The 72089-nt window shown below is 35.2% G+C and overlaps 4 protein-coding genes across 4 annotated transcripts; 2 read left to right on the plus strand and 2 right to left on the minus strand.

Annotated features, from left to right (window-relative positions):
* Positions 1-14915: 14915 nt before the first annotated feature.
* LOC129946322 (carboxylesterase 5A-like) lies at positions 14916-17261 on the minus strand. Its single transcript, XM_056056460.1, has 3 exons — positions 16299-17261; positions 15771-16229; positions 14916-15713 (listed from the first exon to the last, which is right to left on the minus strand). The coding sequence occupies exons 1-3, from the start codon at positions 17178-17180 to the stop codon at positions 14976-14978; spliced, it is 2079 nt and encodes a 692-aa protein (XP_055912435.1). The 5' UTR covers positions 17181-17261; the 3' UTR covers positions 14916-14975.
* Positions 17262-29396: 12135 nt separating this feature from the next.
* On the plus strand, positions 29397-39111 carry LOC129948581 (gustatory receptor for bitter taste 93a-like). The gene is made up of 3 exons (XM_056059690.1): positions 29397-29589; positions 37958-39052; positions 39107-39111. The coding sequence occupies exons 1-3, from the start codon at positions 29397-29399 to the stop codon at positions 39109-39111; spliced, it is 1293 nt and encodes a 430-aa protein (XP_055915665.1).
* Positions 39112-65967: 26856 nt separating this feature from the next.
* LOC129947424 (uncharacterized) lies at positions 65968-67494 on the plus strand. The gene is made up of 3 exons (XM_056057964.1): positions 65968-66177; positions 66230-66410; positions 66470-67494. Coding segments are annotated over exons 1-3 (756 nt in total). The 5' UTR covers positions 65968-66175; the 3' UTR covers positions 67043-67494.
* LOC129948584 (putative nuclease HARBI1) lies at positions 67469-68747 on the minus strand. The gene is made up of 4 exons (XM_056059693.1): positions 68355-68747; positions 67849-68287; positions 67640-67784; positions 67469-67581 (listed from the first exon to the last, which is right to left on the minus strand). Exons 1-4 carry the CDS (start codon positions 68477-68479, stop codon positions 67469-67471), a joined length of 822 nt encoding a protein of 273 aa, XP_055915668.1. The 5' UTR covers positions 68480-68747.
* Between the last annotated feature and the right edge of the window lie 3342 nt (positions 68748-72089).

Below are 72089 nucleotides of genomic sequence, written 5' to 3' on the forward strand. Positions count from 1 at the left end.
AAAGTAAATTTTTACCAAGTTTTAGTATTGTTTTTTTTTAGAGTTTTATTTTTTTGTAAAAAAAACTGTCAATTCGAATTTTTTTTAAAATTTTACCAAATGTTGAAAACAATATTTCTTATAAGATAAAATTAGTTTGAAGCCAATATTTAAAAATTTTGAAGAGATATTTGAGTCGAAAATCAATTTTTACCAACTTTTATAAATTTTTTTTTAGGTTTTTATTTTTTGTAAAAAAAACTGTCAATTCGATTTTTCTCAACATTTTTCAAAATGTTAAAAACAATATTTCTTATAAGATAAAATAAGCTTGAAGCCTAAATTTTAAGTTTAAGTTATATTGTTTTTTTTTTCAAAAAAATATACCTGTTTGGTATCACGTTACAATATATTATATAAAATTTAATTCAAGTCTCTAGCGTTTTTTGTTCGTAAGTAAGATATTTAGGGTTAACCAAAATTTTCACCTCTTTTTCAAATTGCTTTGGTAAAAAAACCACAAACGCAATTTTCTTGAGAGCTCTTTCTGCATCTTTCTGCCTTATTATCTGTATAACAAAATTTATTTGAAGTCGATATCTCTTCTGGTTCTTGAGCTATGGAGGACGAAAAAACGTCGAAAACGTACGGACGTACGGACGTACGGACGTACGAACGTACGTACACACGCACGCACAGACATCTTTCTAAAAATCTTTTATTCCGACTCAAGGGACCTTGAAACGTCGAGAAATGTCAAAATTTTCAATTTGACAAATCGGACCCATTACAATAATTTCCTATGGGAAGTTAAAAACTTCAAAAAGGGGGTTTGTTCGTAGACTACTACATTAACATGTGGTGTTGAAGCGAGCTTGAAGCTCGCCTCAATTCTTTATATACCTGAATCGAGTTGAGATTTATCTATTCTAAACTGAGATAAACCTTTTTTGGAAACATAGCAAAACATTAATATCTTTTATAATGTTTATTCTTGCAAAATAAGCCCATTTCGTCCATTTTCACTCACAAAACTAAATAATATCCACAGTAATAGATTCGTTTTTTCCGCAATGGAAAACACACACGATTCCAAATGCAGAACTACTCAACAAACACAGTCATATAGATACAAATGCAATATCAATCGTACCAACATTTGAGAACGAAATCACATAAGATCCATTGAGGCTCGTATAAATGTCAAAAACCTATCCATAGTGAGATTCTATTACAATTTTTATCGGTGTTATTCTCACTATGGATATTGTTTTTGTATTCGGGTAAAATCCTACTTTACTATGGATAGATTTCCCAACAAAACACGGGTAATTCAACATTTTTGTTATTTTAATGATATTTTTTTTTCTGTTTTTTTCATTTTTTTTAGTTCTTTTTAATAGTGTTAGTGTTGAGTTTCTGATGACTTATAATTACTAAAACTATTGTTTTTTATTCGATAAATGGAGAAAGTTAAAAGAAATCTTATGCTTGTAATATTTGTAGCTTCCGGTGTTGCTTAAACTCTTTTTTAGACGTTGTTGTCTTTGCACTCTCCCAAACACAAAACTTTTTAAGCATAATAAGAATTATATAAACTAGAATTACAATGTGGTGAGAACTGCAAACGTTTTCGCTGGAAAACCAAGAAGAAAACTTTGGAATCCTATTAGTTTCTAAAATACACTTTTCTGTATTCTGTGGATTTAATTTTTTTATATGTGGAGTGCTGCTGATGACTTTTTTTAAAACTTTTACATGAACCTTACAGATTTCAAAGAAAAGATCAGTTGGAGCAATTATGCTACCGAAATCAGATGTTTTTGAGAAATTTTTGTGGAACAAAAATGTTTCAGAAGACTTTTTCATTTTAATAGATTCCCCACATCTTTTCATATCAGTTGCGCATAATTTACAAGATATTTTTTTAGTCATCTTCAAAATTGCGGCCCCGATGAAATACCTTAGAGAAAGGTCCTCTATCAAAATATCCTCCTCTATAATATTGAATTCTGGAAGGTCAACATCTTCATCTTCACCTTCTTCTATGACTTCTCCAGATAAATTTTAATTTGCTCTATCATTTTGATAACACTACTATCAGGATTTGATTGGGAAAATATATCTTCTGACAAAAATTTCTCCGTGTCTTGTTCGCAATTTGATGAATAAGTGCTCCGGGATGAAAACGTATGGGACATTATTTTCGCAATAATATTGTTAAAATTGAAAACAGATGGATTTGTATCAAATCCACCCCGACTTCTTACCAATGAAAAGCAATTTTCAATTGGATCTTGATTGATTTTATAAGTTAAAAGACATTTTTTGTTTGGATGGTCTTCTAACAATTCACTTGACAGTTGTAAAACCGCTCTATATTTATATATAGTTATTATATAGCACAATGAAATAGATATAGAAAACAGAGCTTGTTGCTTGTGTTTTTGTTGTTGTGAAGTTGACGCATCAAACTGTGAAAGTGAATATGTACGTATCTGCGTCTGCGCTGTGTTCTTTTTATTTTGGCCTGTGTGTGGTTCGATCATTCATTGCAACTTGCAACTTTTAATCATAACAACAAACAAATTATCGCTCTTCGAACAAAGCATGTATGCTGTGGAGGCAATCTCGGTGGAGGCAATCTAAAATTGGTTTCTTTTTCTTTCTATGAAGTGTCCCGTCTTTATTATTAGTTAGTCTATGATAATATCAACAGCAACAGATTGATTTTTCCCCCAATATAAAACACATGATTCCAAATGCACAACTACTCAACGAACACATCCATCGAGATACAAATGCAATATCAATCATACCGACATATGAAAAAAAAATCACACAATATCCATTCGAGACTCGTATAAATGTCTTAAACCCATCCGTAGTAAGATTCTACTTTAACTTTTATCGGTAGTATTCAAACTGCGTATATTGTTTTTGTTATTCATGTAAAATCCAATTATACTATTGATAGTTTTACCAAAAAAAACACGGGTAATGTTCTTAACCTTTAAAAATACCCGTTTTCAACATTATTATTACACTTTTTTAATATATTTCAAAAATTTGATGTAAGAAAATTGATTATTTAATAGATCAAAACGTACTTTTAAACCGTTTTGACTTTTTGCGTTGAAGACCATTTTAACATAAATGGTATAGCGTTCCTTTCTGATTTTTGTAAAACGGGAAAAATGTAACAACTTATGAAGATTTTTCAAATATCACATAAATATTTAAACTACATATTGACGAAAGTGGTTAAAAATTTGGAAAAAAACCTTGACGGATTTTAGTGAAAAAAATATTCTTCAAAAATTTAGATGCCCTTAAAATGCCTTATAAACGTGTTTTTCAAAAAGTAATATCTCAAAAACTTGTCATTATACATTAATTTTGAAGTCAGATTTGAATTAAGGCTATGAATATTCCATTGTAAAAATGCAATTTTATTGGCATTAAGAAAACCTTACCTGTTGGACTTAGGTATGATTGCTACTGTTGGTATCAATAATTTCGAGGAATTTAAATAGTTCACCAATATCGGAACAAAAACTAATTAAACGAACGGAAATTTATTAAAAATCTTATAAGTATGTATACTTCCGTAGAGCTCATACAAACTATAATAAACCATAGCAACATCGCCGTTCTCCATCGAGAATTTAAGAAAGCTTTGACATTTCCGATGCACAAAAAGGGCGATAGAACTGATCCAAACAACTATACCATTTTGATTTGCTGAAAGAGTTTCATGCTGGATTTAAAGCGGCACACTTAACGGTAGATCATATTTTTGAACTTCTCAGTACAGTTGAAGTATAAAAAGGCAAGAAACTGTTCGCGTTCTTTTGTTCATGTGGAAAAAAGTTGTTGTTGTACAAATTATACCAAAGAGGAATGTCGTATAAATTCGGAAAAGTTTTATAAAACTTTCTAGAAGATACGTGAGCTGTAGTCTTGGATGGTAAAGTTTTGTCTGAAAAGCTCCAAACTAAGATGAATTGGTTTGTCTAATTTATTTCGACACAATCACCACTAAAGACGTTCTGGTTGTAGATGACTAATCGGAAACGCTACAACTGAAGATCAATGAGATAATGTGAATACTATACCAAATAGAACCTATTTGCCAACCCAGATAAATCTAAGACTTTGATCTTCATCAAAGGTAGGGGCAGACTTCGAGCAAGCAAAATTTTGCACTTTAACCACAAAAGACGCGCTTCTAGGAATGCTCATCAGTTAACCCTTGAGCCCAACTTTGGCCGTACTATGAAGTACAGAGATTCATTTTTTAGCCGTACTACGCGAGTGTGGAATAACTTGCCACGCTCTATGTTTCCCTATCCATGCAATGTCCAGGAATTCAAAATCAAACTACACCGACACTTCCTTTCCAACCCTACGCTCTTTTCCTAATGCTCACACTGTGTCTTTGACATATTAAAGGTTTACAAAACCCTTTTAGTGTTCGCTTATTATAAACAAAAAAAATGAAGGTATCAGTGAATATAAGTACATAGGAGTGAACTTCACAAGTAATTTCAAAAAAAAAAAGAAATATTTAAAGAGGAGCTGCAAAAGCCAAGAAATGCAATGAACTCAACCTGAAGATTTGTGTTCGTACAAGTCAAAGTTCACTTTTCCACGACAGGTTTTTGGGAAGGTGATAAAGTGAAAAAACTGTTTCGCTTCTACTTAAAACGGGCATTCAGACTACCATCAACACACCTTTCAATGCGTTGAACCTAGAGACTGGATCAAAAAGCTTAGTTCCTTAATAATACGTTACTAACCTATTATAAAATACTAAGGCTCTGAAGAAAAAAGGATTATGCTGACCAAGACCAATATATATCATTTGGTTTAACCCAATGCTTGTCAAGGTGAACTAAGTGAACCAATATTTCCGCAGAAGTAAGTAGAGACATATATAATTCCCAATTAATCCGTTTTAAATTTGTAGTAACAATATTGATTTCTCAGTTCTATGTTTTCTATGTTCTTTGTTTTTGATATGGTAGCTTGATATCAACTTTTCAAATTACTCGTCAGCAAACACGCTCTAGGGCTTTATATGAATAGCTTACCTACTGATTAGTAATTAACCATTCATTTTAGTTGTGACGATTTAAAATCTTGTTTTGTCAACTTTTCTATGTTTTTCCTACTGGTCTGCTAACTTTTCATCAACTTAGCAAATAAATTTTAAAAAAATGTTAAACAGTCTTATCTTGATATTTGTTTCCCTTCGTGATTTCTAAAAACTTTTAATTTTCGTGCGATATTTTCTATGTTTTTTAATTTCTTATTTTACAATTATGTCAACTTAATATAAAAACAAATAGAAAAATAGAAAACCTAGAACGATAATATCAACATTGTCACAACTAATCAAAGACTAATTAAGTGCAAATTATCCACTTACTAAGTTTGTGATCAAATAATGTTGTTTTGCTCATCTTAAAAGTAAATTGGTCTTTAAGTTATTTTTAAATTGTATACAAACTGCACAAAATTTTCCATAAAGAATTTTAATTACTTTTTTAACAAGCTTCTAACAAACATAAACTGCATAATAAATTACAACCAATTATTATTATGATACAAAGACCAATGAACTTTCAACAACACTGTGTGTCTAATAACATGAAATACACACATAATTCATAATTATAGCTTGATTCCCTAGAATAATAATGAACTTTTATGTAATACAAAATAGCTAATTCAACTCTTGAAAGCCTTTTAGCGAAATCTATCGATCGACATAAATATACACATATAGGAACATTAACAGAGGAGCTCTAGAATTATGACACTCTCTTTCTCTTCTTATAGAATTTATAGCATTTTCCCCCGGGGGTACAAAAAATAGTACATACATCAATAGCAGAGAAACGAACAGAACCTCCCCCAAATTTCTATAAATAATGCAATTGCAGTTTGCCCCAATAGTTATATAGATACTATGTGAGTATCTATAGATGCGGGTTCATATATGAATGTCATTAAATAATAGGAACAGAACATCTTTGTTACATACACACAAACGAACAAATGTATATTCGATATAAAACACAACTGCATATAACAACTGTCATCCTATCTGCAAATTATTACATAAATTATCTTCGCAATTGATTAATTTCGATAATTAAGAATGCGTGCACACCATTGTGGGGATACGTAAACTATAGACGCACGCATACACATCACTGCATATTCATAAGTCAATTAAAAGCGCCCCAAGGCCCCTTAAAATGACTGTGACTATGGATAATGACGACGACGACTACGACGACCAACGACCGAAGACCAAAACCGACAGTGACAACGGACAACGACTCCGACAACGAAACGACAGACGACGAGGAAGCCACCTAATCGAAAGACCACACAATGACCAGAGGCGAAGGGTCGGGCACGAGCATCCTTCAATCCTCCAACAATAATATAGATATAGAGACTGGTATTGTATATATTTAGCAGCTCAAACCCCAACTAATTGTCTGTATGTCCTGAGATATACCTCAATTATAAACCAACTTCATGCGATTCCATAACAAAACCCTAATCCTAGAACAAGGATGCTTTCCGCTAACTCTGCTGCTCTACAATTGGAACGGAATTGAAATGCGTTTTCTCTATTCACGCGCGCTTATCCTCCCGGCAGCGGGGGGGTGTCAGTTGTTTGTTTGTATGATATGCATATAACTATTTTGTACATTCATATATATTAAATAATAAATTCATACTATGAGCATTAATGTTCTCAATAATAAATTATAATTGTGGGGGTCCCGGTTTAAATAGCACATTCGAATGTTTGAAAAAAGATATGGTTACCACTTAAGTAAAATTCACTGCCTTAGAAAAATTAAAATTTTTGTTTGCTTCCGTTTTAATTGCTTTAGTTGGAGTCAGAGTTCAAAATTAATTTTATATACATATGCTGTCCGGCTGCAAGTACAGCAGCGCTTTAACTCCTCCTGGAACATAGGGCAGCACCAAGACCCTTCCACCTATCCCGATTCACCGCAACTGACCTTAGTTGTGACCAAGATTGAATACCTTGAGGACAAGCCTCCTTCAAAAATGATGACCTCCAAGTTGTCTTTGGTCTTCCGACGCGTCTATTACTTTTGGGATTCCATGGGACGGATTGTTTTGCTATATTGTGGTCAGGTTTCCCTAGTTTATGGCCTATCCAACGTCCTTTCCGTTGCATGATGTTTACGTACAATTTTTTCTGTCCGGTCCTATTCCACCGCCCAACGTTAGACACGGTTTGCGGCCGTCGGATCTTTAGAATAGAGCGCAGACAACGGTTAAGCATTTCGAAGTTTCGAAAGCATATAACAGCACTGATTTGACGTTGGATTCGGAGAGTTTCAACTGGTGCGAAGCGATATTTTGCTAGAGTTCCGCACAGGAGAACGATTTATAAATGAACTACGGGCTTTGTTTATTCTACATCCAGGTCCGTTCCGCCACCGAGATCTATAAAACTTACCAGAAAATTAAACTGCTCAACCTCCTCTATGTACTCCTGCCTTAGAATAACTTGTGTGCTTTAGCCCGTGGTCATTATTTTGGTCTAATTTGTGTTAATCCTTGATATTCAAATGGTAGACATATGCATTCAAGAGGACACAAGCGTCAACAGGTTTTTCTCAAAACCAACCTCTGTCTACCAACTCCTACTCTCATCTCAACGTGGTGAACATTGGGTGCCTAGTACCTCAACTGGAGATTGGGGTCCAACTCCAGTGGAAAGTTGTTGGGGGCATCAAACGAGAGAGGTGGGGAGAGGTGTTTCCAGAGAACGAATCAACGGTGGCGTCTATAGTTCCAGTAGGGTTGAACTACTTAGTGAACACCTTATAGGGCTTCTTCGACTTATTCGGAGCCCAGGCCTATAAGAAGCGGTTTTATCCAGCTCCCCATCCTTGGAGTTATACTTAGAATCTGGCCCCCAGGTTGGGGGTTGTGCCGTCGGGGTGACTTCCTGGCCACTTAAAAGCTTTCATAGTTTAGAAGCGCCAACAAGCCTCGGATATGGACGGATTTACTGTTGACAACCAATGCAAACGAATTAAGGACAACGAACTTCGGATATGCACGTGGAATGTTAGGTCCCTTAACAGACCACGTGCGGCCGAGAATTGCGCGGTGGCCCTAGACCGCTATAAAACAGATATCACCGCCATCCAGGAAATACGATGGGATGGGCCGGGCAAAAAGATGGTGACTGCTACCACGAATTATTTGGATGCGGCTTAATAATTGGAGACCGACTTAAGCAAGAAGTCTTGAGCTATAGGTGCATCATAGCGCCTCATGACCATACGCATCAAGGCTGAATTCGGCAACATTAACCTGATATGACGCATGCCCCCACAGAAGAGAAAGACGACAACACCAAGGATATGTTCTTCGAGCTCCTAGATAAAACATATGAGCAGTGCCCTAGCTACGACATTAAAATAGTCCTGGGCGATTTTAATGCCAAGCTAGGAAGTGAAGACATCTTTGGTGGAATAATCGGGAAGAACAGCCTGCACGACAACACAACGGATTCAGGCTCATAGATTTTGCTGCGGGGAGAAACATCATGGTATAGCTAGTACGCGTTTTCCACACCACAATACCCACAAAGAAACTTGGACTACTCCAGATCAATCTATCGTCAACCATATTGCGATCGATGATAGACACGCTCCAGCATCATGGATGTACGAAGGAGCTAACATCGACTCGGACCACTACCTAGTCTGGGTCACGTAGAGCGCATAAAAACCAATGCTCCGGCCTGAAAAGTCTTCGAATCCACACCCACAGGACAGCGTAGTAGAGGAAGACCGCGGATCAAGTGGCGCGCACAAGTGGAAGGTGAGCTCATCCAACTTGGAGCTCGAAACTGGAGACATCTAGCTAGGGACCGAGCTAGATGGAGAAGTTTGTTGAGTGAGGCCCTAGTTCTCACATCACTGTGCACCAACTTAAGTAAGTAAGTAAGTGGGTTAATCCATAAGCCAGCCACCTTTCCATTCAATTGCAGCGAATGACACATCTGATTTAAGCCTGCCGTGTTGTTTGCCATGAGACATATATCGACAGCATAATCTATTTGGCTAAGCTTGCCAAACAGACTCCATGGGATACCGTATCTTTCATTTGTACCCACCGTGCTACAAATCTTATCGTCAATCGACAGCAAAAACAGAATTGGTGACAAGACATCTCCTTGTCTCTCTTCTTGACGCACATCGAAGGAGTCCGAAAGCTGTCCATTGTTCAACACAAAACACCTTGCGTACGGTTCTTCAATAACAGCAACAATTTTCTCAGGGAACCGATCAAAAGAAATACGGGAAGCTGCCTCAGGGTCTGCTTTTAGGAATTCTGCGGAAATGGCATCAACGCCAGCTGCTTTGTTTTTCTTTAGAAGATGTATCGCATTCTTTAACGTTAGGTTTTTATAATTCCTTAAAAATCCTTACATAGGCTTTTTAAGAATTATTCAAGAACATAAAAGAATTAGGTACATTAAAGCTTTTAAAAAACTTCAGTTTGATTCAAATGACGACCCATAATTAAGAAATTACGAAAAAAAGTGGGATACTAAAATAATCTTAACTGTATCTAGAAGTTTAAGATGTGTACTTTGCAAAATCATCATACAATTTATTAATAAAGGATACGTTATGTTTTAACCTAGAGTTAAAAATCCGTTTTTGGCTGTCGTTTTAGAATTAAATAATTGAAAATAAGAGACAAATAAAGGTGTCGGATTAGAAATTGATGCTAACCTTACTCCCTTGCCACAGCCAAAGAATTCAGACGGATCTGTCACCTAAAAATTGATTGATTTCGTTCCACAAATTGATTGATTTTGTTCCACTATAAGTCCTCGTAAAAATTTGTAAACAAAAGTATGAGTACTAATTTATTTTGGCGTTTGGATTGATTTCAGGAAGTTTGCTTCGATATTGCATGAAAGTTTGTCTTTTCTTAAATAGAACAGATTGTTCCCAAAGGCCGAAAGATTCTAATCCCTAAATTGTTAAGCTGTTCGCCGCAGCTATAATTTTGTCCACTATTTCTGCCAAAAGAAGCTCAATAGCTCTGCGTCGTACATTGTTGTTATGAATTTAACGGGATCGTTTAATGTTTTAATTATCACCTTCCTGCAGCTTAAGAAGCAGCTTGAAAGCTTGTATAGCGAATTGGGTTGCATTGGTTTCTGCGTTTATAGGAAGCTCTAATATAATGGAGCACTTTCCTGTAAAGGTTTTCCGGAAGATAACATCTCTCAGTCATCAGGCTAAGATTGTGATTGAGTTGCACGTTTACTGCTTTTGGAGAATTTATTTCGCTGTAGAATTTCGTTTGATCGTATGTAGTGACAAGCTCCCATAGTTCTTCGGCAAGGATTCCATTAAGTTTGTTTTATCATGTTTTATGTAGATGCCATTAGAAAAATGTTCTTGATAGGCAAAATATGGTAGAAAATACCAGCAAAGAATCTAAAAAGTACCAGGAGAAATTTTTTTCAACCAAATTTCATGGTAGAAAAAAACAAGAACAAATATGCTAAAATACTCCAGATTCCGTGATGAATAACTCCAGATTTCCTGGTAAAAATAAATCTGGGTTTATTTACCAGAAATCTGGTTTCCTCGTCAAATTTTCTAGTAAATGATACCAGCGTCCTGGTAGAATTTTTTTCCTGGTAAAATGAAGATTATCTGGAATCTGGTGAATAGAACCAGGAAATTTATTTTCTGGTATGTTTTTCCAGGTAAATAAAACCAGTCTTCTGGTACTTAATACCAGAAATTCTTGGAGTTTAAGGCGGGAAGTTTAATTTTGCGGGAGTTTAATTTGGCGGGATGAGCTTCATATTCTTACAGAATTAAGCTAAATTTTAAGTAAACAAAAAACCGGTATATTCTACCAGAATTTTGGGTTTATTCCCGGTATAATTTTTACCAGATACAAAAATTCTCTTGGTATTTTCTACCAGAAATCTGATGTATTTTAACAGGAATTCTTCAAAAAATCTCCTGGACGCCTGGTGGGAATCTAAAAACCACTTTTTCCGGATAAATTGTTTAGTGTGATTTGTTTACAAACGGTGTTAGGCTCAATATATTCAATTTTTTAAATCCGACTTATTACAATAACTTTCTATGTAAAGTTAAAAATATAATTTTTATAACTTTTTCAACATATTTCAAAAACTGGATTTCATAAGTGAATTCGTTTTAATAACAACAAAAAAATACTTCTTCATTATTTTAAAGTTGAAACGTAATATTGAAGATATCAGTTTTTAAATAACTATCACGAACTTTATTGCAAACAAAACTCCATGAATTTGCATAACGTCATAAGGCCTAACACAGTTTCTTCGAATTTTTGTCAAAATATTTCAAAGTATGAAATTCAAGCTATTCTTGCAGTTACAAAACCTTGTAGTAGATTATCAAGTAGGTCGTAGATAATTCATGATTGAACGGAGTCAATAAAAGACTTCAAAACTATCAAGTCGCTTTTGTCTATTTGCAAGGACTTAGGCGATCAGTACTTTTTTATTAAAGAAACTTTTGAAATCATTCACTAACTCACGCATTCACCTAAATTGTATGGTTTTATGAACAATTTTTCTTAGGGTGGCAGCCATGGTTGCAAACACCGAATTCTATTCGAGTCACGTTTTGGCGCGAAAATTTATTAATATTATTATTTATTTGCGTTCGTCTGTCTTTTTTGGTTTTATAATGTTTTTATGTTTTTTTTTGTGTTGTTTATCCCTCAGATTGTTTTGTCTTTGGTCTTTGCAGAGTTTTTTTTTATTTTGCAAAGCGCCATCCATGCCACCGCATGCATCCAAACCATTGCCATTGCATTATATTTTTGTGCTGTGGCAGAGTTCAGCTCTAAATGTACATCAGCTTCAGCTTGAGCAGCTATATAGCAGCCCAGCAGCACCCAGACCCAGAATCAATGGTCGTCCGCCATCACGGGACCCGTAATTTATGGGGCTTAAGAGTTAAGAGTTCTGAGCGCAATATTTTAGTTTTAGGTTATGGATTCGTTTGGCGCGAGCGATTGCACGCTGAATATCATACAAAACAGAAGATATACGTAGCGTAGGTATATGTTGCATCCAGATGGATGATGGTGCACCACAAATGGATTGCAAAATTACAAATTAATAACAATAATGGTAGGATTGGTGGAATAGACTTTATGCTCTTATATATGCATCAGACGCAGAACGCAGGACGCAGGAGGCAGCAATGCGAGCAACCTGCTTTATGGAAACTCAGTGTGGTGTCTGTGTTTAACCTTTGTTTTTGTTTTTGCTATGGGAAGATAGATTTGTTGGATCAGTCCCTGGAGTTGGAGTTTCTATATATAGCTGCGTTCATAAGCAATTTGTTGGTTTATACCGCTGAAGAGCCGAACAGGGCAACAGAGTTCTAGAAATATATTGAAACGTGGGAGGGGTGTATAATATTATGATGCAGGGAAATCGAACACATGAAATTCGAGTATGTGATCGTGTCCACCCCGGAGCGGAACAACATTATAAGTGTTGTTTTATAGGCATAAGCACAGCGAGAGCCGCGGTATAATAATTGCGGAACGAACAACGACACGACGCGACGCAATGTAAGCATTGTCACCGGAGAAGCCAATTGAGTGTTGCAGTCCGCATGGATTAGTGCTGCAATCGTGCAATAAGTCTAAATTATAGAGTGGAAAAGTTCCTGGAGGAATGTTTACTTGTCCATTTCTACAGGGTGTTTCGCTTGTTCAAAAAGAAACACAGATAGTACGGGCATATCTTCTTTTTGGGTTTATTTGCAATGTAAAAATCCTATTGGAAGGAAAATAAAGTTGATTTATCCTTTATACACCTCAAAGACTATTTGACACACTACGGTTTCTTTCGCATAGTTGAAATCCGTAGAATAACTTAGGCCACTGATATTTCAGTTGGTGAGACGGTTTTTTTTAAATCGATCGTAATGCAGAAATCAGTCTAAATTAATTCTAAGAGATTCAAGCTTTTATTCGTTTACTAAAACAACTACAGGATTTTTCAACAGCCACCTACGCTACAAAGGCAGACCGACAGGGACAGCAAACGACGCCATATTTCTTACCGCTCTTTTGATATTTCTCTACAGTAAAGTTTGAAATTTCATGATGGAAAAAGACAGTGGCCTCGGTTAAGAGCACTACGTCCAATTTATGGTCCTTATAACCTTCCTAGCAGATCAACAATTAAATGGCTAGTGGAAAAATTGTACAGTACAAAATGTTCCCGTGCCAGTGAGAAAAGAAGTGCGCGTAGTGTCGAGAATATTACTGCAGCTGAGGCCTTACTTGCAGAAAGCCCAAATGTGTCTATCACACGTCGTTCTCAAGCGTTGGGCATCTCTGTGACGTCGTTACAAGAATAAATTGACGCAAGACCGCTTGACCACTAAAAGTGTCGGATGTTCGAGAATTGGGCTCGGAAAATGATTCGGATTTTCATCGAAAAATCATCTTCAGCGCTGCTTCTAATTTCTGGCTAATTGGCTTCGTCAATAAACAAAATATGCGGTATTGGTCGGGCAGCAATCGACACGTACTCCATGAGTCATCATTGTTTATTGGTCGGCGGGCGCCGTACTTCTTTCGTGATGATCGGCACGTTACTGTGAATAGTAACCGAAAAATGTTGGCCCCAATTGGATGATACGGACTTGGATGGCATTTAGGTCCAACAGGATGGTGCTCAAGCCACCAAGTTTGTCCGTCTGGTCGTGCGATTTGGCGAGGTTAGACTATTTTCTATGTCAAGTCGATGGTCTATGCCAAAAACCCAGCAACGATTGATGAACTTCGAACGTATATGAACGTAGAATTGAAGCTGTATTGGCAGTACCGTTGTAAATTGGACTTATGCAAGCATGCTCTTATATTAATATCGAGTTAAATTAATATCAAACGTAATTTCACAGGAATAAAAAATTTCATTAGCATTTTAAACCGTTTTAATTTTATTTAAAAAAAACTTTTGTAGAGCTCTTATTGAAAAACCTAATAAAAGACATGAAGACCGTGCTTCCGCTATCTGGTCACTCGTCTAAGAAATTTAACCGTACGGACGAAACCGTTTTGAATGAAACAGGCCTTATGTTGATCAAATTATTTCAAGAACTTCTTCCATCCTCCAAAACTGGTAATAGCCATAATTAAGTTTCTAAAGCATCTAAGGCTAAGCTTATATTTCACTATTTTAATTTACAATTATAAGAAAAATTCAAAGATTTTGAGAATTTCCTAAATAGGGTAACTCCTTAGTAAATTTTATTCCCGATAGCCTTTAATATAGATCTATTAAAAGCATGAGAGAAGTCACGTATAAGCTGGATAAATCAAGTTATGGTTGCGACAATACTGTACAGAAGCAACAAAAGTTGTGTAGCAGCTATTACAAATAAATAGGTTCATTTTAAAACAGCAATAAGCCTGATAACATTGCAATAACAACAATATATTAGAAACAAAAGCATTGAATAGCCGCTTGATTTTTATTAATAAGCTCGTTAAAGATGCTGCCAACTTGAAGCTAATAAAATTTGGTCAAGAGTGCGAAGTTCTTCAAAGAATTAGTACAATAAAGATTAAGGAAGTCGAAAATCGTCTCCAACTTTTTTTTTAATGGATTAATGTCTTAAAATCTTTAGATTGAATGATTTCTTTTTAACTCAAAGTTACTGTTCACTACAGCTCAAATATCAAGATGTTAAGATATCTCCCAACTTCTGTCGAAGCATTATTTTACACATCGGTTCCTGGAAAACAGTTTAAGACCATGAAATGATCACTTCTTCCAAGAAAATCAATAAAATTTAAGGTATGCTAAAATTAAAAATTTATTTCTCCAATATTTGAATAAAAATAATTGTTTCTTCTCATCAACCCAACCATCCTCCGATGCCTGATGGTGATTGGGGCCTGTCGCGATTATTCGGATTATTTCTGTTTCCACCAGTTGAAGGTCTGTTGGCATTATTATTGTTATTATTTCCGCCCAAGTTCAGGACATTTGTCAAAGGATTTGTATTTGTATTTGAGCCCAAGCCTAATGGATTGGTCAGAACATTGGTGACATTATTGACAATACTTGTCACCGATCCCAAGGAGTCAGCAAAGCCTTTGCATGAAATTGATGGTGTTAACTGAACACCCCACGTCAACATTTCACAAGCTCGAAAATCACTTGAAAATTCCAATTTTGAGTCGATTTTTATAAAAGGCATACCCTTTCCACCTGAGCTTACACTTCGGAAGAGACTATTTAAGTTTCCTTCGGTTCGCTTGGGATTTGCAAAGTTCACAAGCAACGAAACTAAATTCTGTCGAACTTTCAGATCCTCTGGTTTGGTGAGACGAGCCTCTGGCAATGGATTCCCTTCAATGTCATTGGCATCAAACATGTAGCCAAGCTCATCTCCATGAGCGACAAAGTCTTCTTCTTTTTCTGGATCGTCAGTGCCGGAAACTATGGGAAGCCCACGTAGAAAATTGATGCCCTTAGATGTTGATCCTTTGTACTCGAAGCTGTAGAGGAATGCTGATGCAGTTTTTCCCCAGGTTTGAGCAGTTAGAACTGCTGGTAAGTTGAATAAAGCATCAGTCGTTGATTCAATGACCTAAAAATACCACAAATCATAACATATAAAAACTACTATCGATTTTCTTGTTCATACCTTTGAAAGAATCTGTAGAGGATTGAGGGATTCTGGAACATTAAGAATATCATTCAACCCCAAGCTCAAGCCCTCTACTCCTGGCAATACCGTATTGGTTACAACTCCAGTAATATTATCAACTCTCAGAAATCCCTTCAAACCATCCAAAGGTTCTACCAGAGAATTCAAAAGATCGTTAGCCGATCCCCATCCTTCATTGATAGTCTTCGGAGTTATAGCGTTTCCAGTTTCTTGCTTAGCTACACCAATCAGAAGTGGGATATTTGAGAAATTTCCACTCTCTATAGAACTTCTTGGATGAACAGTGATAAGTCCCGGAAGACCTCTCCCGTCATCAGCTTGTTCAACATGTGGACTGAATCCAACACTTCCCGAAAGACCCTTGATCATTGCACGGCCGTAAAGTCGTTCGGCTTGAACCTCGGAGTCTTTCATCACAATGTCTTCTACACTTTTCTGAAATACACACAAAAATACTGTATAAGTCGATTTTGGACTTGATATTTTTATACTAAGACAACTTACACCCCTCAAACATTCAACAATTTCAGTTTCATTTGAAGTTGAGCAACCGTTTATATGGGCTATCTCTTCGACTGATTGAACTGGTTCCTTATCTTCAGCGTATTCAGATAAAGCAGATCCCGACATCGCCACTACACCACTGATCGATCCACTCTTTGGCAAGCGAGACATCGATAGATACATTGCACTAGTTGCTCCAGATCCATGCCCAATAACCTTTATCTGCTTTGGATCTCCACCGAAAAACGAAATATAGTCTGTGACCCATCTCAGGGCAGCAGCCATATCGAACATTGCCAAATTTCCATCGAATTCCTTCGATCCATCACCAATTATCCCCAAAGTCCCCAGCCTGTACTGAACCGGAACGAAAATAACCTTCCCTTGGGCCAGAGGCATGGCGTCATATTGAGCTGCAGAGCCATAGCGAAAACCTCCCGGGTGAATCCACAAATAGACGGGAAGGCCGGTAGTCTCATCGGGCATTTGTGGAGTGTAGACATTCAAAAGAAGACAATCTTCCTTGCCGACTACAAGGTTTGGATTCCGAGGATGTGGCTGAGGACAGGGTGCGCCAAAAGCAGTGGCATTAAGGTCTCCTTCTAAACGGCGATATCTTGGCCTTGCAAAGCGATTCATTCCCACCGGTGGATCGGCATAACGTATTCCGAGGAATGAGTAAATTCCGGTGTCTTTGTTACGGAAACCTTCAACTCGAGCGGCACGATTGAACTTCCGGCTAAACACAACCGGATCATCGGGAGTCGGCGGTGGGGCAGCTTTACCGCCAACTATACGTTTCACTCGTCTAACATTTGACGTGTTTGCTGTGGTGAAAAGAAGCGCGAAAACTACACTGAGCGTGAATAGCTTCAAAAACATCTTCTGTCAGTGACTTGAACCGTAGCCTAGGACGAACTTGATTAAACTAAGCATCCATGAGGCTATAAGGCAGACTTGTAAGTGATAAAATATAAACAACAAACCGCAAAATACTCGAAGCAAGTGAAATTCACTCGCTGGCGATATCAATGTCTTTTGAATGCGAATGATTAAATTACTTTTCAATTACTAAGGGTCAGTGAGTGGTCGAACAGAGTCACTCTTTATAGAATTGAGAATTGATAGGCATGAAGACTTTTCTGAGGATTTTAAAGAATATTTTTAAGAAATTGGTATTTGAGCATAAGAGGAGCCCTGAACCTTAAAAACCTTTCATCACTATTTTATCACTTAAGTCATTAAATAAAAATAAATTATCCATTATTGCATTCGACAAGGTCTCGACAGTGACTTATTCTTAAGTCAGATATGCCTGGGTAGGGTATAGGTATATACAAAAACGAAAAGTAGATAAGCAAAGGATAGCATTAAAACTTCCAACAGTATAAGTACCTATAAATATCATTGCCAGAACAAGGAATATCAAAAACAAATGAAATAAAATCAACACTTTCCGATTAAATTATTCACAATCAAAATGACATAATAAGTTAAATTTATTCTTTGAAAATTGTGGTTTTAAAATAAAAAGTATTGTTGTTATTTGCAGTGTGAATATCAATTGAATCGACATGAAACGATATTTGAATAATAAGTTTTTCTTATTCTTATTCTTATTTTATGTTGTTTTTTCAGGTACTTGAATAAAGTGTAAACAAAGAGAGAGAATAAGAAAATGAAGGTGAATGAAAAATGAATAAAATTTGCAATTAAAATTATAATCTGAGAAAGAAAAACAAAGAATCTTATGCTTATAAAATTAATTGTGTTTATTCTTAATTAAATTAAGTGAGAACAACAATTATTGTTATCTTAGGATATATCTTATGAAAATAATTACAGTGCTGATCAATTGAATAGGTTTATGATTGCAGAAGATAGCACTGATTAAAAAAATTTAACTTTTTTTTTGCCATTTTAATTGCTTTATTAAAACACAATATACTATGGTGAATTTAAGCTAATGAAGCTTATGTTTTAAACCCACACAGTTTTTAGCAAAAATTGATAATGATTTTACAAAGAACCAATCTAAATCTTTCAGAAAGACTTGAAATCATTTTGGTATCTCAGTTAGTTCTGAGAAATTCTCATAAGTTATGACATGATTTTAAGGTCTTTATTTGACTCTTTATGAGACTATGAAAAAATTGAATGTTATGCTTTCATGGTATTTAAAAATACGTTGAAGAGTTTCGTTGTTTCTGAACCCAAGCTCCGATATTTGTTCAAATTTATAGAATTCACGTTTTCAACATATTTTTTTTGATTTTTTCAATATATTCCATAAACATTATGCTAAAGAGGCTGGGATGAGTCCCACACTCATTTTTCCGAAATATTAAATTAATAATATTAATTAATAATATTAATTTTTCCGAAATATTAATATTATGCTTGAGTTGAAAACCATTTCTTATCAGTTTTTTTTGTTGTTTTTGTAGGTTTTCGTGTATTGTAAAAAGTTGTCAATTAAATTTGTCTAAAAATGTTACTAAAGTTAAAAAATATATTTCATATGATAAAATAAGTTTTATTATGCAATATCTGTTTCTGTTATCGACATCTTTGGTTGAAACCAATTTCTATTAATTTAAGTAGCATTTTTTTAAAAGTGGAAGTATAAGCTTAGCGGCAATATCTTTATTTTTTGAAAAGAATTATGAATCGAAAATTCATTTTTACTATCATTAAGTAGTGCTTTTTTAGTGCTTTTATTTTTTAACTTCCTATAGGAATTTTTCGTAATGGTTCCGATTTGTCAAATTGAAAATTTTGACATTTCGCGATGTTTCAAGGTCCCTAGAGTCGAAATAAAAGATTTTTAGAAAGACGTCTGTGCGTGCGTGTGTACATACGTTCGTACGTCCGTAAGTTCGCTACGTTTTTTTTCGTCTTCCCTAGCTCAAGAACCAGTAAAGATATCGACTTCAAATAAATTCTTTTATACAGATAATAATTCATAAATATGCAGAAAGGGCTCTTAAGAAAATTGCGTGGGTGGTTTTTTTACAATAGCAGTTTAAAAAAAAGGTAAATACTTTGGTTAATCCGGGTACGGTTTCCAGAGACGTGTTTCAGCTCTCTCCAACTCTTGCCTAGTGACGCTGATTCCACCTCGACTGGCCTGCGCCGTGTGCTTCTCGGTCGTCCAAGTCTTCTTCCTTCTTGTGTGAGCGGATTCCAATGCATTGCTAGGCCTGCATTACACAAAATTAATAAAAAATTTCAAAATTTTGAGATCAGGGCTTCAAACTAATTTTTTCTTTTGAAAAATATTGTTGTTAGCAATCCTTTAAATTTTGAAAAAAAATCAAATTAACGCTTTTTTACAAAAAAAAAAATAAGAAAAAACATTACTAAAATTTGGTAAAAATTGATTTTTGAATCAACTGTCTTTTCAAAAAATTGAGATATTGGCTTCGATCTATTTTAATCTCAGAGAAAATATTGTTTTCGACATTCTGTAAATTTTGTATAGAAGGCAAAATGTCCGTTTTTTCATAAAAAAAGTGTTAACATCTACAAAAAATAGTACGCAAAATTGATATTCGGTTCTTCATATCTCGTGAATAATAGAAGACATTTACTTCAAATTAATTAAGTTTTTCCAAACTTTAAAAAAATGTTACTTAAATTGGTAAAAATAGATTTGAAATTAAATCCTATGGAAAATATTTCAGTATTAAAAATAATTCATCTGACACTTGTTTCAAAAAAAAAAAACACGAAAACCTACAAATCTGTTAAGCAGGACAAATCGACAGACTTGATGGGAAGTTATGAGTGTGGGTCGTATCCCCGCCTCTTTACTTTTTTTTTTAATAATTAAGGGACACTCAAGGGCTTGTTAATATGATATCTTTAAAGTTTAAACGAAGTGCGGGCTTTAGGAAAATGAGATTACTATAAAGGCGACTAATTATAAATGGCCAACATTTCACGTTTCTGAGGTAACTACCTGTTAGTAGAGTTTAAAGTCCAAAGTGGAGTCAGAACATGGATGCATTCTGTCTTTGTTTATATTCTAATTTGTTATCAGTAATGCCGTCCTGGCAGCCTTGACAGTAATGGAAGTAATAAGGTTGACTCTAACAACATACCTGACTTACTTATTTAAGGTGGCGCTACAGTCCTGTTTGAACTAGGGCCTCGCCCAACAAACTTCTTCATCTAGCTCGGTGCCTAGCTAGATGTCTCCTGTATTGCGCTCCAAGTTTGGTGAGGTCACCTTTCACTTGTGCGCACCACCTGATCCGCGGTCTTCCTCAACTGCGCTGTCCTGTGGGTGCGGATTCGAAGACTTTCCGGGTGGGAGCATTGGTTTCCATGCGCTCTACGTGACCCAGCCACCTTAGTCGTTGGACTTTTACCCTTCTAGCTAAGTCTTCGTCGCTGTACCCGAACGCTCGTTGTTCCATCTTCTCCTCCACTCCCCTTCGATGCATACGGGACCGTAGATCAGACGAAGAACTTTTTTCTCGAACCGACCCAAGGTGCTTTCATCCGCTTTTGTCATAGTCCATGCTTCTGCACCGTATAGAAGGACGGGGATGATAAGGGTCTTATATAGCAACGCTTTGGTCCATTCGAGAGAGGACTTTACCACTCAATTGCTTTCTTAGTCCAAAAAAACAGTGGTTAGCAAGAGTTTTTCTGCGTTTCATCTCAGCGCTGGTGTTGTTTTCTGCGTTTACAGCGGAGCCTAGGTAGACGAAGTCCTTGACTACCTCAAAGTTAAGTCTGTCGATGGTGACGTTTTGACCAAGGCGTCTCAGTGTTGTATGTCCTTTTTTGACGACAACATGTACTTTGTTTTGCCCTCATTAACCGTTAAACCCATTTTTGCCAGTTCTGCCTCAATACTAACAAAAGCCCTATTGACATCACGCTGAGTTCTTCCGATTATGTCAATGTCATCAGCATATGTAGTAATTGGACAGACTTTTGAAAGATAGTGCTTCTAGTGTTGAAGTGTGAGCTCTGAACTATTCTTTCAAGCGTGATTTAAAAAAAATCAAATGACAGCGCATCACCTTGTCTAAAACATTTTTTGACATCGAAAGGTTCTATTAAGTTGTTTCCAACCTTTATGGAGCAGCGTGAATTCTCCATGGTCATCCTGCACAAACGGACGAGTTTGGCAGGGATGCCAAAACTAGACATGGCTCTATACAGCTCGTCTCTGTAGATGCTGTCATATGCGGCCTTGAAATCTATAAAAAGATGGTGAGTGTTGATTTGGTTTTTTTCCAGCACCTGCCGTAGTGTGAATATTTGATCAACGGTGGACTTTCCTGGTCTAAAACCACTCTGATAAGGACCTATTAGGTTATTGACGATGGGCTTTAGACGTTCACATATTACGCAGAGAAGATTTTATAGGCGATGTTAAGTAGACTGATTCCTCTATAGTTGGTCCAGTTTAGAGGGTCTCCTTTAAAGAGCTCGGCATTCAAGCCATCCGCTCCAGCGGCTTTATTAGACTTCAGCTTAGATATGGCAATCTTTACTTCGTCTAAGTCGAGAGGACGGGAGGTCGGGATTGTTGGCTCTATGTTGAATGGATCATCCTGCCTGACAGCGGAATTCAGTTCGTCGTCGCTGTTATACAGTCTGCAGAAGTGTTCCTTTCATATCCTCAGCATTGACTGCGGTTCCACTATGATGTTTCCACTTTCGTGTTTGCAGCCTTCGGTTCTAGGTTTATGTACCTATGAATTTCGTTTTACCTTTCGAAAAACTTTCGAACTTCATTCCTGCTTTTAAACCCCTCAACATCTTGGACAGCACGCTCCTCATGCCATCTCTTTTTCCTTCTGAGAAGTCGGCGTTCCTCTCGCCTCTTCTGCTCATAGAGCTCATTAGCAGTTCTCGTCCTTTTATGCAGCGCCGCTTTGCGTGCCTCTTGTTTGGCTGCATTTGCCAGCCGATATTCCTCATCAAACCAGGATTCCTTATTGGTGGCTGCTTGAAACCCAGCACATCAGAGGCGGCTTCACTGATTGCTTCTTGGCAATGTTGCCACTGGTTTTTGCGGCAGAAAACTTGGAGAGAGGTTACTTGTAACTTGGTCGGAAAAGGATTTGGCGATCTCTGGCGATTGTAGCCGTTCGACGTTGTACCTTCTCCCAGCACCTCCCTGTTTTGCCTTGGGTCTGGAAATCCGAAGTGCTAGCTTGGCTACAACGAGGTAGTGGTCCGAGTCGATGTTAGCTCCTTGGAATGTCCGTACATCCATGATGCTGGAAACGTGTCATACCTGACACATCCAGATATAAACGATGCAGACTTATGCAGATGAAGTAAAGTATTTTCAGCATATTGGAAGTATTGATCCTACTCAAAGTAGAAGGTTAGATTTGCCCAAATTTCTAATAAGAACTGCCGTTTGGTTGCAGAACCTAGAAAGTTACAGCAACGATTACGAAAAGATTGCAGGCCTACATTAAAAGGTGGCTTTTCTGACCCAATTGTATATGAAGAATTAAACAAAGGCCCAAGTTGCAGTGGATTGGACACTCTTTGAAAAGATAAATAGAACTAACAATGAATTGGAATCCTCACTTAAGAAGGCAAAAGAGTCGGAAGACCGAGTAGTACGTGGAGAAAATCAGTAGAGGAGGAATCGTAAAGGTTGGGGAGGTGTTGAAGAGATCTCAAACAAATTGACAAAACCGATTACCATGGTGCGTTTTATTAGTTTTGGTCTTTTTTCCTGATAGGGATCACCCATAACCCTAATAGGTTTGAGAACCTAGAAAAGTAGCAGTAATATGAATCAACAAACAATATGAAAACTTTTTTGTGTATAACATTGAATGTTTTTACAAATTAGCCACTGTATGGCAATTCTTTCTCAAAGTCATCGAATTTAAAAACTACTGCAATTGAAGTTACTATTGCAAACAGTTAAGTTCCTTGAAATAAATTTGCCGCCTTTTATCCACCCCGCCGTTTTTTTAATTCTAACAATAGGTTAATTTAAACGAAATTTAGAAAAAAATAATGCATAACGTTTATAACGTATCTGTTTTCCATTAATAATTTAAAAACTCATCATCACCCTACACATCGATTAATTTTAGCAATTTTATTAATTAATGTAATTGTCCCCATTTTCAGTCTACTGAGTCGTAGAAAATTCAATATTTCGTTTCAATTTTTGAAGTTATATTGCAACTTTTCGTCACAGATTCTTGTCAAACTTATCTGTTCAAATAAAATGAAGCTAAAAAAACATCGAAAGTTTTTGAAGTCATATGTGGTTTTCAAAACCATGTACTACTATGGCTTAGTTTTTGGATTGATGCAATTCACCATTGACGATCGTTTTCGAGTTGTATACTCTCCGAAAATTCTCATTTTCTCAGTTATTTTACGGCTGTTTTGTATCACTTGCAATGTCTCCGGAATTCCATACATCCTTAAATTTGCATCATTATTTGGAAACACTCAATACCAAATAGTTGCGGTAATGTTGTCCGGATCTGTTGCCTTCATATCGCTTATATTGATAGTAGTAAACGTTGTTAGCCATAAGGGTGTTATCAACGTAATAAATCGGACTCGTGGTGTATTTGTTTGCCTGTATAAAATCACAGGGAGTCGGAATATCTTCGGTTCGGAATTTTATTTCATTGTTCTTTGTCGAACTGTAAGCAATTTGTACGTGGTGGTAGTGACTTTGATGAGGACACTTGACGAAGGTTTCGTTTTCATTGTGGCTTACTTCATTGGCTTCATAGCTTGGTTTGGAGTTCGTGTCGCTTTGGATTTATTGTGTTATGGTTATTTGACGGTCTTGGGGATGTATTCGAATATTGGGAATCATATGGTAGAGTTTGTGAACCACATTAAGACAGTTCAAGCTAAAAATTTGTCATCTTTTCGAAAGATGCAAGTGCTGTGTGAGTTTTCAGATAAACTTGACGCTTGTGCAGTTCTGTATACGAAAATCTTCAGAGTAACCAATCAATTTCATGAACTCTTCAAGACACATTTGTTTATGACGTTTTGTTACGAACTTATCGTAATAGTTATGAATGTTCATTTTATTTTCGTAATGTACATAACACAGGGCTTTATTTTGTGGAACCTTCTGCTGGTGAATATATTCCATTTTCTAGATTTCATGTTTCTCATAATGATAATGGATGTGATTAAGCAACGCTCGAAAATACCCCAGGATTTGGGTTGGGAATTTTATTTTTCTGATATTGATATTCGATGGGATAGAAGTGTAAGTGTATTAAGAAGCCATCATTGTTGAAAAGTGTGTAAAGATAAGTTTTTTTTTAATTGCAGGTTGACTTGTTTTTACAACAAATGAGACTCGAAAACTTATGTTTTGATGTTTTTGGATTATTTGAAATTAACAACAAATTGTGTTTGACTACTCTTTCGCTTCTAATTGCTTATTTAACTATTTTAGTTCAATACAGTTTGCAAGCAAATACTTCACTGAATTATAATGAATTTGGAATAAAAGCTTAAGTTTGGAAATGTTTGTATTTTTTGCTAATTTTAAAATTTTAAATTTCAGATGAAGTGGTATTTTACCAATTTGCAAGTTTTGTTAAATGCAATTTCTGTTTGAAACCGCGTTGCTGAACAAAGCGATACAGTGACAGATGCTAATAAAAGACAATTTCATATTTATTTTTTTTATTTTAAGTCAAGCCGACAAGTAAAAGCAGCAGGGATTCAACTCTCCTGATAAAAAAATTTCAAATGCAACTTTTTGTAACAAGACAGTGTTAATAATTAAGTTGTAGCTTTTTTCTGTTTCGATAGCCATATGTGTCTATGCATGTACATTATTTGAGAAGTTAAATCAATATTGTAACAAGTTTTTGTCACATCTAGGACTTTATTAGTAAATTTCTACAAGATGTCAAAGTCAACCAGCATTTCGTCACCAGCTCCCCAGCGTCCTAAAGTAAATCCGCGAGAGTTTGATGGCAAAGCACCATGGCGATCTTATCGCCTTCACTTTGATGCTGTCGCAAGAGTAAATTGCTGGACAGCAGAGCTAAAAGCGCTTTACCTTGATGCTTATCTGCGAGGGACTGCACTTGCTTACTTCGACACGCTTCCACCATACATTCGAGATGATTTTACATGCCTAGATATTAGTTTAAGTCAAAGATTCGGCAACGAGTATGAACAGTCAACAGCCCATTCCGAACCAAGAGGTCGGGATCGGAAACCGAAAGAATCTCTTAACGAGTTGGCCACCGATACTCAACGTCTCGTTTACCTTGCCTTTCCGGACTGTCCCGATCGAGCTAAAGATCGAATCGCTTTAGCATAGTTCATAGATGGAATTTTCGATGTCGAGTTACAGCAAAGGCTGAGAGATTCTACTCCTGATTCCTTGGAAAAGGCTTTATCTTCGTCCGTTAGAAAAGAGGCCAGTCGGGCCGCCACTCTGTTAAACCGTCGGAGAATTCGTGTCGCAGAGGCTGTACTTTCCGAAACGGAGGATTATTCTCGTGAATATCAGTCGGGAAACGAAAAGCGCACAACTTAGAGGACCAAAAGTTGTCGTGACGAAAACAAGAAGCACCCATAATTAAAAATCTATCAAAGAGTACCAGTCCTAATACCAATGCGAAAACAAAACAATCAAATATTTTAGAGGTAGGAATCAAGGGAAAAAATAAATTGATTCATCGGACTGGCTATGGATTTGTGCGAAGAAAAGACAACAATGACGTTACTTATGTGGCACTTAGCGAGCTCCGCAAAAATACTACACTTCGTCGGGAGGAACAATGCATTACTTTTGACGTCGAAGAAGCTCGAATCGGCCCCCGTGCCGACTCGCCGAGCGAGGTTCAAAATTTGGGAAATGTGAATCCACTGTTTCTTCAGAGGCCGAAATAGTGGAGAAAACCAGCGTATCTACCCCTCCAGTTGCATCCATCCGATATACTGATATCGGATACGGGTGCTACCCAGACTATTATACACCCCAGAGTATTACAAAAGCTGATATCTCGCCCTGCTATAGAAGCTTCATATGCAACCATACAAATTGTTACTGGCGACACGGCACCAGTTGAAGGAATCGTGACAGTTCGTGTTAGGATTGGACAGTTTTCAACAAAACATTTAATGTACGTTGTTTTAATTTTCGATGATTACACTTTTTGCGTCAAAACTCTTGTGAAATAAATTTCAAAAATAACACATTATATGTCTGTGAAGAGACAATTTATTTAAACTAGGAAAACACTAAACACTTCTTGCTTCTGATTCCAACGATGACCAATTACAGCATTATCAGGTTGTTGGATAAACCTGATGACTTCTGGACCAGATGAAGACATTGTACTTGTAACACCAGTAGACGCCATTGAAATGATTGATATTTCGAGTTCTCTGTGCCGTGTTGAACAAGGAACTATTCAGCTATGTGTCACCAACATATCAGAAGAAGATATTTGGATCCCGAAGAATACCGTTGTTCAAATAGAGTCAAAGCCGATTCTCAATCCAACAATCTGTCCATAAGCCCTAAGGAGATGTTACAAAGTCGTTGCGCTAGTCGAAAATAACAATTAAACGAATTTTTAATAAGCAAATTTTAACTTCTTTATTTCTATAAAAATAGAGGGTTTTTTGTACAAAAAGGAAAAAATAGGATATAGGAATTCGCTCTTTTCCTGACCACGTTCTTTAACTTCCTGCCATCTTATTTCCTATCTTTTTTTCAGCTGTCATCTCAATTTTGACATCTTGTAGAAATTTACTAATAATGTCCTAGATATGACAACAAATTGTTACACTGCCTCCCCTTTAAAAGATTTACTGTCCTCAGTCGGGAACTATAACGATGTCTTAAGAAATTTTTCACCTACAAAAACTGACGTCAAAGAAATAACCGATCTCTATGAACAACTTAAGGCTTGTTCGTTCCTTCCTTAGTTATTTGGTATAGCACATCTCCTAGCTTTGGCCATGTCAATCGCTTTGAAGTTTTGGACAAAGGCCTTTTCTTCTCTTTGGAGCGTGTAACCTAACTTTGTCCCCAATACTGAACTGAGTAGCTTTAGCATTGAGATCATGCCGATCCTTCATTCTACTAGTATATTCGAGCAATTGTTTTCGATTAAAAGCATAGGCGGTTTCTAAGCGCGTGGATAAGTCTTCTACGTGCTTCGAAGACGTTGTAGGTGTGTAGGGAGATGAAACTCACGCCCAAATGTAAGGAATGTGGGTGTCTGCTTCGTTGCTTCATGAACAGCAGTTCTATAAGCCAGAAGTAGAAACGGAAGATGGGTATCCCAATCTTTCTGGTTATCGACTGTATATTTGGCAATATAGCCTAAGAGCGTCCGATTAAATTACTCCACATCCCATCCGACTGTGTATGCAATGGAGTAGTACGAATTTTATCGATACAAAGAAGTTTCAATGTGTGTCTAAAAATCTCCGATTCAAAATTTCTTCCTTGTTCCGAGTGTAGTTGCAGTGGAACTCCAAATAAAGAAAAAACGTGCACCACAAGGGCTTCTGCTCCTGCCTCTGCAGTCTGGTTCGGTAGAGGTAGAGCCTCAGGCCACTTTGTAAAATAATCGCAAAAAACTAAAACATACTTGTTACCTTGAGTGGTGACGGGTAACGGTCCCAATATGTCTATTGCAGCTTGTTTAAATGGGGCACCTACATGCACTGTCTGCATTCTTGACCGATTCCTTGTCGCTGGTTCTCTTCTTTTTTGGCAATGTCTCTCTACGTCTTGCGAACACCCAATCCAATAGTACCGCTTTTTAGTCTTTTCTATTGTTTTCTTTACGCCGAAATGCCCACCAGTCCGACTAAATTAGTATTTTTGTTAGGGCTTTCTAGAAAAGACTTAGCATTGTTATACATTTCTGGTAGAATTCATTTAGATTTTTATTTTTTGATGAAAAAATTAAATTTTTATTAAAGTTTTACCATAATGTCAAACATGTTATTTTTCGACTCATACAATTATCATGGATTATTACAATCTTTTGTTCGCAAATTATTTGAGGTGGCAAATATTTTATGTGTTTCAGTTTTGTTGATTTATAAGAAAGACGTCACTTGAATTTTTAACATATACAATTTTCGAACTCGACATCGTAGGCTGGTATTGAGATTTAGCCGACTATCAAAGGCATTGCGAACATGCTGACGTAACAACGGACATATCCTTTGTATTTGTTCTAGAGACAACGCATTTGATTTAATTGTAATTGGTTTGATTTGTCGAGTAACAATGTTTGAAATTTCTCTACGTTTCAAAGTTCCTAGAATCTAAATCCAAACATTTTAGGGAGATGTATGTGCATGCGTATCTACGTCCTTACGTTCATTCGAGACAAATTTGTTTCCTGGTTTTTATACAGATATTAACATCTTAAAATGCTGCAAGGACTTTAATAAAATTGGAACTGTGGTTTTCTTATTACTAATCTTTTTTCTTTGAAAATAGTTTGATCGGTTTATTTTTACATATAATTTCTTATACAGTGCATCTCGTTAGTCCGGACACTCGCTAGCCCGGACACCTCTATGTTTTTGACACTTTCAAAAGTTCGCATTACTTTTATGCCATGTTCAGGAACTCATAAGTTACCACTCTTAGTTATCAGAAAATTAGTTAATCCGAGGGTTTTTAAAAAGATTAATATCCAGTAGCATATAAAGCTACCAAAAAAGAGTGGATGTCTACAACGATTTTTTTAATTGGTTCAACAATAATTTTATTCCAAGTGTGAAAAAGTTTTTGAAAGAGATTAACATGCCGTTGAAAGCACTTTTGGTTTTGGATAATGCCCCATCTCCTAAAGAAGACGAAAAAACTTTGATTCGTCTAATTGTACAGCAATATTGCAGCCGATTAATCAAAATTTAATTCAGAATATGAAGGTAGCATATAGAAAGCAGCTATTGGCCCACATTCTACTGGAAGATGATAAAAACATTGCAGCAGTCTTAAAAAAATTCAATTTGCGAGATGCTGTTTAGTTTTTAGATTCAGCTTGGAAAGGTATATATATAATATATAATAATATATAATAATATTATGGCCAGATCTGGCATCCCGATAGAATAATGAAGACCTTATACTACTTTCACAAACAAAATGTTACTGAAGCTGAAGAAGAAGACAGTGAAGATGAAAATGTAAACAAAGAAGTTTCGCAAATTTCAAACAATGAAGCAAGAAAGATATTTGCCAAGGGCATTCAATGTGCCGAACAAAACAATGCATCTCAAATGGATATCCTTCTTCTTAAGGCGTTCGGTATGTTGTCGAAAATTTGGAGGAATATATCTATCAGCTTAAGGATAAAGCTTTGATTGTTTCGCATAAATGTCGAATCTATGCCTCTTTATGGGTGGAACACTTGGAATGTTACTTCAGCTATTACAAGAAAGATCTTAAAACTTAAAGCGAATCAATAACTTAGATGGATCGTATTTTTTGACGAAAGTGTGATAGATTTCAAAGACTAAAGAAACAAACCAGATCTACCAATTAGTTCTTTTATATGAATATAAAATGGATTTTATGACAAACTTAAATTACATATGGATCATAAAGTTTATGTTAACGAACCTTATTAAATTTAAAAATAACCACAAACTAAAACAGAAATGGATTAGTTAATCCGTAGAACCCACAACTGCATGGACCAAATGCATAGAACATTTTAGCTTTAAAATCTACCCTCAGCAATAAGTCACTCACCAGCAGTGCACATAGTGGGCCAGAGGCTGCCTTAAGCCATTGGGTTGTTCGGGCCTTCTCATGCTCCGCAACAGAGTGTAAATGTTTCATCCTATAAAGTTACGATTTTGGCAAACGTTCATCTGCCCTTGTTTTCCCAACCATTCAGCTTTGTTGCTTGCTCCACATCCTACACAGAAACCAACTGGTCAAAATGCTACCATGCCAAACGGCTATAGCGAAAACTAGCCTAAGACAAACCATCGTACATACACGCGCATAGAACTTCATGTCGGTTCCATAAATTCATCTCCTTCTCCATGCCCGTGTAGCAGCTATAGCCTCGTGAAAGAAGAAATGGCCCAGTGTCCAATCCACAAAGAGTAGGTATACTTGTGGCCTGGCAAATCCTGACCATAAGTCCTAATATTTCAACATCACTTTACAACATTTTCGTGGTGCTGAAACTGAGAGAGATGAAAGTGAATCCTTGAGACACCCTCGCCTCGCGACGACCGACGACGATAGAAAAGTAAAATATCAAAAAAAAAAAGGATAAAGTAATAAAAGGGATAAAGTCCTCTAGCCACCAAGCACAGAGTCATGTCATATCCTCGCTAGCAAGCGCTAGGAAGAATTAATCCAGCTGCACCATCATCAGGATGAAGAAAAGTGATGAATTAATATTTCTTCCAACATCAGCCCTCTCGTGGTTGTGTCTAGAAAGCAAGCAAGGAGCATCTAACACTAACATGCAAGGCGTCATTCTTCTCTCCTCATATCGTTTGTCCTGTTCCTTTTCCTGTATAGTTTAGTCGTCCTTCGACCATATCATCCACATCATCCGAGTTTTGCTATATACCCAACACAGGGCCATCATCCGGGGATCTTGGAGCGATTTGATGTAATTTTCAGATGAACATGTTGTCATGAGGTTTCATATTTCAACTCGCTTCCTTCAACTTTTAACATGCAAGGATTTCACAACGAAATTGTGTGTGCATATAAGTGTTGGTGTGCATGTGTGTGTGTTTGTGTGTATGACGGAGGATGAAGCATGCTTGCGTCAAGGATTTGCGTTCATCAAACATTTTGATTTAGATATTGTTGCTGCTGCTATATAGCTCCTGTCCATCTGTAGAAAATTCATAATGAATTACACTGACAGAAAAAATTACAAAGAATTTAAATTATTCATTCTAAGGACAAAAATATAATTTCCTGAAATACTTCTTAACAGGACCCTCATTACCTTTATTAGCCTAACCATATCTTAAAAGTGTTGCTTTAGCTTTTCCCTACCTCTGGGGGGATGAATTAAAAAAAACAAGAACAAACTGCGAGTTTAATTAAATTGAACAAATATTTTCTCTAAGTGTATTTAGAACTGGGTCATTTTAAATATAGGCATGCTTTACTCTTAAGCGTTCTAACTAGAGTTTATGCAAATATTTAGCCCAAGTGTTATGATACTCGGAAGGATTCAGGGATTCAAGGATTCATGCAGAGCGAAATCCTTGCTTGAATCATTAGGAGCCTAAATAATGGGACAGTTTACGAAGGTACAACAAACAATAAACAGATGGATCCAGTCGCAGTGGACGACTCCAACTTCTGACGACGACGCACAACGACAACAAGACGTATATATGTAGGTTCCAATTGCGTTATGTCCTTTCCTAAACGCACTACATAAATGTAAGACCATCAGAGAAAGCATGTTGCGGTAAGCAATATCATCCTTGATTGTGGTCTACCATATAAGGGTTGTCTATACAGTGAGAATACTCGTACTACCTACGTTCTGAGATGTTGAAATATTGAAATCACCTGAAGACATGCTTTGTTGCCTTTAGATTGCATGCATATTCACATAATGTAGAGTCCAGTGAGTTTATTAGCTTTTGGAACACTAAATTTGGAACGGTCCTTAGTCTTGTAAGGTGTACCTTACCTATACTGCGTACCTGCTCGACTCGTATATGCCATATGTAGATATTAAATAAGGTAACAATATTGGCAAGAGAGTATCCTTCTTGATAATATTTGATTTGGACTTGGCTTCAGTGGGCAAGTAAACTTTAGGTACCTTACCTACCTACATTCCCCCACAAAGTTTAGGTATACGCACGAGTATTGTGTGCAATTAATTATTTTCTTCTAAATGAATTATTAATTCCTTGAGATTTAGCCTCTGCCTCACTTCTTGATACTTAAGGTAGATAGGTGCTTCACAAAAAAACTCGAACTCTGATTAAATGTCAGTCAGTCTTTCATTTGGAAGAGACTTTATATTGGTTAATTAATACCTGAACAGTTGAGAGCATACACATACCCATAGATAACTTTGGTTAGATAAATGTTGTACTTACATCAGACTTTTGATTAAAACATTTAGGTTCAATCAATGATTAATATAGATTTTGTTGTTCTTTTATAGGTTATACGAGATTTCTAGCCATTTTATGGTTCCAAGAAGTGTTTGGGTTCAATTTTATTACTTCTGAATTCTAATATACTGATATTGACATAAGCTAAATAATTCAGTTAAAAATTCAGTTAAAATGTTCATTTGCCCTAAACAATGACTTAAAAGAACTTAAGATTAAGTATTTTAATATCTCATAAGTGTTTGATAGATGAGAACTACATATCGATAACTTCCCATTTGGTTCAATTAAACTATTTAAAATGATATTTTTGTGAAGCTGATGTTTTTTTTTCAAGATATTAGAGACGTTGAATCAATTTTGGAATTTCATTAATAGCTTTCGAAATAATATTTTAACAAGGATCTTTTTTTTTTAAAATATACAAACAAAAAAATTGGTGGCGCAATAGTCCGTTGAGAAGAAGGACCTAGTGTCTTATAACTCTCAACCATTCCTGTGTGTAAGTAATGTTATCAAGGATTGAAGTGACCTAAAGTTTAAAGCAGAATCCGAACGGCTAGTGTTTGAGGAAGCACTTTTCATGAAAAGAATTACTTTGTCAATTCCTCGCAAGAGGCAGTACCCGTTAAAAAAACTTTAGATGGCACAGGCAGGTATCAAACCATCACACCCCGGAAGCTTTTTTAAAGATATAGAGCATTCAATTTACTTTATTCGAAAGATGTTCTTCACGCATTATAATTTAGATATGATTTCTGGAGCAATGGTTGGCTCGAAAGTAGTTGAGTCTGGAGGTCCAATTTTCCATGAATCAAAATTTGTGGCCTTATGTCGACTGACAAATCCATTAAACCAAAACTAAGCTTAAACGTTAAATAAAATTCGATTATAGACATTAGGAGCAATGACAAAATTCTTTTCGAACAGAATCATGATTTAGTGTCGAAATTTTAAATAAATTACTTGACAACTGACAAAATGTTCGTCATCAATTAAAAAAATGTTGCCAATTCAAAAATACATAAGCTCCTAAACAATAGTGTGTTTCATAGCTGCGTGATGAGTAGTTTCAATTGTTGATGCTTATAGCTTGACAGGTGGGAAATTTAAATTGTGTTGACTTTTCGGTTCAGTAAAATCTGAAATGATTGAAACCATATTTAAAAAAGAGACTGGGATAACACCCACACTGATAACTTTCGATCCTGTCATTCGATTTGTTTTGTTACTTGAATTATTCTTAAAAATTTCAAAATTATGAAAAATATTTTGCATATTATAGTGAAATAGTTTGATTTAATAATTTATTTTTGTTAACGAGGTTCTTAATCGAATTTCCTTAAAGTTTTTATTTCTTATAAAAACAAATACAAATTGGAACAATGAAACTAATTAACATGGTTTGATGCTAGCTGTAAAGAAGTTATAAGGGCCGAGAGGTTAGTTGCTATAAAGCCAACCCTACTGAGGAAAGCCGGAAAAAGTTCAAACAGGCCATTAAGGCCTGCAACGCCCATATTCGACGGACCAAATTTGTACATGACCAAAAGTTACGGCAAAAAATACTGTAATGGCCCAAAGGTAGTAAAAATTGTTCGTCATTTGTAAAAAACATGAGGAATTCTTCCTCTTCATCGGTTCCTACGCTCGTTGTCAATGACACTCCTTTTGTTAGCTCTTTAGAGAAAGCTAATCTCTTTGCTTGGCAGTTTGACGCCAATTGTATGCTGCCAGTGACTGTTATGACTCCGCCTGTTGTTGAGCGAGTAAGTGATTCTATGATACCAATCTTTTTTCGCACTCGTACTGTGGCAAGAGTCCTTAGAGATTGAAACACACATATTGTTCTGAAGGGGTTTTCTTCAACACTGGCAAAACCACTGCGTAAGCTTTTTCATCTGTCCTACTGCTCAGGTCTCGTTCCGAGAGGATGGAAAACGGCATTTGTCTAGCCCATTCCCAAATAAGGGAAATTTTCCTCACCCTCTAATTATCGACCGATTGCACTTACGTCCCTTCTTTCCAAGGTTATGGAAACGCTGATTAATTATCAGCTCAAGAAATATCTTGAAGATCAAAAGCTTCTTAATGACCGTCAGTACGGCTTTCATAGCAATAGGTCCACTGGTGATCTCATGGTTCATCTCACCGAACAGTGGAGCAAATCTTTACATCGCTTTGGAGAAAGTAAGATTATTGCACTAGATATTTAAAAAACATTTGAAAGAGTTTGGCTTCAGGCTTTCTTATCGAAAAAGCGTGCTTTCGATTTCCATGAATCCCTGCTACATTGCATTAGTAATTACCTTTCAAGTCTTAAAACCATAAAATAAATGCTGGTGTGTCACAGGGCTCCGTTTTGTCTCCAACACTCTTTCTCATTTTTATTAATGATCTCCTGTCTGCAACATCTAATCCAATACATTGTTTCGCTGACGATAGTATTCTTAGCTTTTCATATTCGTTTTCAGACTCACATTCCTCTTCTTCGGATGTGGAACTGGAACGACAAAATATGATAGGTTCATTAAATTCCGTCTTTAACAATATTGTAAAATGGGGATCAAAAAACCGCGTGGAATTTATTGCTTCGAAACCCCAATTATCTATGGATGGCACTTGCATCAAGGAGACTGAATATCTCGATATTTTCGGTATGTGTATCACCAAACACCTCTTGTTTAACGATCACGCGATTTCGGAAAAATGCTTCAAGGTGTTTGGGTTTAATTTGGCGATGCAAGGAATGTTTCACACCTTCTGATCTGGCTGTTATCTTCAAGTCTTATATACGTCCGAAGCTTAAGTATAACAGGGCTGGTGGTCCTGCAACTTACTTAAGCCTCTTGGATAGTATTGAACGTAGAGCATTTAAATTGATAGGTTACGTCGCTTGAACATCGTCGTAAGGTGTCTTGTATCTACCGTACTGTCAAATATAGAGATCCGTTCTTTAGCCGTACTACGCGAATTTTGAATACCTTATCACACTCTGTCTTTCCTAGTCATTGCAATATTCAGGAACTCAAAACCAATGTGCACCGACGTCTGCTTTCAAACCCTCTCTCCTCTTCCAAGTGCTTACACTGTGCCTCTGCAAAATAAGGGTAGTAATATCCCTTTGAGGGTGTGCTTATTATAAAAAAAGTCAATATCTTCTATTTTTCATGAGATACCTAGAACCGAACGTTAATTTTTACAATTTTTGCGTAATATTTTTTTAAGATTTTATTTTTTTATGAAAAAACTGACTGTTGGATTTTTATAAAAAAAAAATTACTGAATGTCGAAACAATGTTTTCTGTGACATAAAATGTGTTTAATGCCAATATTATTAATTTTTGAAAAAATATTTGAATCAAAAATCAATTTTTACCAACTTTTATTTATTTTTTTTAGGTTTATTTTTTTTGTAACAAAACTGTCAAATCGATTTTTCTCAAATTTTTACTGAATGCTGACAACGATAGTTTTTAAAAGATAAAATTAGTTTAAAGCCAATATCAACTTAATTTTTACCAACTTTTATTAGTTTTGTTCTTAGGATTTCAATTTTTTTTATAATTTAAATTCGATTTTTCTCAAAATTTGCTAAACGTTAGTTGGAATTTTTTCCAAAAATATATTTGTTTGGTATCACGTTACAATACATAATTTAACTCAAGGCTCTAACGTTATTGGTTCGTGATATATTTGGGGTTAACCAAAACATTCAGCTATTTTTCTTCAAATTGCTTTGGTAAAAAAGTTACCACTCAATTTTCTTGAGAGTCCGTTCTGCATTATTATCTGTACGAGGTGTGTTCAGAAAGTATCGGGCACTTTGGTTTTTTTTTTTTCAAAAAAATATTTTTTTATGCGTTTACATCGATGTCTCCTTCAAAGTATGCCAGCGTTTTTTCCACTCTTCGAAGCACTCTTGACATTCACTTTTTGATATGTCCTTGATCATTCTCAGCGATTCGGCCTTTATTTCCTCAATCGAGAAAAAACGCCTTGCTTTCATGGATCTCTTTAACTTTGGGAACAGAGGAAAACGTTACAGCGAGCCATATCTGGTTAATATGGAGGTTGGGTTATGACTACGGTATTCTTTTTGTTATCGTGGTGCAAAAGTCATGAATTGTTTTTCCATCAATCCGAGCGTTTTTTTCGGATTGCTTCATCCAAACGGCGTATAACTTGAAGGTATTACTCCTTATTAACTGTACGACCTTGTGGTAATAACTCTTGATGCACTAAATCATTATAATGAAAAAAAAAAACAGTAAGAAAACCTTTACATTCGATCGAAGTTGACGTATTTTTTTCGCTCTTGGTGACTTTGGATGATTCCAGGTGCTTTGGTTTCGAAATCATTACCGTATATTAACCCATGCTTCATCACCAGTCATGACCCTTTCAAACAAACTTGGATCGTCGTTTACGTCATTTAACAGCTCCTGAGAGATGTTCATGCGATTGGTTTCATGCCCAAAACATTTGAAAAAATGTTATGGGATGAGCCAATTGAAATCTAACTTCATCAGCAACTTCTCTTATTATGATTCGGCGATCATTCATAACCATTTTCCACTTTTTTCACATTTTTAGCGATTTTTGACGTGCTGGGTCGACCGGAGCGTTCGCCATCTTCAACGTATTCGCGGCTATCTTGGACACACTTGTACCACTCGTAAACACTTGTTTTTTTCATAGCAGACTCACCATAGGCTTTTTGTAAGATTTCACACACTTTGTTACAATTTATTAATGCAAATTCTTTGACTCTTCAATTCATCCATTATTTAAAAAAGCAAAAACAGGTGAGCTTATAAAAACAAGTCGAACCTTAGCCACTCCCACAGACAAAGTAAACAGTGAATATAGCTTAAAATTGCATCATACTTTAGGAGCATGCATAAAAAATTTTGACCTTTGGACTCTCCAGACCCGCGAAATTTAAAAATTCCGGGTACAACTCACCACAATTTTTATTTTAAGTCGACATCTCTACTGGTTCTTAAGCTATGGACGACGGAAAAAACGTCACGAACGTACGGACAGACATCTCTCTAAAAATCTTTTATTTCGACTCAAGGGACCTTGAAACGTGGAGAACTGTGAAAAAATATTCAATTCGACAAATAGGACCGATTACAATAACTTCCTATGGAAAGTCAAAAATAAATGCCACCAAATTTTTAACCAGATCTAGATACTGAGTAATTCATTCTAATATTATTTCTGTCTTGTATTATTAATGAAAGTTTTCAAGCCCTTAAACAAAACAACCGGTATCATTTTCTTTTCCTTGGCTATGAGTTTACTATAAAGTTCTTCACAAAAATGTTAGTATAAGTTTACGGCATATAACATGATTAATAAGTTAATCACTTTCAATAGCTTCTTCTACTATAGGGATTGTTATCAGTGACAAAAAGTTTATGGCGGTCCTTTATCCGATTCCATTTGAATTTAAATTCAATTAAGTAAGTGCTTTTGTTTTTGCTCAAAATGAATTCCAAATTTTATCTATGAATTTTGTCGTATCATTGAACAATCCTTAGACAGTTTACTTAAAATGACGTTCAAGACAGGTCACAAACCAGGAAGAACTATTCTAGTACTTAAAATCATGTACTTTTACGGTCATATTTTCGGGATGTTCTTTTTCACTTTGACTAAAAATCGCTCACGTGTAAAATTATCTCGGACAGTTCAAATGTTTGCCGTAATATTTCGGATTTTGTGTCTTGCTTGTCATATTGCAGGATTACCGCTTTACAAAACTATTCTTGAGAGCAATAAGTCCATATATTTACCGGATATAAACATGATCATATCTTATTCGGTTATTTTATTGAATTTCTTATTCATTTCACAACAAATCCTTCACAATAAAAGACTCATAAGACTTATCAATCGTACAATTGTAATTTTCAAGAGTGTCTCGGAAGTCTCAGGAAATCGGAATTTATTCGGGCCAGAATTGCTCTTCCTATTCTTCTGTCGATTATCATGTAACATACACACAGTGGTAACCCTGTATCTAAACTTATGTTACCTTCCGTTCTACACTCGGCAGATGGATAGAAGAGACCTTTCAATTGCATACGTTATTGGTTACCTTGCTTGGCTGGGAGTTCGAGTTTCTTCGGATTTCCTGAATTTTGGTTACATCGTTATTTCGGGAATTTACTATAATCTTGGGATTCATATGATTGAGTTCGTGAATCGAATTGAACTGATGGAAGGCAGACAATTGTCGAAATTATTTCAAACTCACATGTTGTTTGTGTTCTCCGAAGAATTGGACAGATGTGCAGTGTTGTATTCGAAAATATACAAATTAGCGAAAAAGTTCCACAGGATGTTTATGTCTCACATGTTTTGCTTGATTTTAGTACAAACTGTTGTGACTGTTTCGAATATTCATTATGTTTTTGTGAGGTATTTGATAGTGGGCGAAATTGCTTGGAATATTGTGTTTATTGTTTTGATTTGTATTTTTGATTATGTTATTTTTATAATGTTAATGGATTTGATTATCAAACGCTCGAAAATTCCTCAACAACTGTCGTTGGAAATTATTTTTTCGGATATTGATGATCGATGGGAGAAAAGTGTGAGTAAATTTCTGATATTTGGTTTAGGTCCTTTATGTACTTCTATTCGAAACTTTTATAATATTTAGTTTTTATTTTTCTTTCTTATAGGTTAACTGTTTCTTGCATCAACTTCAGCTACAAGCCTTGACTTTTGATATTTATGGATTATTTAAAGTAAATAACCAACTTTGTTTGACTGTGTTTTCTGTTGTTACTGCATATTTGATATTTTTAATCCAATCAAGTATTGATGGATATCTTCGTTTTACATAAAAATAAATATTAATATTAATTAATTGAAAGAAAACTAGTATTGTCTTCTTTTCTTTTGAAAATGTAAAAAACTATGAAATAAATTTATTTATACATTTTTACCGAAAATATTGATAGAACAAATTTTTCGAAAACTTTATAAAATCCCGACTAGATAAAAAAGAATCATTCAAAAAGAAAATATTAATCAGGTTTCGAATAATGTAAAGATGTTTAAAAAAAACTGGATTATAAGAGACAGAATTATCCAAATGATGATCTTCAGAAAACTGGGGGCTATACGACAAATAGGGGATTCGAAAAGTATTTCTTTCTACACGTTACCGTTATAAAATTGTTACGAATGCAGAAAAATCACCCGAAAGGTTTTCTTTAAAGTATGCACAAAAAATATGTGTGGAAAAGAATTTTCAAGAATATGCTGCATACTTAATTCCAAATAAGTTTATTCAACGAAGAGTGCCATTGTTAAGATTTGGTAAATTTTCCCAGTAAAGCGAGGGAGAATCAGACTATAATATTAATCGTGTTCTTTTGGGATCAATTTATATTAAAAAAAGAGGCTGGGATGTGACCCACACTGATAATTTCCCATCCCGTCTGTCGATATGTCTTGCTTAAAAGTTTGTCTTTATGTACTCCTATCAATTTTTACCAAATTTGCGTACTATCTTTTGTAGTTTTTATGAAAAAACGGACTGTTGGATTTTTATATAAAAATTACTGAATATCGAAAACAATATTTTCTGTGAAATAAAATAAGTTTGAAGCCGAAAATCAATTTTTACCAACTTTTGTTAATTTTTGTTTAGGTTTTATTTTTTGTAAAAAAACAGTCAATTCGATTTTTCTCAAAATTTGATCAGATGTCAAAAACATTATTCTTCATATTATTTGAGTCGTAAAATTTTGGGGGTGACACATATTTTTTCAGTTTTTTTTTTGATTTATAAAAAAAACGTTAAATGGATTTTTTCAAAAAAATATATTTCTTTGATTTCACGTTACAACATATTATATACAATTTAATTAAAGTCTAGGGTTAACCAACATTTGGGAAATTCAGACCAGAAGTAATTTTAACTTGATAACATGGGCCATTTTAAAGAGGATATGTTACACAAATACCAGGAAAAATTTATATTTAATGTGTTTAACTGTTTTAAATTTTGCAAATTAAATCCGAATCAAATAAGAACTGATGGAAAGGGATGTGTTCATAGATTATAGTATAACTTTTTGTATGCTTTCACGTACAGCAAATGGCGCTATATTTGTTGACTCTAACTTTTTGCAAAATAAAATAAAAGTCTTTTTACGTATAATTAAACTACTTAGTTGAGACAGCTTACAAATAGAACACTTTGATTTTATTAGTTTTTATAATTTTAATAAAAAAATCTATATTTTTCAAAACCAAAATGAGAAGTTAAATTTAAATTTTCTTATCTTTATCTTCTTTCTAAAGCTTTCCAAAATATTTTTAAGGTTTTATTTTTAAAGCTATTACAGTCGATACGGGGGCCGCTACAAAAATATTGAAAATTTGCCTTTTTGTCGCGTTCGTTTGCAAAACACTCACAAAACCATAGGTTGCTTAGAAAGGTAAATGACCTTGTGTTGCGGATTCAAAAACGCATGTCTTAGAAGAGATTACACAGTTTTCTTTAACACTTGCCCAATACTAAATGCAGCGTTTTTCTTATAAATATGTTGTCGATAGTGTTTTTAGCTTTGTCTTGCTTTTGTTTGGCGTTAGTTTGATTGAAGATAAAACATCAAAAAGTGTAGCAAACAATAAAAGGCATAAGCTCTCAAGAGTCTATTAACCTTTTTCTATAGCACGGAGACGCTACAAAATGGATGATTGAGCAACACGCAATTGCTCGAAAATCATTTTCTTTAATTGTGAATCCTTCTGTTCCTCACCTGGTCTTCAACCTTCTTAGGAATATTTGTAGGATTCTTGTAGAAATGGAAAAAATTGCAGTCTTTGAATTGATGAAACTAATCTCTTCACGTCTTTTTCGATAAAGCATTCGTTGAGATTCCACAACTGACTTCTTCAAATTGTAGCAGAAAAACAAAGCTTTCTGCATATGTTTTTTTTGACATAAGGCTATATTCAAGTAAAAATATAATCTGGAAAGGCACTTCATATGAAGACCGGAATCCTATCTGTCATTTTGCAAGCTAAAATATCGCTTTGCACGCACACGTCTACAGCTAATATCAATTGATAGATTGATGAGAGTGTTCAAAAAGTATGAAAATGAGAACAACGAATTTAAAAGTGCTTAACTTACCTTAAATGGCCAGGTTTTGTTCAACAATAAGCTTGAGAATTTCAAATTTTATAAACAACGAAAATTGCAAATTGAACGAAAATAAAGTTCAATTTTTTCATTTATAAAGGATGTCTACACCATAGCCTAGGTTAAGGTTAGGTTAAAGTGGCTGTTGGTTGGGAAGTCCAACACACTTAGACCAAAGTATGGTCCGTTGTGATACCACATGGATCAGTTGATCAGCTTAACTCGTCAAACCAATTGGAGCTCCGAATGAACCGTAGGAGACAAATAATGTCAGAATTTTTTAGATCGCTGATATCGTTGAAGTAGCAGTCTTCAAGGTGAATTCTTCGTCTTTGTGATAAGGCAGGACATGTGCACAGAAGATGAGGGATTGTCGCCTCCTCCTACTCGTTCATGCAACTCCTACAAAAATCATTTGCAGGGGCTCCAAGTCGAATAGCATGCCTTCCTATCAAACAATGCCCAGTCAGGACACCAATAACGTAGCTAATGTGCAATCTACCAGAGAGATAATTTGTTTTGAGCGCCAGGCGCTAAGATTAGGGCAAATTAGTTTAGTCGCTAAACAGGTGGTGGTGTTATTCCACCTGAAGTTTGTTTTCTCCTATACCTATGCTATCATTGTCAGCCAGCAGAGGTAAAGTTGTTAGGCTTTTCGCAAGTTCGGCAGCTTTGCAATTTCCTGGAATGTCTCTATGGCCCGGCACCCAGAAAAGGAGAATTTTGAACTGCATAGCCATCTCCATAAGAGATGATTGACAATTTAGGAATGTTAGTGAGTTACGAGAAGATGCGTATATCATTAGTTGGTATAACGTTTTCTCTAAGCCATGATAGGACTTCTTTTATAGCAAGGATTTCAGCTTGGAACACGCTACAATAATCGGGTAGACGAACGGAGAGACTTAAGTTTAGTCTATCTGAGTATACGCCTCCACCAACCTTATCTTCCGTTTTTGATCCTTCTGTATAAAAGTGTATAGGATCATTGTTCCAAAATGATGTATTCTCCCAAGAAGACCTGGGCTATAATTGTTAAACTGAGGATGGGGTACGAACAAGTTCAAAATAGTGGTGTGGCCGATTCCATTATTGATCCACAGAGAGGAGGCTTGAAGCCGTATGGCTGTATTAGCAGCCGTTTGCTTGCTGAAAATGTCCAGCGGTATAAGATGGAACAGAACATTAAGTGAGGCGGAGGGGGTAGGGCGAAGTGCTCCTCCCATACACAGGCAGGCTGTTCGTTGGACTTTGCTGAGTTAATTGTGATTTGTCGCTATATTTATAGCCAGTGCGTAATGCGGTGCTGTAAGCCCCATTTATTACCAATGACCTTTTTACAGGAGAACAGGGCTACTGAGGCCTTGTTTATTCTCTCTTGAATATTAGGTTTCCAATTTAATTTCTTATCCAAAGTGAGACCTAAGTATTTTGCTTGTTCAGAGAATTTAAGTGGTACACCGTTTATGAGGGGAGGGTCAATGAGTGGGACTTTGTATTTCCTTGTGAAGAGGATAAGATCGGTTTTTTGAGGGTTAACGCCTAGTCCACACCGGTGTACTCATTATGATGGAGGAAATATTTGATTGTACGTACTATACTGTGTAGAGCCGTTTCAACAGATTTCACTCTGTTGTAGGCGTGTGGATCCTTTGAAAGGAGGGACTTGTCAATACTTGCTCTTAAGTGGATATCGATCAAACGTTCAAAAGTTTTGAGAAGGAATGATGATAAGCTGATAGGTCTTTAGGGTTAACGTAACATAACAATCAAACATTTAAGAACACATCCTTCGTGCATTTTTCTAATGTCAACGCTCAAGATATTAATGAATATTTTTTTTTGTTAATAATGAATTACTCTTAAGAATTATTCTTAAGATTGTAGTATCAAAAATAAAGTTCAAACTGTTAAATTCAACTGAAAATTTTGTCTGCAATCGGATAAAAGCACCGATTGTAAAAAATAAATCAGCTGTCAAAACACAACCTATTACCTGTTATGTTTTTATGCCTTTGAAAAAAAAAGAAACAAACTAGAGCACCGTGTACTGATTCTTGTTGTAGTTCACATATATTCGTGGACCTAAAGTCAAAATTACAAATACAAAAATGAAAACAAATGGGCGTTGGAGGGTAATACGTACGAGAGATTCCGTTTTTAATATCGAGTGTCTTTGGTAATCTGTTTCATTGGCTGCGTTCAATCTCAGACAGAAAGGGGATCTGGATACTTTTTTGGAAGTATCTTACGTGTAAAATAACAGCTGATCAAAACAGTTGAGATGTCAAAAAAGTAATTCAAAGGTATCAAAGAATTTCTGGGGTATATAGGTATTTGACAGAGCAGCTGATTCAACACATGGTTGACTTTCAAGAAACTTGAAAATTGATTTCAGCTTTTTGTATTTGTTGGTAAACAAAAAGATACAAAATGTTAGTTGAAGAACCTCATCCTGTTCCAGAGTTAGAACAAAATACAGGTAAATATATATTTATCTTCTGGACATAAATAAATGTAACTTCTTTCTTTTTATGTATAAAAGCAGACAGAGGCGGACAGCTTGTGGAGCTACAAGCAAATAAGGTCGCTGAAAGGAAAGGTAAGTAATTCGTTCAGATAATTCAAAACCCTAAAGAAGAACCACGCTATTCCCTTTTTTTAAGGTTGGGAACATAAATCCATTCTGCTCATCTTTAAGGAATGCAGAAGGAGAAAGGACCAGATCCGAGACCCAAGAACCCGGTGAAGAACAATTTTTCGAGAAATTGCGAAAGTTCTTGAAGAACACGGGTCAATTTTTGATGAGAAGGAATTAGAAATACAATTAAAAAATATTAAAAAGCGCTACAACATTATCATAAACAATAACAAGAAAACATTGATATAAAAACAAACAAAAGTTTTTTCTCCAAGTTAAAAGTTCTTTTATTTTGCTGCACTTTGTGCAAGAGATCCTAATAATTTGAAATTGTTATTAAGCAATGCATTGTTTTGTTCACATTTTATTGGCTTTTATATTTGATGGTGCCCCTTGAATCCTTGAATGGTTTTCAAAGAAGCGTTGGATAACCAAACGAATATATCATGCAGCAAAAGTTCTTGCGTTGGCCCCAGCATTAAGCTTAAACTTTATCTACTGTGAACAAACCAACTCAAAAGCAACTTCTTCTCATTCGGAAATGAGATCGAAATTCTTCCAAACTATATCTACATAAATATTGTCACTTACTAAATTCAAATTGTTGTAAGAGGAAATTTAAAATAGATTACATATTAAGGTAGTAGTACCCGTGGCATGATGGTTAGTGCGTTGTCATGCGAGAGGTCTTGGGTTCGATCCCTGCCTGTGCCACCTAAAGTTTTTTCACGGGTACTGCCTCTTACGAGGAATTGAAAAATTCTCCAAGAGTAATTCTTGTCATGAAAAGTGCTTTCTTTAGTCTTCCGTTAGGATTCGGCTAAAAACTGTAGGTCCCTTCCATCCCTGACAACAGTTCTCGCACACATGAATGGTGAAGAGTTGTCTGTCACTAGGCCCTAGTTCTCAAACGGACTGTTGCGATACCCAATTTATTTAATTATTACATATTAAGGTTATATCTTTTTTTTTATATAATAAACACACACTCAAGGGGATATTACTACCCTTATTATGCAGATGCACAGTGTGAGCACTAGGAAGAGGAGAGAAGGTTTAAAAGGAGATGTCGGTGCACATTGGTTTTGAATTCCTGAATATTGCAATGACTAGGAAAGACAGAGTGTGGTAAGGCATTCCACATTCGCGTAGTACGGCTAAAGAACGAATCTCTGTATTTGACAGTACGACCGAAGTTGGGCTCGAGGGTATACTGATGAGCATTCCTAGAAGCGCGAGTATTACGGTTGAACTGTTTAAGGGGAGGAATGCAACTGGCTATTTCACTAGAGCATAAGCCGTTAAAATAACGGTAAAAAAGGGTCAGACAAGAGACCTTACGACGATGTTCAAGCGAAGTAAATGAACTTATGATGATATTATCACCTATCAATTTAAATGCTCTACGTTCAATACTATCCAAGAGGCTTAAGTAAGTTGCAGGAGCACCAGCCCAGAGATGGGAGTTATACTCAAGCTTTGGACGTATGTAAGTTTTGTAGATAACAGCCAGATCAGAAGGGGTGAAATATTTCTTGCATCGCCTAAGAAAACCCAAACACCTTGCGGCATTTTTGGCGATATCGCGTATGTGACCATTCCATAAGAGGTGGTTGGTGACACACATACCGAGAATATCGAGGTGTTCAGTCTCATTGATGCAAGTGCCATCCATGGATAATGGCAATGGGGTATATCCCGCATTAACGATACAAGACAGCATTGGGTTTTCGAAGCATTAAATTCCACGCGGTTTTTTAATCCCCATTGAACAATGCTGTTTAGATCGGAATTTAATGAGCTTATCATATTTTGTCGTTGCAGTTCCACATCCGAAGAAGAGGGATGTGAGTCTGAAAACGAATATGAAAAGCTAAGAGTACTATCGTCAGCGAAACAATGTATTGGATTAGATGTTGCAGACAGAAGATCATTAATAAAAATGAGAAAGAGTGTTGGAGATAGAACAGAGCCCTGGGGCACACCAGCATTTATTTTATGGTTTTCAGACTTGAATCCATCCAATACTACTTGTATTGAACGATCCGAAAGGTAATTACTAATCCAATGAAGCAGGGATTCATGAAAACCGAATGCACGCATTTTCGATAAGAGAGCCTGATGCCAAACCCTATCAAATGCTTTTGAAATATCAAGTGCAATAATCTTACTTTCTCCAAAACGATGTAAAGATTTGCTCCACTATTCGGTGAGATGAACCATGAGATCACCAGTGGACCTATTGCTACGAAAGCCGTATTGCCGGTCATTAAGAAGCTTTCGATCTTCAAGATATTTCTTGAGCTGATAATTAATCAGCGTTTCCATGACCTTGGAAAGAAGGGACGTAAGTGCAATCGGTCGGTAGTTAGAGGGTGAGGAAGATTCGCATTTTTTGGGAATATGCTGGACAAATGCGGTTTTCCATCCCCTCGGAACGAGACCTGAGGAGCAGGACAGATGAAAAAGCTTACGCAGTGGTTTTGCCAGCGTTGAAGAACACCTCTTCAGAACAATAGCGGGGATACCATCCGGACCAGCGGATTTATGTGTGTTTAGATCTCTTAGGACTCTTGAAACAGTACGAGTGCGAAAAAAGATTGGTCCCATAGAATCACTAACTCGCTCAAGTACAGGCGGAGTCATAACACTCACTGGCAGCGTAGAATTGGCGGCGAACTGCCTAGCAAAGAGATTAGCTTTCTCTAAAGAGCTAACAAAAGGAGTGCCATTATCAACGAGCGTAGGAACCGAAGAAGAGGAAGAATTCCTCATGTTTTTTACAAATGACCAAAAATTTTTACTGCCTTTGGGACATTGCAGTATTTTTTGCAGTAAATTTTGGTCATGTAAAAATTTGGTCCGTCGAATATGGGCGTTGCAGGCCTTCCTTGCTTGTTTGAACTTTTTCCGGCTTTCCTCAGTACGGTTGGCTTTATAGCAACGGAAACTAACCTCTTTGACCCTAATAACCTCTGTACAGCTCGCATCAAACCAAGCGTTTCCCTTGGGTCTGATACTTTTAACCCTGTTTGGTATAAAAGTTCTCATTCACAGGAGAATTAAACTTGTGATCATATCAGCGCTGGCGTCAACGTCACTATCGAGGAAGCATAGTGACCAGTTAAAGATCCTGAAGTAATTATTGAGGCCGTCCCAGTTGGCTTTCTCGTATTGCCAAACGGTTCTCATAGGAGCTCTTTCTTTAACTGAACAGTTTTGACACGAGAAATTTGCTGATATAACACAATGGTCAGATGTGCCTAGAGGAGATAGAACACTAACAGTGTACTTATCAGGGTCAGAGGTAAGAAACAAGTCAAGAGTGTTTTCTGCTCGACCTTCAACGTCCGATATTCGGGTGGGCTCGTTGACAAGCTGAGTTAGGTGGTTCAACTCAGCGAAGATTTCTGCACACACTCCATCGGGTGTTGTCTGGCCTGAATGTTGAAGCCATGAAGAATTGTGTACATTGAAATCGCCCGTAACAACGATTTTAGTGCGAGGATAGGACGAAACAATTCTTTGGATGGAATCAGACAAAGCATGAAATTCACGAGAAGTTGATACTCTGTCTAAATTTGGGCTTCGATAAAGGAAGCATTTATTTATTTATTAAATTGTTAAGATATTCTATCGAACACGAGATTGAACGCAGCCATGGCTGACAATTTGCATTGATTAATAATCACAGACGTCAAACTCATGAAGAAATGCAGAATGGCGCACTTACGACATCTATGTGCAAATAGCCGATGTGAGGTTATACAAAATATATACAAATGGTGTATGAAAATCGATTAAAATGATTTTGTTTTTGAAAAAAATTATAAAAAAAATATTACTTAATTGGTAAAAAGTCTCAAATATATTATATTCATTATTGAATAATTTTTGAAGTTCTTTAAAAGACAATAAGAATTATTATACAAAATTATTACCTGCAATAATTTTTTAGGGAACAAAATGTGGGTATATCAGTAAAATTATCATTTTAGAGCCCCTTTCCTTATTTTGTTTGTTATTTGCTGTGGTTTTAGCTATTGGAAGCAAAAGCTGGGTTGGCATCCCACCGTTTAGAATTAAGCAAAGCATTTCAAGTGAAAATATGCATTAAAAACTTTATATTTAATACAAAGTATAAACCCCTACACGTTTATCGAAAATTGACAATCTTTTCTTTTCAAAACTTTTCAAATTAATATTCAATATTATTTTATTTTTGAACTCAATCCATTTAAGTAAATTTCATTTGCTAATGTAGCGTCAAATTAAGTTTACAAACACTCACCATAGTTTTTTTTTTTATAAAAGACCAAATTTTAAAGCAAACAATATTATAAGGGGTGACAGTCATTTTATGGACACATCCCCAAAAGTTCATATTATATTATTGGTTTTTATATAGAACCAACAATACAAAAGAAGAAGAAGAACATAATGACAAATTATCCGTGAGATAAATTTTGACATGCATCGCATATGAAATCTCTTCAACTTAATTAACGATCGTCAATTTGTCAGTTTTGTGGTTGGTTGTGGGATTTTCAATTCGATTCGCTTGTGCGGTTGATAAATGTTATATTTGTTTTTCCAATATATTGCGTATTCCCCCATCGTCGTTATACAACCTAACGTCCGGCTAACCGGCCCGGCCGGTGATATGGAGACAGAGTGTGCTCATCCTTACCGCTGCCGAAGATGTATCATTGTGATGTGTTTTGTTGGTTTCATAAGTTCAAAAACCTCAGCTGTCGTTAGAAGGACAAAAGACTCATCTACAGAATTTTTAGGACATTCCCATCTTTTTCAAGTCATCGCTGCCTCATCGATGATTAATACTCAATCAGCCGGTGGTGGAAGCCCGTGAGGTTGAAGGTGTTTGAACTTCGTCAAACATATATCCTTAATATCATGACATTATTCTTAAATTTGTTCCCAAGAAAAAAAAGCAATAAACTGTTTCATTAAAAGTTCTACGAATTTATTATTAATTTCTCTTTTTTTCAAAAACGAATATGAGAAGAATTTTGGAATCTTTTATCCCGGAAATTTACTACAACTGGGGGTCCATAAATTATACGTGAAGCCCGCACAACTCATTACCTAGTACATTTGAAGCGGTGACAAATAACTAAAGTCCACCATCATCACTTCGCCACCCCTTTTTTGGTGGTAAAGGGATGAAGAAGAAGAAGAGAATATTAATATACCCTTTCTGTTAATTTTATAACCACCCCCAGACAACACCCACAACGCGAACCCCATATTTACGGGTAATGTTCTTCTGGCAGAACAATGAGATAAATCAAGATTACAATTCCTGGCACCGGTTCCTGTTCCAGTTTAATTAGAAATTTCCGACCACATAGTCTGAGGAAGAAATTGAATAAGGAAAGGTGTCTTTTCCTTTTGGCATGGACAAAGCTTCTATAAATCTCCTCTACTCAACTCAACTGAACTCCAACCCTTGACAAGGCTCCCATCAGCATGCGAAGCTCTTATAATCGGATCTTCATTTGAACTGAAAGTTTTTCTTCAAAAGGAAGAACGAGAAGAACATCATGAGTTGACTTACTTTGTCAAGTTGCGATGAGTGCATTTGTCTATGTCAAGGATTTTCGATGAAGCGAATAGCAAAAGAAGGGGACCTGGCATCATCTTCATCAAAGCTAGACTGAGCTCGTATCCCTTTTATACTTTTAGAGCATAAGAAATCTTTTATTTACGTTTTGCTGTCTTCGCAGGTTTATTTGGATTCTTCATTTTGATTGTCTCCCCCATGTTTTAGCATTTTATAAGCTTATTTCGTTTTAGGTCTTGTCTACCACTGTGAATATTGGAGGCACTAGGTATAATGTAAAAAGGGTAGGCTTGACTTGTGAATATATATTTTTTTTTTGATAAATAAAACCAATTTTGTGATTCCATTTGTCATCCTGGCATTTGACCATTAATCATTTAGTTTTCAAGCGCTGCTGCTTTTACTTTACTGCTGCACTACGCGCGATATCTTCACCGAAAAGGGGCATAATAATAACTCTTACTTATAGAGAGAAGGCTTCTTCTTCCACTTCCATAGAAGAAGTCAAAGCGAAGAAGTCTTCACAGAGATTATCACGATGGCCGATGACGTCGTTTGGGGCTTAGGTTGAGTCGTGCAAACGATAAACAGTATGTGCGTTAAGTCCTTCAGAATATTGGAATGAGTTTTTTTTGTAGGTGCTTTGAAAATCATGCGGTCTTGGTTTTTGAATGAAAAATAGTGATGTTCCTTGAATAATCAGACTCTTATGTAATTGCCCCAAGTCAAATATTGGGGATAGACGGTTGTCCTTGTAGCCTTATTTAAGGACTTGGAGTAAAACTTAGGCATAACTAAAGGCTAATGTTACTACCAGTTTTGTGTACAAAGATAAAGGGGTTAAATTTGAGCGGTTATAAGAGTGAACCTTTTTTCGCATTATATTTCCTTAAATTGTATTATTTCCCATTAAATACTTAAATTATTTCTTAATATCAATTCGTTTGTTTACTAAATCACAACCTGTGAACCTTTTTTGAGGTAAAATTCCCCGGAATCACGATATTTTTCGCTTCACAGTACTATTTAACTATTAACGTTTAATTTTTTAACTACATTGGTTCGCTTCATAACACTTCAAATATTCATAAATAACTTTATTATACTTTTTACACGCGCCTTTAGTATTTAAAAAACCGATGTTTATCATTTCGCAATCTTTGTGTAGCAAATCTTAAGTTTTGCAAATACTTGTTTCGCAATACTTTTTCTTTGTAAACTGATCATGTTTGGAAAATTTAATCTCGCAAGATAGTAATTTGTATCACAATTTGCTTTTTATAGTTTCGCATTTTCTTGAAATTTTATTTTCTTGCAATTGAATCTTTTCGCATTTTACTCTTAAATTTTTTTTTTGAATTCTAAACTTGCCAAGTATTTTTTTTTATTTTTCGTTCGGAAATAATTTTCATTAAGCATTTATGGTTCGCGTCATAATTCTATGCCATTGTTCAAGTCACTGTTTATATATTTAATTTATTAAAAATTTAATCTAGCATTGTATTAGTTCGCATGATAAATCGATTTTCATTATTTCGCAATTTATTTCTTAAAATTGTTATTACATTTTTATTAATTTTTCTCCGCCGTAAGTTTTCTGAATTGCTATATTTTTCATTTTGCTTCGTTTATCTAACAAATTCAATAATTTCTGATTTATTAGAGAATTCCGTGGTTTCTCGAAAATAAAAATAGGGAACCATTTTTGGGGCATTAATTCCCCCTACATTTCGTAATTTGTATCCAGCAATTTAAAAATGTTTGCGTTAGACTTTGTAACTATTTTGTTCGCAAAATTTTCCATTCGAGCTTTAGTTTATATGGAAATTTTCAATCTGTATTTTCTTGATTGTTAATTTTGACAATGTGATTTTTTTTCGCAATTTTACATTTAACGATTTTGTTTGCCAAACTGTAGGTTACTATGATCTTGTTTTAAAACTACTCATGTTGCATCTCTTTGCATTTTATTAGTTTATTTTTTTGTTTATTTTGCATTAAATATAAATGTACATTCTCGTAATTTTTGTTAATTTTGTTACTAATTTGTTGCTCAAATAAAACATAAATACTTAAGTCTTTTTTAAGGCTTAAATCCTCAGAATCATGATCTTCTTCATTTCTGAATTATTATATCGCAACTCAACTATTTCAGATGTAATTATGTTTGCAAAATTTCAAATTTGCAATGCTGTTTTTTAATAAAATCTGTATTGTATACTTTAACATTGAAATCATCTCACATTTCGTTATTCCTTATTTTTTTTTATTTAGTACATAATGTCCTGAGTAACTTTGTTCTCTCTTTCCCAATTTCGCATTTAATATTTTTGTTTCGCAAATTCTATTTTGCACTGCTGTTGTTTAAAAAAAATGCTGAAGTTGTATGTTTCAAACAAAAAGTTTCATCTAGCATGCATTTAGTTCGCATTACATATCGTTTTTCAAAATTTTGAATTAATTTGTTCAAATTTTATTATTTCGCATTTATTAACTTTACATTTAAATTTAAAATCCTTTTTTTTGGCTCAAATTCCCAAGATCACGATATCGTACATTTTGCAATTTTTATTTCGCATCTAATATTTTTTTTATATATTATGCGAGCACTACTTTGCATTTAATTGTTTTTAATTTAATTTTAATTGTTTAGTAGCAAAATCTTTTGTTTGGAATTTTTTATTTCGCAACGTTGTTATTCTCATTTACTTCGCAATATTATTCTTTCGCAAAATTTTCAGTTTGTATCTATCTTGTAATCATTTTTGCAACTAAAAATTGTACCTTTTCCGCCATAAATTGTTTTATAAAAATTCGGTGATTTCAAGAAAAAGCGGTGTTTTTCTGATTTTCATTTTTGCGAACTATATTTTCTTTTAAAATCATTTACATTCTTCAAATGATCCCAAACTTTCAAGCCAGACTGTAAACTGCAAAATCAGAAGTGGTTTCGCGATTAAACTCGCGTTCATGTTAAGTGCGTTAGTTAAGACCATTAATCATTTGCCGCAATGTGTACGATGTACGATGTTCGCGCCCAAAGTCAGCAAACGACCCGAGTCTATTCATATATGACCTTCTAAGTCATCAAACGCAAAGGTATACGAGTATGATCGTCGTTTTATGCGTAGCTTCTTCCCCTTGTTGCTGATGTCATTGCGGTCTTATCGCGAAAAAAAGAGAAGTTTTAAGCCAATCCTTCACATTCGCACTGCGAGAATCTTTGCGTTAATCAATTTTCCATAGAACCGGACGTAAGTAAATACATGCGCTGCATTTAGTAGGAACATATGATTACGAGCAGCAACAGATGATTCCCAGACAATACATCTTCTCCCCCATAAAACAAATAAAAATAAGATAACTCAACACACCCACGACATCACTCTAGAGTTTCTTTTAGGGAAAAAACGTCTCTCAAGACCTCGCACCTAATTTATGCGTTTAAAAAACATTCCGCCCACGAAAAGATCACTCGACGCGACGACGACGAAAGACGCGATCGAGGATAGATTTTTCGTTCGTTTGCACGCACCCTTAATTGAGATTAACAAAATCTCTCCACTGAACACGCCCAATTACTCCAACTTTTCAGAACCTCACTGTCCCGTTCCGTCTTCGTCGTCGCGTCGTCGTCGTCATAGTTTTTTTTTCCCATTTTAAGAATAAGTCAACTTTGCCCTAGATCGTTCCATTTTTGGCGTCATCGTTCGTCGTCGGACGTTGTTTGGCTTGAATTCGAAGATAAATTGCTGTCACCGGATAATGAAGTGGTAGAAGACAAAAACAAACAGGAGGGAAACAGAGACTCAGATAAACAAGAAAACAAAAAACATTCACTTTGAAAAACGCGATCGCCCCATCATCTAATTACGAGGGATAATTTATTTGTCCCATGTGGCCATCCAGGCCACTCCATGGAATTGTCAAATTCAATAATAAACGATAAAACAACTTAATTAGTCCTAAATCATTGCTTCGCGCATGGAGGAGCTGCCATATCGTCAGGAACGTCATTTACATTTTGCCCCCTCAAAGAGATAGATACCCATTCAAGTCAGAATTTAGAACAGACCAAAAACGGAACATTGTTACATAGAAATACAAAACTGACAGCCACTCGAGGTTTGTTCGATTTACATATGGAATTCTGTCAAATGCTTGTCCGATCGTTGTACGCGAGATAAAGGTGGACCTGAGGTCGTAAATCGTCAGCCCAAAAAGTCAACCAAATCACCGACCGACCGGACTGACCGGGAACTTAAATGCTAATCCAGTTCTTCCTCAACATATGATATCCCAGAATTTAAGGCCTGTTTGTTTTTGTGTGTCTCTTTAATTTCTATTATGTATCGTTAATTATGGTTTTCATTTTGACATTTGCATAAATTATTATTATTGGACAGTGCGGTGGCTCGAGGTCGGGTCTATATTTCTGGATTCTATGGAAAGCGCGTCTCGTTGGCTGCTTTGGGTTGGTGATTGTGATGGACCGCACCGTCCCGTCCAACCGGCAGCAACAACCGCACGTCAAATGCAAAAATCAGAGATAAAATTTGTCATTTTGTGTACATTTATGAGAATGTATCTGAACCTAGAAGCTGAAAGGTAGTTTTTTCGTTTTTGTTTTTTTTTTTTTTAAAGAGAGTGATGTGCCATGTTATGGAAAGGAGTTGAATTTATGGGGATTTTGAACTGGCCTTGCCATGGGGCAGCAGCGGACGACTATGACGATGGTAGATTGAACACAAATTGTGAATACTAAGCTGACGAATGACATTTTTTATTTAACTAGCTTCATTTTATCAGAGTTTTATATTTTTTGTTGAATAAAATTGTCTTTCATTGATGCTTTGATGAGTAATCTACATAAATGTTTCCCGGAAATGGAACTAAGCTATTATGATAGCGGTCTTTGGCTTTTAAAGTTTTTAATTGATTTTTATGAATGTTCAATGATTTTATTGGATTATATTTTATGAAGATGTATCTTATTTTTGTATATTATTAAAAGTTATTTAATGATTTGCATTTGTACCCAAGAGTTTAAGAATTGGAAATACTTGAGAAACAAAAATTGACAGCCCTAGTACCCAGTTAATTTAATCTTAAATATCAAATTATAGGCATTTAGGAAATTTTTGAAAAAGTCATTTAACAAAGAGAAGTTCATATTTTAAATAGAAATGATTTTTCAATATTGCGCAATTCGGATTTCAAGCAGGAAAATCGACTAAGGACACAAAATATGTTCACACCTTGATTGTAAAAAATTTACTGACTGCAGTATTTTATTGGTTAAGTACTTACCTTAAAAATAGAGAAAAGTGCGAAAATTGATAATTTTAGTAATAAAAATAAATATTTGAATATTGGCGTACCTCAAGAATCTGTACTGGGTCCAATACTTTTTTTGATATATGTCAACACACTCATGATTTTGAATGATGCGTGATCATAAAATAATAATGCCTAATTAATTTGCGATAGCAATTGGGGTCATAGGTTAGGTTAGGTTAAAGTTCATGATGGAAACGGACACACTTAGGCCAGTTTAATGGCCCATTGTGATACCTTATGAATCTTGAGGCTTCCTCCTAAGCTCAATGGAACCAGTTTGAGTCCCTTACGAAACGTGAGAGGCTGATTATGCTGATATGATTTAGATCGTTAAGATCGTTAAAGAAGAATTCTCCTAGTTAATTCTTGCTTTTTTGAGCCAGAGCAGGGCATTATACAGAGAAGATGAAGAATTGTTTCCTCCCCTTCCTCGTCCATACAGCTTCTGCAAAAGTCATTCGAGAATACGCCTAGTCACGTGGCGTGCTTTCGTTGCGCTGTTTCGTTGCGTTTCCAATTTACTTTTTATCTAAAAGAAGACCCAGATATTTAGCCTCGTCTGAGAATTTTAATTGGATTCCTTTAATATAGGAAGGGTTGACAAATGGAATTTTGTATCTCCTCGAAAATAAGACCAAATCGGTTTTGTGTTTGTTAACACCCAGTCCTCACCGATCAGCCCAAAGTATTAGTCTGTCTAAGGTATCTTGTAAGAGTTCTTTTAAGGTGTTAAGATGCTTTTCCGAAACTGCTATAGCAACATCGTCTGCATAGGCTATCACTTTGAAGACTACCTATGCAGACGCATCCATACTAGTTAGGATTCAATTCACCACTCGGTTCCAGAGGAGAGGGGATAGAACACTACCTTGCGGCGATGTCCCTCTACTACCAAATCGTCCAGTTTTGTGTTAATTATTAAATGAATTAACTCCCCAAGCGAACTCTCTACATTTAGAGATGTTAGTGCAGATGTGATTGCACGTTGTTGAAGGAACCTTCGATGTCAAGGAAAGCAACCATACTGAACTCTTTATGATGGAGGGAATATTCTACGGTGCGTACTAAGGTGTGTAAGGCTGTTTCCACCGATTTACCTTTACACTAGGCATGTTGAGACGAAGACAGAAGTTTTGTATCAATACTTGCCCTTAAATGGATATCAATCAATCTTTCCAAGGGATCATAACTTATTACGTAATTAGTTCACAGATCCATAAATTATCAGTGAGAAAGCTCCTTAAACTTTTGTTGCTCGTACAGTGCTTTTGATCATAATTTTTACTATAACACATCTAGAGTGTCAACGTTTGAAACTCTTTAATTTTATTGTATTGTTGGTAATGGTCATTAAACTTTTCTTGAGAATTGTAGTTGTTGTGATAATTGTTTCTTGTTAGAAAGTGTCAATAAGTTTAAGTACTTGGGTATTAAGATTGATTAAAGTATGGGCTTTTTTATGACCATGAAAAAAATTAAATAAAATTTGTATTGTGCTGTTTGGCACATCTTTTGCTTGTTTGCTTGCCTTTTTCTTGAAAATTATTACGGAACTTTGAATTCTTACTTTCAATTCCTGTTCAATATGTTCCCACTATAGCTAATCTAAACTGTTATTCAGTGTCACCTCGTCGATTTGTTAACCACTTACAATACGAATATTAACAAATTTAGCAATATTTTTAAAAGGATTAAGACTTTGGCTTTTCAATTCAACAATTAGTTTGGCAACATTAATTTCAATATAATGTACCACTTTTTAAACTTCCCATAGGAAGTTATTGTAATGGGTCCGATTTGTTAAATTGAAAATTTTGACATTTCTCGACGTTTCCAGGTCCCTAGAGTCGAAATAAAAGACTTTTAGAAAGGTGCTTGTGCGTGCTGTGTACGTATGTACGTTCGTACGTTCGGGACGTGTTTTTCGTCGTCCATAACTCAAGTACCAGAGGAGATATCGACTTCAAATAAATGTTGTTATACAGATAATAATGCAGAAAGGGCTCTCAAGAAAAGATGGTTTTTTTACCATAGCAGTTTAAAAAAAGGTGAACATTCTGGTTAAACATAAATATCTCACCTTGGACAAAACATCACCATGGACAGCTATACCTTTGAGGTAGTTAAGAACTTTGTCTACCTAGGCACCGCTATTAATACAGACAACGACACCAGCGCTGAAATCAAACGAAGAATTACTCTTGCAAATCGCTGGTTCCTTGGACTTAGAGGGCCATTGAGAAGTAAAGTCCTCTCTCAAGCATCTAAAATCACCATCTATAAGACACTCATCATCCCGGTTCTCATTTATGGCGCTCCTGGACCCTGTCAAAGAAAGATGAGAGCATCTTAGGATTCTTCGAGAGCAAAATTCTTCGGGTGATTTTTGGTCCCGCATGCATTGATGGAAAATGGAGGAGAAGATATAACGACGAACTGTACGGGCTGTACAGCGACACTGACCTAGTTAGTAGAATAAAAGTCCAACGGCTTAGATGGCTACTGGATAGGTCATGGAGAGCGAAAGGACATCAACGCTCTAGCCCGGAAGGTCTTCGAATCCAATCCCGAGGAACGGCGCAGTAGAGGAAGACCGCGGCTCAGGTGGCGCACCCAGGTGGGAGAGGACCTCAACCAACTTGGCGTGCGAAACTGGAGACAGCTAGCTAGGGACCGAGCTGGCTGGAGACGCTTGTTGATTGAGGCCCAGGTCCGCCCCGGACTGTAGCGCCAACTTAAGTAAGTATAAATATCTTATATTGTAACGTGATACCAAACCAGTATATTTTTGGAAAAAAATCAAATTAACTGTTTTTTAATAAACCGAAAAATCTGAAAAAAAATTTGTCATCTCGAAAATTTGACGAACAAAAAATGAATTTATCTCCAAAACAATTTTGTGCAGTCAAAAAAAAAACGTTTTTAACATCTGGTAAAATATTGAGAAAAATCGAATTGACAGTTGTTTTATAAAAAATAAAAACTTTAAAGAAAATTTAACAAAAATTGTTAAAAATTGATTGATTGATGAAATCGAATAATAACTTTTCAAAAATTAAAAAATTGTCTTCAAACCTTTTTTTATGTCACAGAAAATATTTTTTTCGATATTCAGTAGTTTTTTCTATCTCAACAGTCCGTTTTTTCATAAAAAAAAAATAAAATCTACAAAAAATAGTATGAATAGTTGGTAAGAATTGATGTTCGGTAAATTGGTAAAAAATTGTTTTCGTAAAAATCTATTTACAAAACTAGATTTTTAAACTAAACTATTTCTTTATATCGAAATTATTGTTGGTAATTTTAAAATGTTTAAGAATAATTTAATTGACAATTTTTTTAACACAAATTTTTAAGCAAGAGAAATCGACAGGCGGGATGGGAATTTATCAGTCTGGGTCGCATCCAAGCCTCTTTTTATAAGAATTATAAATAAATGTGGTATCATTAAATTTTTAAGATAAACAATCATTTCTAAATTTAAGTAACAAAATGGCTACTTAAATGTTAATAGTTGGATAAGTTCAGTTAACTTCTGAGTTTCTGGCGTTTGAGATTGGTTTTTTCCTCAAATTTAGGTTTGTTTGTATGTTTTTTTTAAATAAATATTTACCGTTTTTGAAACATATACAATTTTTAAAAAATATGAATTGCTTGTTTCCTATTTAAAAATGACTTACACGTGAAACGCTAAGTCCTGAACAAAAGATAATTCAAAATTTTAGTGATAATACCCTTAAATCAATTTTTGATAATAATTTGAACGTTTTACAATGTTACAGAATTGAAACAATCTGCGCATTAAAATTACATAATCTTTTAATCTTTGACACACTAATTTTTAAGTATTTTGTAACATTTTAAATAGTTACTTTTCTAAGCGAACTCTGTTTCTAATGATAACACATTCCTCCAGGCGGTTTAATAGCTGAAGATTAATATACTCTATAACGTCATGTTTTTGAAGTCTAGTTGTTTCGATAAAATATATATATGTTGGTTTTCCAAATATATAATCCCGTTTTCAATAAAGATCGCGAAACGGTTTTTGACGTAAAAAAAACAGAAACCGCTTTAAATTATTTTTAGTTCTGAGATCAAATCAGTTCTTGAAACTGGGCTATCACTTAATGTTAAGGTAAGCTTTGTTTAGAAAATAAGGGCACATTTAAGAAATGATTTCCGGCAAGCAGTATTAAGAATGCATGTCAGCAATAACACGTCGCATTTTCTCTTCTAAAGCGTCAATTGTTTAGGGCCTATCTGTACAACTTCATTCAAAATAGTATAGTGGTGTTCAATCACATGATTTTGGATGTCACGCTACACGCTCACGAAGCAATATAATGCGATCACAAAAAGTTTCTTTCTATAAATTGATTGTTACGTTACGTCATTCGATATGAACTATTATTTTGATAATAAATTAGCATGATTCAAAAACGTCGTTAAGAAGTAAATCTTTTGATTCATTGATTCATTGATTATAAAATGGAAAACAAATCTGAGTTTGAATCAAATGACAGCTGTCATAGGGCAACCTCCGAAAAAAAGTGTTGCCACATTAAAAACTGCAAGTTTCAAATAATTATGTCATTAAAATTCACGGTTTGCCAAATTGGGTTTGTATAAGAATAAATAAGTTTTGCAAAACACGAGTTATTGGAATAGTGTAGTTTTTAAAAAACTTAAATTTTAAAGTTATCAAAAATATATGGAATATTAAGTTTAGATAAATTTAAAGTAAGTAGGTAATTAGACCCACACCATTCTCCAATTTTTGAAAATAAAAAGAGTTTTGTAAAATAGTCGCTGGTTAAATTTTAAGGGCCGATGTTGATTTTGAATAAAATACAAATTATTGTCATTTCTTCATCGTTTGGTTCAATTATGTATAGAACAAAATATCGGCCAAATGGCTAATGGCTGAACTCAGCGGCACACCTGCATCTGATGGTTTAAACTTCAACAAAGCTGAGGTTGAGCTTATATGATGTTAATTGTTGCTGGCTTAGCAATGCAAAAGAAGTCAAACTGTTTCTGACCACAAGATCTTACCAGAAAATTGACATTGCAAATACGTGAGATGACACGGCCATTAAATTTATTGAACAAAAAAGCTATTATGGAACAAGTGGCAACGTCCTGTTGAACACCACATATCGTCCACATCCAATTTGGGCCAAAAAAAGTTATTTACTATCTCAACATAGCGCAACACCATTGACAGTAACTGCCCTTCCACCCTCATTTAAAAAAAAATACGGTCCGATGATGCCACTAGCCCATAAACCACATCAAACAATCACTCGTTATGTGTGCATTAGCTTTTCGACAAGCACTCTTAGAATATATATTGCCCAAATGCGGCAATTCTGCTTATTGATGAACCCACTGACGTGAAAATTTGCATTATCATTGAAGATTGTTTTCTTCGAAATTTGAACAGCCCCTGTTGCCATTTCTTGAAACCATTCTGACCATTGACGATTGACGACACTTGAAACGGGCTTTAGTTCTTGAGTCAATTGACACCATGTTAGGGTATAAATTCAAGTCCTTAAGCATAATGCTCTCAACTACGAGCATGAGGAGGACGTCTCTTCAGCCACACTATTGCGAACAGCAGCAATATTTTCTGCAGTAAGAGCTCTACGAGCATGCATTACTCTTTTCACAGTGCTTACAAATCCAAATTGTTTAAATTTGGCACATTCGACCACATTTTCATAATAAGCCTGAATAACTTCAACGCGTTACTCGATTGTGAACCTTTGCATGGTTCAAGTTGAATAAGTCTGAAGTTGCGAAATTTCAAATAAAGTGTAGCAAATAACTTGAAGTTTAGGTGTAGTTCACATTCAACATCAGCCCTTTAAGTTTAACCACCCTTTATATAGTATTATTTACGCCTAAAATGGCATACACGTATCTGAAAGAAAGACCTATTTTCAAGGTACATTTTAAAATCTTTAAAAATAGGTTCTATTTTAATTTTAAGACTCTTTACACCCAGGAACAAGTTCATGAATTTTATTTTCTAAGGCAATGTAAATTCATAAACTATTTTTTTTTTTACAATAAAACGTGTGATGAAATATTTTCTGTTACAGTTTTTAATTATTTTAAATAATTCAGAAAAAAAATCTTGGATTATTTATTCGATATTAAACCATATAATCAATTTTTGTTGAGCATTTGTTTCAATACTTTTTAAGATTCTAACTGAAGGTACCTAGAATATTGACATTTGTCGGAAAGAATTAAGTCTTAAAAATAAAACTTAAAACTACCGATGAATTGCATTTTTAAGCTATTCAAAGCGAAATATTTCAAAAACTTGATGGAGAATTTCCTAAACTCAAATTAGAATTCAGGAAAACAAAATTATTGGGAAACGTATTATTGATATTATATCACTTACTTTTAGCAATTTGTTTGTATTATAAATGTTTTTCAAGGGAATCTTTTATGGTAACTCAAAAAAAGGATTAAAAAATCTGGATATTTCTTCGAAAAAATGAGAAGAGTCTTACTCATTCAAACATTCCTGCTTCTCCGTAATCAAAGAACATTTATCACACTTTCCATTTATTATATTCATAACAATTTGACAAAAACTTATAGCTTCTTGGAAAATTATTTCAAAGGATCAATTTCACAGCAGGTAGGTACGCGCTACGCGCATGCACGGAACTTAAGATCCAAAAGATATACTTTTCTTACCTACTTGATAACCAACTAAAAGGTCCGATGGCTTGAATACGTTACGTTATCTTCATATATTAATTTCCTTGATCTGCTTTAAGAAAACGAACAAAAGCAAAAAAAAAACAAATAAACAAAAATGACCCAACTCAAGTCTATATACCTTTGCCTTACCTACAATTATTCTCCTCCAACGAATCACTGTCAGTCTCACTTCAGTCTCCATTTTTTCCCAATAACTATTTGTCAGTTGATTGTCACAGAGATTAATGCTGCCGCCAGAACGTCAGTCCTGTCAAAATAATTAATAAAAATATATTTATTCTCAGTTTTTGTTGTGCGTTCTCTTTTTTAAACTGATGATTTGGAAAATGAGTCGATCTCGCGCCACGGCAGCCATCATTAATCTCTGACACACTACCGCACCGACACGACCTTACCTACCGTGAGAGCAAAGTGCGTGATGTTGCTACTTAGTGGAGGAGTGCCGAATTTCTTAACCTAACCAAAACTCTCCTCCGTAAGTGACAGATTACTAAATTGTCACTTGTACTTTCTCTCCACGAAGCCATTCTCCATATAATAGGCAATAGGCATATAGCAGAAAAAGGAACACCATAAGACTCTTGAACTCTTGAACTTAGCTAAATGACTGATGTGACACTATTTCATCAACGTTGAAACATCTTACAGATGAAATTCCTTTTGTTTCACTCCTAGGAAATGTGGAAATGTGTGGAGTGTGTGTTGATAGTGTGACAGGATGTTACGAACCGAAATGTTAAATTCGATTTTTCATTCTTACCACGAGGCGAGGTGAAGACGACTGCGACGACTGACGACGACGGATGCGAGATGGTCCGTCCAAAGGAATGTGTGTCGTATACTCTTAAGCGTCCTTTAACTTTCGCTCGATCAAAATTACCAACATTTTTCATTGCACACTTCAATGGATGGGAAGCCTGATGTGATGATGATGATGAAGATGAAGACAAAAAAGAATAGTATAGGTCTTCATGTCGTACAGCTTTTAGTTGAGGAAGATACTGATAGAAGGCACAAGACAGGAGAAGATATCTAACGCTAGATTTTTCACCTCAAGTTCTCGATGTTCTCGACCTCTCGCTCTCGATGGGGTTTCATATCATTGGGAAAGAGAAGTGACGAAGGACTCGCATACCTATTCTCATGATATAGGTACTCTGGGAAGATACGAAAAGGAATCCATGTGATAAGTTGTCACATTATTATAGGAGAGTACCTTTAATGGATGTCGAGGATTAATGGGTAACGTGATAAGTTTAAGAAGTTGATTTGAGACTATTTGAAAAATGTTGATGTATCTAATTTTATTTCAGATAGAGAGTTAGAGAAAGAAGTATAGCATGTGTGGATAACTTATATAAGGGTTCATTAGAATTTTTCTTTTCTAGAGTCAAATAACTTCGTTTCTAAATGACTCGACTTGGTTGCAGTAACTTGCTCCTTATTGTGTCTTAAACTAGACATCTTTGGTACCTAATATAATAAAAGTACGAAATCTCGTAAGAACTTATCAGTACCAATAATTATGCTTAGAAGGCTCCGAAAATAAAGTAAACATTTCAACAAAAGAGTTTTACAAACAGATATAAGATTTGGAAGTTTTTTAAATATGATAAAATCACTTCGTTTGACGTATATAAAACATCAAAGCTAAAATGGAAGAATATTTAGGGTGTTTTTTTTAGATGTTTGAAAAATTTGGTTGTTGCCTATGGTTTGACAGTTGAGAATGTCAAACTATGTTTTAAAGGGTTCAGTGGTGAAACTAAACTGAATTTTAATAAGTCAGATTTCAGCATATCTAAAGACAAACATCAAGCTATAAACAAATTACAATTGAATCCAAAATTGATTGTATGGTGCGCTTTTCACACTGATGGCGTTATGTTTTGGCCCTTACATCTTTAGAAATGGGTTGGGACAGGAGTCACCGTAACGAATAATGATGAGTACTAGCAATTTTTTTTTCTCTTTAAAAATTAAACTTCGACAACACTCTTTGTTTCAACAGAAAACTTAAACAAGATGAAATAAATCCAAATTAGTTTTATTTCACTTTCATTAATTTGGTTTGCATACACTTAACACCGCACTTACTCAAATCATATAATGTGGGTTATGTGCAAAGGGTAGCAAGGCACCCCTTAGGTACTTATATTTGTATTTAAAAATAATTAAGTCATATTTCTAAAAGTAATTTGGGCTTATTTTACTCTGTCAAAGTACAATATGACGAACTGTTGAAAACTGGCCTTACCTCTATAACTTTCGTAAAGTGCATAGGCCAATTTTTTGAAATGTATTCTTATTTGAATTGGCCTTATTTGATGGCCCCCAGGGAACATTTTTAAGCCAATATTCAAGACAGTATTGACACCATTTTTTCATATTGATTGACAAAAATACTGAATCATTTTGCTGTCAAATGCAATTTTTTTTTATAATTAATGGGCAATCAAAGGGTTATTAATACCTCTAACATGTTTAAAGTTTAAACACAGTTCCAGCTTTAGGAAAATATGGAATGTTTAAAGAGCACATTGTTCTTAAAGTTTTGAGTATCAAAATGATAGGGAAAAACTGAGTTATGTAAATTATTTCATATTCTCGATGTGCGGTTAAAAAAAGAATCTCTATACTTGACAGTGCGTCCAAAATTGAACTCAAGGTTAAACTGATGAGCATTCCTAGAAAAGCAAGTATTACGGCTCAATTGTTTGAGGGGGGGAATCAAACTGGTTTATTTGATAGGACATTTTTTGTAAAAATACCTGTAGAACAACGAAAGGCATGACAAATTTCGGTAGGCGGTGTTCAAGTGACGAAGTTGTTTCGATTATAGTTCTATCGCATATCCATTTCCAGGTTTTTTTTGGATCCTGTCCAAAAGACTTACCCTTGTTTTAGGGAAACCTGCACAGATATGGAAGTGATATTCAAGTTTTGTAAGTTACAGCCAGATCAGAAGTGGTGAAAAATTTCTCGCACAGTCAGAGAAATCCTAAGCACCTAACATCTTTTTGGCAATATCGAATATGTGATCATTCTATAAGGGGTGATCTGTTGTACACATACCGAGTACCGATAGTTGATTAGTTTCCTGGATAGTGACATCGAGGTGGGTTACGCTTTTACGACAGGAGACAACATTCAGTTTTTGAAGTTTTTTTTGGGGTTAATCCCTGCCTGTGCCACCTAACTTTTTTTTAACGGGTACTACCTCTTGCGAGGAATTGACAAATCGTCCAAGAGTTATTCCTGTCATGAAAAGTGCTTTCTCAAATAAGCCGTTCAGATTCGGCATATAAACTGTAGGCCCTTCCATTTCTGATAACATTACTCGCAGACAGGAATGGTTAAGATTTGTAAGTCACTAGGCCTTGGTTCTTCATGGACTGTTGCACCACCTAATTTATTTATATATTTTAACTCTTAGTCACGGAAATCATATTAAAAAAAGGCCGACATTGATAGCTGCTTTCTTTCTTTTTTAGAACTTTAATAAGATATTAATGTAAATATTTTGGGTGAGATATCAAAAATTAAAAGTCAACGAATTTCTTTGTTTTAATAATACTTGAGTCGAAAACCATTTGTTATCAATTTTTTGTTAGTTTTTGGGGTTCCGTGTTTTGTAAAAAAGTTTTCAACTTAATTTTTCTTAAAAAATTTTCGCTGCTGACATTTTAGCTGAAACCCAATTAATACCAATTTAAGCACCATTTTTTAAAGTTCTTATTTCTTATAAAAAAAAGTCTCGAATTTCTCGAAATATCTGAATCGAACATCATTTTATACCAATATTGTGTTCTATTTTTTGCAGATTATTCATTTATAAGAAAACTTACAGTTGAATTTTAGTTAATGTTTAAAACAATATTTTTTGTAAGATTAAATTAGTTCGAAGCTTATATCTGTAATTTCGAAGGTATTAGAGCCGAAAATCAATTTTTAAAAATGAATAGTATTATTTAGGATTTTATTTTGAATTAAAAAAAACTGTTGCTCCGATATTTCTAAACATTTTTCTATAATTTTAGAGATAATCAGCCCTATCACAAATTCCATCGTAATCAAAAATATGCTACGTTTCCCGATTGAAGTATCACAAATTCCATCGTAGCAGATTCGGAGTGAAAAAATCATTTACGATTTTCGAAGTTCGTATAAATTGGTATCACTGAATTCGAATGGAATGGAATGAAAACAACTTTTTCCCCGTTAAATAATTTGTGTCGGACGCTGAAAGAAAACGTTTATTTTAAGGAAAAATGTAAGTAATTTTACAAATTCTATTGTTTATAAATAATTATTTGATTTTAAAGGGCAAAAACGACAAACAAGGCGCAATATGAAAGGCTCTATGAGCTAATGAGCGAAAGAGCAGATCTGGCGCAAGGCTACACAAAACTGCCAAAAGAAGAAGTACAAAACTTCTGGGAAAAAGTCAAAGGCGAACTGAATAGTCTTGGGCCACCTCTAAAAGATGCCTCAATATGGAGAAAAGTAAGTGGAACATTCAAATGCATTAACCACGTAAAATAATATTGCATTTTATATATAAGGTATGGTTTGATTGGAAGTCCTATATTAAAAGGAAGCTTGTTTACAACAAAAAAGAAACAAAAGCAACTGGTGGTGGGGAGTATAGGCAGCATTCCTTCTCAAAACTTGAAGAAGCTGTTATAGAGCTCACGGGACTAAAAACATCAACAGCAGGAATCAAGAACACTCATTCTTTTGGAACTGAGATCACTCGCCAGTGTCCCGAGGTTGAAACCAATACGCAAACGGAGAAGCAAAGTCCTGATAATACGGCCGAGCTCATAGATGTTTCTATGACATCCGATGGAGGAGTACATCTGGAAAACGTCCCTCGAAAAGTTGAAGATTCGGCAAATCTTTTGAGGCAGCAGATAGAACTCCAAAAAAGTTTTTATGCAAAAACTGAAAAGTTTTATGAAAGCCAATCAAAATTGGCAGAAGATGTGGTGTATAACACTAAACGGGTGTATAGAGCTCTGGATAAGCTTTCTGATATAAAAGAGAGACAAGTTGCCGAAACAATCAGACACAATAAAGTGCAAGAAAAGCTCCTTGAGCAAAAATTCGATGTCAACCTAGATGATTTAGACTAAAAAAACACGGAGAAAATATTTTTAAGAAAAGTTCTATTTATTTATTGTTACTTGCATAAATTAATTGAATTCAATTTGTGTACTGTTTTTTTTTGTTTTAAATAAATTAAGTTATCGTATGTGTGGTTTTCTTTTTATTTTTCATAATTTATTGAACATATGTATTTTTAATGTTATCTCTCATAATTTGTGCTGCATTCCGGCGAGTATTTGTCTCTTCTCCGTTTGTATTCTCTGGAACAACTTCCTGCTCTTCCAACTCAGGTAGATTAATGTTTGTATAGTCTTCTACTCGATATGTAATGCAAATGTTATGTAACGCACAAACAACGTTTATAATCTGCGCAGCTTTGCTTGGACTATAATGAAGTTGACGTGCACCCAAGATGCACCTAAATCTATTTTTTAAAACTCCAATAGTCCTTTCTACAGCGTTGCGAGTTTTGCTGTGTCTTGTGTTGTAATTGCTTTTGCACTTTCGGCTTCGGCAGACCGATATGGCGTCATAAGCCAAGGTTCCAGCGGGTAGCCAGCATCACCTTAGTATAACACATACAATTTTAGCTTCACAAAACCTTGTAATAATTAAATAAATACCTAGAAGCCAAGAATTCCTATCGCCTTCCTGATATTTTCTTTGGAAATATGTTTTTGCGCTGCTCAAATTCCATATGTGGGAATCGTGGTTTGATCCTGGATATCGAGCGTCAACGCACCTTATTTTCAAATTGTTGTCACAAATCTAAAACAAACCAAAGGAATACCTAAACCTATGTATACAGTTTTCTTTGTTTAAAATAGTTTACCAACATAGCATTAATACTAAATTGACCTTTACGGTTATAGTATAATCCCTTTTCTTCTGATGGAGCAACAATATTAATGTGGGTCCCATCAACACACATAATCACACCCGGAAAACTTGCCCTAGAATAGAATTCCCTTTTTGCTTGTCGCTTTTCTGTCTCGGTCATCTCAAGCTGAATCCACAAATGACATAGACGTCTTTCGAGAGCCTTCAAAACGTTTGTCAAATTTGAGGAAAAAGTGGACTGTGCCATACCAACTTCGTAATCATTTCCAACACCAAGTTGATATCCACCTTCTCCCAAGAATCTTAGGACAGCTGCGAGTCGACAAATCAGGGATATTGAAGAAGAGAAAACCCCAGGGTCATACTCCTGTTTCAACAGATCCAAAACATACTTGAATGCTGCTTTATTTAGACGAAAATTTCTTTGAAATCTGTAAGGTATTCAAATTAGACTTTGAAATATATATAGGTATATATAGGTTCACATATTTAACTTACATTTGGTCGTTTAACTCAAATGGATTACAAGCATCTCTGAGAATTTTTCTTTGAACTTTTAGTTTTTTCTTTTTTAATGTAGCTTCTTCAGTGATGGCAATAATTGCAAAGGCCAATGAATCCATTTTGTTAGAAATATGATTAAGTATATGTTAATTTATATACTAAAGAAGTTTATTTTGAGTTTTAGCACCATATATTTGTTATCTTTATTGAAAATCCAAATACCGACGGTTTTGTAATTAGAATTGAATTCAATTTGTTATTTGTTTCATTTCATTTTGACATAAAACAGCTGATTTCGAAAATCAAAATGAACGCGTTCAATGCGAAAATACTTGTTTTGAATCCACTCGGATTTTGTGAAGGCAGTTTGTCGTAGATCGGGGCGGAGCTGTCCGTACGGGGAATTATTACGATGGAATTTGTGATAGGGCTGAATATAATTTATTCTTCGTAAGAATTTCGAGGTGACAAATATTTTGTTCAATTTTTTTGGATTCATAGAAAACAGTAAATTTATTATTTAGAAATCTATACCAATTTGTTGTATTATTTATATGTAACATTGTATTATATAACATTTAACTGAAGCCACTAGCGTTATACATTTGTCAGATATTTGATAATATTCACATTTTTAAACTTTTATAGAAAAAAACCAACCTTTTTATTTTTTCAGAGTCCCTTCTACATCTAGTATCTATTTTATTGTCGTAAAACGAAAACACACAGACATTGATCTAGAAATACCTAGCAATGTCAGAATTTAAAAATCGAAAGGTAAATGACTGCTTAAAATCTTAGTGTTTTAACGAGACGCAACAAAAGATTTTCTTATGCATCTTACAAAAGAATATAATGATATCTTCACCACAGGGTATGCACCGGATGCTTTTAGAAAATCTATTATTTTTCCCGTACACATAAAAAGAGATAAAATGGACCAGCGATCTATAGGGGTATATCTTTTCTTAACTCTTCGTTTAAAATATTTATGGAAATCTTAAGATGCCGCCTCAAAAAATGGGTCGAAAGTAAGCACCTTCTCAGTGAAGTACAAATTGGGTTCAGGAAAGGATATTTTACAGTGGACCATATCTTTATCTTGATGAACATTGCTGAATTATATTTTCGTAGGCGCAAAAAATTATACACCTTTTTCGTCGATTTCTGAGCAGCTTTCGATTCTATCGACAGAAAATCCCTAATTTACAAGCTGTTTAGAGACGGGATATCTCTTAAATTTGGGAGGTTGATTGAAAACATCTACAAAGAAACAAGCTATACAGTATGGGATGGGCAAAATTTGTCAGGGTGGTTTCTTGCGTTCGCTGGATTGAAACAAGGTTGTAATCTCAGCCCCTCACTATTTTGCCTTTACATTCAAGATTTGAATAATGAATTGCCATGTGGCATAACAATCGATGGGTTCCCTAATAAAATACTTAGTATGCAGACGATCTAGTTCTGCTATCGGAATCACAGGAGTCCCTGCAGGTTATTATCAATAAATTAAGGGATTACTGCTTTAAGTGGAAGGAACTGGATCTTTGGCTGCAAATAAAAAATGGTACTATGGTGAAGATTTAATCGAAAATGTCAAAGAATACCAGCAACGAGCAACCGGAATTTCGAAAAGCACCTTGATAAAAAGCTATCGGCTTCCAAAAACGCTGTATGGCAAAATATTTACGGAAATTCGGATCTCTCATTCAGCACCAAACATCGAGGTTTTACCGCAACGTCTCAGTCCATCATGTTGTATGCTGCAGAATCATGGGGCTGGAGCCCTTCGGAGACCACTGAAAAACTCCTCCGATTCTTTTTTAAAACGACAGTTTCGTCTACCGGACACAACACCAAAACTATATGCTTCTCATCGAAACTGGATTATCACCACTGTAACTAAAATCACTTAGATTACATTTTCAATTACATTGTTAAACTGATGAACAGCCACACCGATAAAATTGCTAGGAAGATTGCAGTATCAGTCATAAGGTCCCAAAGTTCATGGTTTGCACAATGGAAAAATTTAGCAGACTCGTTCGAATTTCCTTTCAGCTTGACTTTGGAAAATGTTACATAGTGGAAACCTTTTCCCTGTAATTTATTGGGAAGCCTCCATTACAAAGCAAGGAAAGACAATATAGAGAAGGCGAGAAGCTCACTTCACAAAGAAATATATTCAAAACTCCAATATGATTTAGGACAAGGCAACTATTTCAATGACAATTTTGGCTGTGAACAAATATCTTTTCTATTCCGAGCAAGAGCAGAGTTGTTGTCTTTAAACTTCTTAAAGCACAGCAATGACTTAGCTCTGATTTTCTCCATGTGCAACACTAACGAAAGGCAAAAATATTGTTCATTTCATCGTAAAATGTCCAATTCTGGCAGAAATCCAACGACAAATAAGGAAACAAAATATTTTAGAAGAACTTGATCTTCTAGCGATTTTAAATAGGAAAAACTGGCAACAACTAGCACAATTTATTAAAATAGCAGTAAACTATAGAAGAAAAAGATGCTGGGATGCGACCCACACTGATAACTTCCCATCCTGTCCGTCGATTTGACATGCTTAAAAGTTTGTCTATGTGTACTCGTATCAACTATTACCAAATTTGCGTACTATTTTTTGTAGGTTTTATTTTTTATGAAAAAACGGACTGTTGAATTTTTATATAAAAATTACTGATTATTGAAAACAATATTTTCTGTGAAATAAAATAAGTTTGAAGCCAATATTTCAAATTTTTGAAAAGATATTTGAGTTGAAAATCATTTCTTACCAACTTTTGTTGTACAAAAACTGTCAATTCGTTTTTTTTTTCAATATTTTAACTAAATATTAACAATAATATTTTTTGAAAGCTAAAAGTAGTTTAAAGCCAGTATCTATATATATAAATTTTGGAGGTGACATTTTTTTTCAGTTTTATTGATTTATAAAAAAACCGCTATATTGATTTTTTTTTTCAAAAAATATACCTGTTTGGTATCACGTTACAATATATTATATAAAATTTAATTCAAGTCTCTAGAGTTTTTTGGTTCGTAAGATATTTAGGGTTAACCAAAATTTTCACCTTTTTTTCGAACTGCTATGGTAAAAAAAACCACCCACGCAATTATCTTGAGAGCCCTTTCTGTATCTTTCTGCCTTATTATCTGTGTAACAAAATTTATTTGAAGTCGATATATCTTTTGGTTCTTGAGCTATGGAAGACGAAAAAAACGTAGCGAACGTACGGACGTACGGACGTACGAACGAACGAACATACGTACACACGCACGCACAGACATCTTTCTAAAAATCTTTTATTTCGACTCTAGGGATCTTGAAACGTCGAGAAATGTCAAATATTTCAATTTGACAAATCAGACCCATTACAATAACTTCCTATGGGAAGTTAAAAATAATAAGTTAAAGCTTTTAAATTTAAAATAAAAAATCAATTGATTTACAAAATTCAAATAAAAACAGTAAGCAAGGCTATCATCTGGCTGACGGCTTCTCTGGCCATGCTTTATAAGATTTAAGTCAATTAAACATAATAATTTTGTAAAAAAATAAATCAATAAATCTATCTATCTATTTATCTATCTCTGTCTAAGTTTTAACTACTTTCACCAAATGGTTTGGACCATCCTTTTTCGACTCCTTTATTTAATAAAAACCTCCAGTTCGAATTTTTTTACAAAACAGCTACTTTGTACGATACTTAT

Source organism: Eupeodes corollae, chromosome 2 (genome assembly GCF_945859685.1).
Source record: "Eupeodes corollae chromosome 2, idEupCoro1.1, whole genome shotgun sequence".
In the NCBI taxonomy this organism is placed as follows: Eukaryota; Metazoa; Arthropoda; class Insecta; order Diptera; family Syrphidae; genus Eupeodes; species Eupeodes corollae.

What these genes read in the sequence shown, in the direction of transcription:
- LOC129946322 (XM_056056460.1), bottom strand. Translation starts at nt 17,180, where the DNA reads ATGTTTTTGAAGCTATTCACGCTCAGTGTAGTTTTCGCGCTTCTTTTC. An exon ending in TTGTTGAATGTTTGAGGGGT is followed by an intron (nt 16,230 to 16,298) that starts GTAAGTTGTCTT and finishes TGTGTATTTCAG; the next exon opens with AAAAGTGTAGAAGACATTGT. An exon ending in CTCTACAGATTCTTTCAAAG is followed by an intron (nt 15,714 to 15,770) that starts GTATGAACAAGA and finishes TGGTATTTTTAG; the next exon opens with GTCATTGAATCAACGACTGA.
- LOC129948581 (XM_056059690.1), top strand. Translation starts at nt 29,397, where the DNA reads ATGAAGACCTTATACTACTTTCACAAACAAAATGTTACTGAAGCTGAA. An exon ending in CCTTCTTCTTAAGGCGTTCG is followed by an intron (nt 29,590 to 37,957) that starts GTATGTTGTCGA and finishes AACAATCCTTAG; the next exon opens with ACAGTTTACTTAAAATGACG.
- LOC129947424 (XM_056057964.1), top strand. An exon ending in ATGCCTCAATATGGAGAAAA is followed by an intron (nt 66,411 to 66,469) that starts GTAAGTGGAACA and finishes TTTATATATAAG; the next exon opens with GTATGGTTTGATTGGAAGTC.
- LOC129948584 (XM_056059693.1), bottom strand. Translation starts at nt 68,479, where the DNA reads ATGGATTCATTGGCCTTTGCAATTATTGCCATCACTGAAGAAGCTACA. An exon ending in TTTGAGTTAAACGACCAAAT is followed by an intron (nt 68,288 to 68,354) that starts GTAAGTTAAATA and finishes AATACCTTACAG; the next exon opens with ATTTCAAAGAAATTTTCGTC. An exon ending in TTAGTATTAATGCTATGTTG is followed by an intron (nt 67,785 to 67,848) that starts GTAAACTATTTT and finishes GGTTTGTTTTAG; the next exon opens with ATTTGTGACAACAATTTGAA.